A 72089-nucleotide genomic window follows, 5' to 3' on the forward strand; every position below is an offset into this window, starting at 1 on the left:
CTTTCAAGTTTTGGGCTCAGCTAGAGGAAGTCGGAATGCCTGAACACACCTCTTGTGCTGGAGGGACACGGTCGCATTAGGAAGGCCCCAGACCAGCCCACAATTTACAGCTGACATGAAGGCTATGAGAAGGCAGCATGTGAAAGCCATTTCATTAACTCCTCCCAACCTCCAATTCAAAGTTTTCTACTAAGAGTCAAAGCCTTTATACTAAGGTAAGAGCATAAATTAAAAAACAACAACAACAAAAAAAAATATAAATCTCTTTGCCACATAAAAGCTAGGAATAGAGAGAAAGTTAGGCAGAATGCCAACTCCCTGCCATGTTGCAGACAGGACATGTCACACCTTTAGCCTGGGAGTTCATGAATAGATTCAGACTGCTGATACTTCAGAGTATCAGTGAAGGCCGGTGAAGACACTTCAGAGGCCAGCAAAGAGGAACGAGAAAGTTTCTTTTCTAACCCTAAAGTCCACATACAACAAGACGACTGCCATGTTGGCAGAAAGAGAACAACAGACTTTAGAGGACCACTTACGCCTTTCCTCTTGGTASCAGTGTCCGCTATAGCACTAAAACAGTAGTGTATACTGAAAGAACCATCTCTTTTTATATTTACATGCATAAGCACATATTGCTCTTGAGGCCAAYTATTAAAATATATATTTTTTCAAATTATCTAACAAATTGGCTAAGACSTTATTTCATGATCTCCAAGGAAATATACCCTATTACTTTAGCGTGACAGACACTGGCATCCAAATTTGGTCACGTTGAGGGTTGGTAAATGATATTTTAGAGAGCCTTCTCTATAATGATGTCTCAGAACAGGGCACACCCTTTACTGAGGAGAGAGCAAGGAGAATAAAAGATGGGAAGGCAAATAAGTATTGATATTTTTGAATGATCACCAAAAGGCAGCATATGAAAATGAAATGCTTCATTTAATAATTCGTGCAGTTCCTAGTTAGTTCAAATATATGCACTTCATTCCACCTCCACTGTTGGTAAGCTTCTCGTTTTGCTTATATTTGCATATATTTTTGCATAGCCAAGTGGCTTGGCTTATAAGTGATCTGCACCACTACAGTCTTATAAAATGCCATTTTCTGCAGAGACCAGAAGAGCTACTGCTTCAAAGAAAAAGTAGGATCTAATATTTGAGAGGCAGATTCAAGACACTCTCAAATCAAGTTACTTCATTTTTCTGTCCTGCCAATCTTCGCTTGGAAAATAATCCTCTTGGATTACTGGAACACTTCCTCATGGAAGCATGCTAAGTATAAAGAAGGACTCAAGTATTAGAAGAACAGGAGGGACGTAAATCTCCAAGATGTATCTGGAGGGGCAGAAGCAAATGTACAATGACCCTTGCATCCTACAGCTGAGGCACAACTGCAGCAATTGCCCATTGCCCATCTCTCAGAGCTTGCTTTTCTGAGCTGGTTGAAGACTGTAGAGAAGTTGGTTTTAATTCAAGGAACGTGCCTCTTTAAACCTTGCTTCTGGAAGGAGTAATCAGAAGGGCTTCAGTTATTTTATTTCTCCCATAACATAAATTATATGAGGCTAATGTGTTAGTCTTAGAAGTTCCTCCATCTGGAGATGGGACTTCTGCCAATTATGTCATAATTTTTCTTGCCTGAAGTGTCTTGCATTCACTGTATAGGAATCAAAATTCTAAGCAGTTCAGGTGGTGAGTAGATTTCACTGTCACAATGAAGTATATTTTATTTTAGACTTTCAGGCCAGCTTCCTGCCACTTCATAACAAAAATATGATTAATGATACATAAAATCCATACTTTAGAATAGAAATAAATTGGGCCATTGAAGTATTTCTGTCTATCTGGGAAATTTTATTCTGTCATTGCTTGACAACATAATTTTACAGTATAAAATAAGGCTTTGTACTTAGGGAATTTCACTACTGTGTTAAAATATATTTTTTTCTATAAAATCATGTAAGAAAGGTCTTTTAGGAAAGGATTTGTCTAATCTATTTATCTTTTCTAAATGGATGTGCCAACACACTTTTTGCAGGTAGAATTGTAGTAGGCATGATCTTATTTAAAATAAATATATATATAAATGTGGAATAAGCAGAAATACGAAGAGCAGGGKTTTTTTTGGTGAACAACAAAATACAAAGTTTTAGCAAGCACAAGGATTTCACAGAGGTCTAGAGTAAATGAAATCATTAAAACATTAGACCAGCCAAATACATGTTCGCTGAGTGTGCACATATATAACAAAAATATTTTGGTCCTGATGTAGATGTTTTTATCCAGACATATGAAAGATCTTTCTGGAAGTGGGAAACATTTTGCAATTGAGCAAGGAAATGGAAAGCAGTGAAGTGACCATAAAAGGGATCTGCTTAGTCTGAGAGCCAGGGATGSAACAGAAGTGTCCTCATTTCCTGCTTGGTCTTATACATTGCCTTTATCATATAGCTTACATAGCTAACATTGCAGCAGGACTGACATGGCTGGTTTAAGGTGTTGGAATTAAGCTCTGGAAGTGATAGCTCTGTGGACAGACTGCAGTGCAGATTAAAATGCATGAAAACTGGGAGTTGTCGCAAAGCTTTGCAAATTCCCATGTTTTACACCCACCGCTCCTCTGACAGCCTTTTCTTACTGAAGGGAAGGGAAAAAGAGACAATAGGGGGAAAAAGCTTTTGAATGGAAACCTTTGCCTTTTGCTGAATGGCAGCTTTGATGGGATCACAGTAACCTAGACAGTAAAGAATCTGCAGAGACCTAAGGGTTACCTTCATCCACCTAAAATGTGTTTTATCCAAACCATTTATGTGTAGCCAAGTAATCGGCTCTTTCTCTTCTGCTTCTCCCCTACCCTTCTTGGCAATTCCATTCCGTGTTACCTCCCTCCCTTTCTCACCAGGACATGCACATATGGTGTCCCCCACACCATTTGGTCGACAAGCAGCAATGGAAACTCGCAGCTGCTGCTGTTCCCAGCTGCAGGACGGTGCTGTCTTCCCTCAAGCTGCAGTGCAGGAGCTCAGACATCACAGGCTGCGGCACCGCAGCATCCCGAAGAAAGAACCCTTGGGTATTTCACGTTGAGAGTATCCTTACATGTTTTGCTGCATGCAAAATGCATGCAAAATGCATGCAAAATGTAACAAGACCTTGTTAGAGATCCAGCAAGACACGTCCTCAGACCTGCAGTGGTGACATCCCTTGATGTTGCTCAAGCACTGCTACACAGTGGTTCTGACAACCCTGCAGCATTTCCACAGTGCAAAGTGAATTAAACTTCAGTGCTGCATTTTAATTCTCCTATTAAACTCTAGCAGGACAATTACATGAGATCAAGAGTTCTGTAATACATATATCACTTAGGAAGGTATGATAAGCCTGCGATAAACTGAGTTACACAAAATATTAGAAATAAAATTTACTTGTCCTCAAATGTCCTTAGACATTTCCAGTGATGATCCTACATTCCATCCACAACAAATGAAGGCTTCTGATGGGAAACTGAAAGAAAATTTGCTGCCTGAGTCATTTTTTAATGAGAGTTTGGGATGGATTTGGCAATGCCACGCCAACTGAAACCAGGCTGAACGCTAAGATGCACTGCTGCCAATGCAAATTGCTCACATAGCTCCAAACACTCTGGTACCATGTGAGTAAACAACAGTTTTATTAGAAATGGAACACAATTAGGATGCAGTAGCACAGCCTTTCTGAATGAGCACATTTAGGGAACAGCCTTGTAAAATTCAAAGACTTCCATTTAAGGAATGTCTGCTGAGGCACTGKTCCCTGCCATTTCTGGGTTGCCAAAGAAAACCAAGAGAAAGCAGTTGGAAGCAAAAGCAAAAGCTGTATTACTCAATAACGTTTCTACCGGGATTTCTACCTCGCAGTTGAACAGTGCAACCTGAGCTTACACTGAGATTCAAACTGGGAAACAGCTCCAAAACCACAAGGTGATTATTCACTGAGTTTGGCTGGAAAAGCATCTGAAATCTGATGTCTTAGATACATTTATGAAATTCTTTTCAAGATACCAAAACAGTTATGTGAGCAGTTTGTGTTGGAAGACCGGCACCCATCAAAGTAGCAGATCCATCTTCTATCAGCTTCTGACTTCATCCGATTATGTGGCTCTACCCAAYGAATACAAGATCAGTTAAACACTTCACTTGTGCTGTATCTAAACTCCAGTCCTAACTTGGCTTTGAATCTTAGAATAGCCTGATATATATCCTAACCTTGACATTATCACCTGTCATCCTCTGTAGTAGTCAGTTTCTCATTTGGAATAGGGAGGAGAGACAGGAAGTCAGTAGAACAGGTTGTTTATAAAGAAAATATTTTGATAATCTAGGCTGTAGCAGCGTTAATAAATTATACTCTGTATATGCCAAGCTTAATGAACGAATGAAAAGGCAGAAGTGCATTTTGGAATTATCTATCTATTCTCATTTAATTTTGGATCATGAGATAAAGCCCTGTGTCAAGCCAAAGCTATTGTACCCATCACAACATGTCAGCAAATGTGACTCAGTCAGAACACATTACATGCAGGAAGAGAAAGATGCAAAGATAAGATATTAGGACTGAAATCAATACAGGATTTTCTTTTACATATCCCAACAGTCTCATTAACTTCAAAGTAGCTGATATGAATGTAATTAAAGAGCAGAACAAACAGCAAAAGGGGAAAAAAACATAGAGCCTTGCTTCAAGATTCTCACTAAAATGACATAGCAGAGGGCTGTACAATAAATCACAAGACACACTATGGCAAACTTAGCAGAATTTTTTAAAAACAAATAATAGTGACATTTTAAACAATGCAAATTGTATAAACGCAGGCATCTGCAGTTTAAACACAAATGAGTACTGCCACCAGAGAATAACTTTAAACAACAACAAACACAAGTCCTCGGTGCTCTAATGGGCTAACTCTAATATCACAGCTGACTGGTAGAACTAAACCCGAGTGCTACTCGCACAAGATAATCCTTTAAAAAGAAGAGCCAAGTGCACCATGACTAAACCGAATCCTAAAGCCTGACGAGAGCAAATCTGCAAGTCGTCTTTGAAAGGCAGCAGCCAGAAAACATACGACAGCACAGCACGCAAGCGCATCCCGCTGCTGCCGCCTATGAACCGCTGGAGCGCTGTGGGCTCCCGGCGAGCGCCTAGAAGGAACTGGAACTGCCAGGTGCTCCCCCTGACAGGGAGGTCGAGCCGTGTCAGAGCTGGGCAAAAGGCAACAGGAAGGGCAGCGAGTAGCAGGCGAGGGCAGCGCGAGGAGCCTGTGCTGCTCTGAGCCGCGAGGGCCCAAATCCCCAGCTCGGTCCCCAGGCACTTGGACTGACCCTGGCACCAAGGTAATGGGCAAAATGCAGCTACAGGAGCAGCTGCAGAAAGTGCTGGAAAAGAGTCCTCCAGGGCCTTCCATGAGCTCTAAATTCCTAAATCCTCTCCTGCATCCTCAGCCTGCAGATACAAACCAGCAGATCAATGGATCAACAGGACAGAAGTACGGAGTGTCTCTAGTGAAGCACCAGCCCCTATTTTATATATACATTGCTGAATGCTCCTACCAAGTGCTAAATGAGAATTTACAGTAGTGCTAATTGAAGGCACATTTCTGTGTGTGCTGCTTGCTGTTAGGCAGGAAGAAATTTCCTTTGCTGGAGATTACAACTTCAGTAATGACTTCTTGTGCTTATACCAGTTTAATGCAAAAGCAAAACATAATTATAGGAGGCTGTTAATGGATTCGATGGCCAGTGCTGCTGTCTAGCTGCGTTCCAGTTTTTCCCCTGTTGGCTTTGTGCTGTCTGTTGTCGTCTCCTAATTATCTGTTYCTTTTTCAGTTGGCAGCTTTAATAGTTCGGGGGTATTATTCAAATCCAAATTAATTTGTGTTTTTCAGGAATTGCTCAAAGAGTATGAATTTTATTTGGAGCTTGATATGGTGATAAAATTTTTATCAGATGTGAAAGAGAAATATTTTCTTTGGCTGATTTTCATAGCCATGAAATTATTCACATTGATCAGACAGAGAAAGCTCTGATATTGCAAAATAAAAACTTCTGAAAGTGCTTGGCAGATGATTTAAAATTTGCTTCCATGTGGCCTAACATCACTACCAACCACTTACATTAATTTCTGAAAGCAGACATCAAGGGCACTCTTATTGGGAAAGGCAGCTATTCAGGTCTTTCCTGACATCTGAACTGTTGTTAAAGATAAATTCAAGAACATTAGGGAAGAAATTCGGCATTAGAATCTCACAATCTTCATTCTCGCAGTCAATGAACTAATAAATACTACTTAACATTTATACAGTGGCAAACCCAGCTAGATGTTAAAAACCTGCGAATCTCCTAAGAGCACTGGAATATCAAATGCCAGGCAGCCACTCCTCCTACATGCCACGCAGCCACCCTGCCTACATTGTGCACTGTTAGTATCATCCACAATTTAGTGAATAAAATTAATCGGGGAGATCTGTTATGAGCATTCTAGGAATAAAATCAAGGAATATGTTTCCTGATAGATACGAGGGAAATCCAGTGTTTCCTCAACCCAATATTCCAGTTGCGGCCAGCTTCTGGTGTGGCACTAAGGCATGCTGCACTGAAGAATGTTTTGCAGTTCTCTGGTACAACCTTTACAAGGTGAAAACATCCCCTGTTTTCTCTCTTCAAAACCAGTTACTGGGGAAAAGGGAGTAAGAAAAGGAAACAGGGAGAAACGGGTGCAACAAGCACAAAAGAGTTAATTGAAAACTAATCAAACCTCATTTTCTCCCCCTGCATCAGAAATCTCTTTTATTTCAACACTGAATTCATTTTCAAAGACGTGCCGATCCTTTTGAGGGGAATTCCACATCTTACAGCTGTGCAATCTGCCCTGCAGTGTGCGCCTCGCTCGCCCACCTGCTTTCCACACAGCACCAGGAACCTCCCGGGGCTGAGGCCGTGCCAGGAGACCAGCACTCTATCCCTGTCAGGGAGCTCGGGCAAAGACAAAGCCTAGCCCCTTATATTTTAAAGTAAAAGCAGTAAAGTTCAAGATTGTGTTTAAATGAGTTAGCAGAATCATTGTTACTTTGCAGAGTGCTATATTGTATTATGTATGGTTGTCTGTTAATAATGCATGCTTTTATACAGCAGTTAAAAAGCAGTTTCATTAAACAGTTTCATTTTAAGAATAATTTGTTAAGAATGCCGCTTCTGAAAAAGGCTAAATTCTTGTTCCATATTCAAAATATAACCCACATGCTGAGAATAAAGGAAGAGTCATATTTTAAACACAYATTACAATTCATGCTTTGAAACATCATATAAATCTAGCCTTAAGTACTTCCCATTTGATAGTTATTTTATTTCTGCCAGCTTTTGTTTTCTCCTTCATTCATGTTGATTCAAGAGTATATTTTAAATTTTTAATTTCACCTCTTGCTGTGCATTCAGGTGCCAACAGTGAGTTGAACTCTACCAGTTTAAAAGCTTATTTACTGGGGCAAAATTATGTCCCTTTGTTCTCATCAGACCAAATCTAGTKTGGTTATCATGGAAGATTAAAAGACCTGACCTATGACATTGAGAAATATTGTAGTAACTCCGACAACTCTTGACTTAAATACTTTCAACTTTGGGTAGCTGGCAGAGCCCTAAAACTCATACTGCATCTGGCAGGGGTGTTTATTTCCATCTTTCATCTTCCGCGTGTGTTAGCTCCTGCGCTGACTGTATTGGTGAGTCGAACAATGGAGCAAGTCCAGACCTGGGGCATCTTATCCGATGGGCTGAGATATCAAGAGGAAAGCGGCCTGCGCTACAAGGAACATCCCCATACCCAACGTACCCATACCTAAACACACCCCRCTGAAGGACTGTGTGTGCAACAGCACCCTATGCCTGCTCCACTGCTGATGGCATTAAACCATTCCCTTCTCACCTACAGTAAAAGCACTGTCAGCTCCAGGAGCCCGTACACAGTCACTGGGGAGCAAAACACAAGCTAAAACAGCAAAAATTCCTAGAGGGCAAGAAATCATCCTTGTAGAMAGACAAAAGGTGGCAAGTGTAAAAAATACCATTTTTACAGCAGCCTGAGGAAGTTTGACCAGACCAAAGGGACCCAAAGGAGGCTTGGGGGCCTCACAAGCACATCCTCTTCACCACTGCAAAATAATACAGGCCCAACCAAAACAGGAAAGATGAATGCAACCTATGATTAATAGCAATTTACCAGGCAAAAAATACTGCTGCCTGCCAGCTACACCAGCAGTGGTTACTGGCATCTAATACCCACCATTATCACTGCTGAGTTTTGGCAAACGCACACCAGGGATCACAGAATGTACATTCAATCTTTTAAACTGCAAACAYTCAAAAATCATGGCTGGATTTTCACTTGACAATTGATTTTACTCAAGAGCCCACAACAAGGAAAATATTTGTTTCTTTATAAACCGTGGAAGTACAACAGATTAAAGTAAGCATGGTTCTTCCTAATGTTCACAGCCCCTTTCCAACACATTGTTATAGTTGCAGAAAAAAAGAAGCATAGTTTCTGTTTATGTACRCAGATAGCTGAAGTTCATGACCCCATATTAGAAAAATCTGTGATATAAAATGCATATTTCAATTCCTTTATCAGGTGATAACTTTTACAGAAACAGATCTTTGAGATAATTTTTCAAAAATGAGATTTTAACCTTGTGTGTGATGGTTCTAAATTCTTTATTTCTCTGTTCTTGCATATAAASCATTTTAAGAGCAGGTCAAGGGCCTGATTTGTACTAAATTTTGCTTTCCAGATTACTACTTCTTGGTCGCCCCCCAAAAAAATTATCCTGATCATATAAACATTCAAATCTTGAACTTTCCCCTACCTTATCAACACATGCAAAGAGGTCCATATCCCTGGCATYTTCATAATCCTTAATTCTTCTAGTCTTATGTCACCTGTAAAGGTAACTGGGAAGTGTCACTACTCCAGTTACTGTAGGCCTTAAAATGGGAGATTGAAAAAACATTTTAGCAGCTAGAAGGCTGCAACAAAATACTGAGGGGGCAGCTTCAAACTGTATTATCTTTTGTAAAAAAAAAAAATATAGGCAGAACACTATCTTAGCAACCAATCTAAAATCTTTTTCTACAAAAATGAGGCTGGAGAAATATCCTTAGGTTCTTCTCCGGTACCTGGGTATCATGGCTTTTCTCAGCCACCARCTTGAACATTAGTTCAATTTGACATAACGAGTGGCCATAATGCATCAATATTTCCAATAGCATAAAGGATGCCATGCTATGAATGCAGTAGAAGAATTTGAACCATACACAAGAAATTAAAAATATAATGGAATGCATCATCTAAACAAAAGTACAAACATTTGCTGAAATATTGATTAGAATATGCTTGTAGAACACCAGTGCTGATGTAAGAAATGTGAAGACAAAGGTCTGCAAGACTCACAAAGGACGTCAGGTTGTAATYTAGTTGTTTTTGTTATTAATTCATGATTTTCTTTTTTAATCCCACTTATAAAGATGTTACATGCATGCTACATTCATTAGGCATGTAAAGGACATTTCAAATCTGCAACTCAATAACTTTGGGCAGTATTCCACCAGATTTCCAGAAAATTTGCAGCTGGAATGTCTGGAAAATCTAGACAAATGGACACCAACTACACAAAGAACAACTATATATCATACAAGCATCTAATGCATTCTGGAAGTTCAGAGGCAAACACATCACATAAAGCTTTTGAGWCTCTCTTTTGAGTGCATACACAGTCAATCTGGAATGTTTTGGACATGTTGGAGTAGATGCAGGAGCACTGGTCATCCACCTGGGAATAGTCCACCCACACAGGTACAGAGGCTGGTTAGACTCTTCCTACCCCTCTGGGACTCAGCACAGCGGAAGGGGAAGAACTGGACTTCTGCTCTCTGCTATTATTTACACTGTGCTGCCTAAACCAAGCCCAATGGGCTCTAAATCAAACACTGAGTCTGTTTCTTTCCTTTCTGTCACTGGTCTAAAAAACTTCTACATTCTAGGACATCAGATGGCAAGTAAATCCAATTTGTATCCAGTTGCCTTAATCACAGAGAAGGTAAATCTAACCGATGATGCCTAAACCCAGACATTTTCCCAAGTGGTTTCTGCATACCAGCTGAGAAGGTCAAATCCTGATGCCCAGACTTAGGCCCTGTGATCGTCACTGAAGTTCCTGAACACACCACCTTGCTGTCAAACTCCTGCATATCCCAAAGCTTCTCCAAGATGATGTCTTTCCTAGTCACAAGAGCACGCCATGTAAAAAGCTTTGAGAGCTTTCTGCTTTCTGGTTAATGGTCCCTATGCTACAGCTGTGACCCAATGTCGTGCCTTTCTTTCCAGCTTGTTCCTGATACTATATTAGAGCACAAGAACAATGCAGAAGCCCTCAGCAACTTGGTGTCTCAAAAGAAACAGCATTCCTGCAACCGATTAATCTGCCAAGAAAGCTGAAAGGGTCACATCTCTGACTAAAAAGGCTTTTCACTTCGAGGCTTATTCCACAATTCAGTTCAGTTGACAAATGCACAGCCGAGGATTTCTCAACTGCACAGTTTTCAATAAGAGAGGGCCCACCCCTGTTGTTAGAACTGGAAAAAGAGAAGCAATCCCCTGTAACAGATACAATCGCTCACTCAGAGGACACCACCAGGATGGGGTAACACAGAAAAGCTACCACCAGAAGAGTGTCAGCACAACTGTCAATAGGCACCAGTTGTGCATGTTCCCTGGGTCAGTATGCAGGGGTTGAGGGTGACACAAATGCTGGTAACATAAAGAAAAGTTACTGGCATTTTGTACCAGTAGGTCTGGGTGACTGTTGGCTTGTGCTGAATGGCAGCTAATAAGACAGGGAGAAAGGAGAATCTCTGGTCTGAAAAACTGGTACATTTATACCGCGGGATACAATGCAACTTAGAGGTGGCAGGGAGAATATCAAAGCTGCAAAAAAGCTATAAATTTGTCATAAAGAGCAAAATGTACTGGCATGCACTCAGTCCTGTCCATATCCAAAATCAAACAACTTTCCACCACCCTGTTTATCCAATTACCATCCTATTTAAAAGCTGAGAAGTATTTAACTGAAATTCTTCAAGGTTAGGTGCCCCAGGAAGAGTCACTTTCCCGGTCAAATCTTTGATTGCCTTTACCTCCATCTATCCAAATACCCTGGATGCCCCCAAACCATTTGGGATAAGCAAACTTGTGCTGAATTTTCTCCCCATCTAGCTAATTCACTACTTAAGCAAGGAAAGAAAAAAAAACTTTGCTTGTTCAGCTAGTTTAATATCGAGCTAGGCAGTGATGTCCTTCACCCATGAATATGTCAAAATTAATCCAATTTGCATGGGAACATATAAGCAGTAAATATTTATTCATGATTTGGAGGGAACTAATCCTAGTATATAAACTAAAGGTAGACATTAAAAAAACAGCATAAACATTGATCACCATAACTTTCCTACAATTAGCTGCCAGGTATAATTAATTTGTGCTTCTAGACATGTTAAATCACTAACAAGCATAACATGTTTGAAATAAAGAAATAATTTAAATAAAATGCAATTAGAGAGATGCAGTTATTTCAGTCTGGGCAGGGTGACCCTCGCTCTAATAGCCCAGTCGTTAATGAAGCTGACTTTAAAAGAAATCCTTTTTCTCTCTGTGAGCATGATCTTTATTTTTTTTCCTAAACTTTATACCGAAGTTGGAAAATTTAATTAAATATTCTACACAATCTGGAGGAGTAAGGAGCGAGAGATCTGTCAGCAATAGAAATGGCAGACTTTATGTAAGCAATCTGCCAACTAAAGGAGTCATATGTTGGGTTATTGTTAAACTGTAGCAGAAGGAGGTAAAAAACATATAGGCATGTATTTTTACATACTTTTACTTGAGTAATGTGAAAGGATGCGTCCTCTCAGCTTAAACCATTCCTACCCTGACTAAGGATAAGATTTCAAGGGAGAGGCAGAAGTGCCATTCTGCATGGCCAGAACGTATTTTTTGCTAGAACATAGTTCTCCAGTTGGGTACAGAAGATCTTTACTTCTCAGAGAGATTTCTGTTGTTTGAAAAACACTCCTGGCTTTGGGCTTCAGACTGTGTTTAATCAAAAAGACCAGACAGATCAGTCCACGTCAGCATCTTGCTGTCCTGCTGCTTTTGCTCATGGCTCCAAACCAGACTGCCACAAATAGGGAGCACAAGAACTTTGCCATACAAACCAGGGCTAGTTCCACAGCAAATCCTGAGAATCTGTCTGGAACTGAACCACCAGCATTTTAGTAGTGACCTAGGCCATGGGCAGAAATAGACTGAAAAGAGAGATGAATCATTTATTGCCCTTTGTTTAGTATGTTAGTATTCCTCCGCTTGAGATTAACTGCCTCTCCTTCGTAGTCAAAAGGATAGATGGTAGAAATGTTCCTCATCTATTTAATGGTAGGAATGTTCCTCATCTATTTCTCAAGCAAAGCCAGTTCCTTAGTGTTCAATAAAGCTGGTTTGAGCTAAGTTCCCAAAATTTGTACCAGGGTAAAGGAGAATCATTCATCCAGTCTGTTCTACCAGTCCATTCTGCGGAGAGACAGTGCAAGCAGCTCTGGAAGAGTTGCAGCTCAAATAGTGATGGCTACTTCCAGTCTGCATGCATCCCTATCTGATGAATATGGTGCTTAGAATATCTTCACTATGGTGATAAGTCGATCTTTACCTTTGTAATCCACATTTCTTAATTCTAGGGTACGCTTTGGGGAATCCGTGGGTACTTTCAGACAGCTAATTTGATTAGTTCTTCCTTGCATTCATTCTAAAGTTAAGGAAATTCCTACTCCTAAGAAAGAGGGCCTAACCTCTAGTGACCACCACCTCCACTTTAGGAACGATGCCAATATCTTGGCACATGAGTTGGAATAAAGACAAAAATATAAAAATGAGAGTTTAAGAAAAGGTAGAGATGAAGAAAACCATTTCACTAGTTCTTACACTCACCTGTTACCCAAATGTTTAATGTCMCCTGTTACCCAAATGTGCAATGTTACCCAAATATATAAGCACTTAATTATTCAAGCCTTTATCTTCCTGTGAAGGAAATGCACACTGTACCCCCTCTGTCAGTGAGGAAGCAAAAAGGGACAGGATACCCGTATGGCTGCCCTCCTGAAGCAGTCACTGAGATACTGGTAATTTGGTCCTGAGACAGAGAGAGCCTACAAAAAGAACTTCTGAAACTGAAACATGGACAATTAAAGACCTCAGCAACTCTTTTTACTTCTCTGTTGTTTTGAAAGAGAAGAACTATGCACACTGAATCAACAATCTGCAATTTCAGAAATGCTACTTCAGAACCAAGCAAGGCAGGGATGGCTGTACAAATACACGAGGAAGGCCGGCAAAAATGGTCTCTATCTACAAGTTGTCAAAAACCAGCAGCATGTATGAGAAAGCAGAAGGTCCTGACATCCCACCTGCCCTGCTATTTCATTTGTGAGGTGAGTGGTGAGAACTCATTGCATCACTGCAAATTTCAGCTTTCCTTTTCACTACGAGCCTGTGAGAAGTTCGACAGATGCATTATGGAGTTCTTGTGCATTTCTCTGGCTGTGCAGTGGCCTTCAGAGGGATATTGCTGGCTCTGCCACTTCCACAGAAGTGGCCAGGTGGCCATTCAGTCTGAATTGCAGAAGTGGGGCCTGAAGGACAAAGCTACAAAGCCCCTTACAAGACAACCGCCATTCTTTTTCCTGGATTCAATGAGTAATTATCTTGTTAATACTTTCTTCATAATAAATAATCTATACTATTCTTATTTTCTACAATATTGCTCTCTAAAACCCTCCTTGCACTATATGTGTGTGCACACACACAGAAATACATGGGTCTCCTGCAAAATCTTCTGTCAGGATCCCTGCTAGTGAAGAAAGCATTAGAATAGTTATGTATAGAATAGTTTCCATTAAAGGACAGCTGAGCAGGCTGGGACTTGTCAGCCTGGAAAAGAGACAATCTGGACAAGTGAAACACGATAGAGGTCAGCTAATTAAAGAGTGTCTTGGAAAAAGTGGGTAAAAGCTGAGCGTTCCCTGTTTTCTACAGTTTAAGAAATAAGGGGCATCAAAGGAAACTTGCCAGGGCAAGGTTCAGAACAAGTAAAAGGAGAAAGTCCTTTCTGCTAGAAAATTCCCTGCAAAAGGGCACTGAGAATGGAAAAAGTTTATATGACTTGACAGGGAACCTAAACAAGCACACTGAAGAGAAAGATACCAAGAATTATTAAATTAGGAAAAAGTCAGGTTTAGGAGATTCTCTGAGTTAAAGGCTTGGGAACTGGGAAAATGCTTGGAGACAATATCATATTTCCCTCCTTATTTTTTCCTCTTCCCTGGGTATCTGCTTATGGACACTACTGAGTACCACTAAGTGGGATTAAGAGACCCTTAGACTGAATCAGGACAGATGTTCTTACATTCTTGAACTTTGTGTCTAGCACAGGACGACCTATCTCAGCTTTGTGTTTATTTATGAAGTACCCTAATAAATAAACACACAGCAGTCAGTAGAGGAGCATAAATTTGAACTAGGACCTCTCAGGTCTAGAGCTAGTATTTTAACCACATCAGATTTCCCCTCTGGATACAACATATCCTGCTGTATCAAGTACTTTTCTGGAGGATGAAGTATCCTGAGATGCCGCTCAGACATCCAAACAGTTCACAGATTTACAGTACATTAACTATGGTCATGGGAAAAGTTGTTTTTTTTCTTCTATAAAGAGGGGCTTGTGTAATATGTAAATGCCATGAGGGATTAGCGCAAGAAATTATTTTTGCAGCGTGTGAAAGTGTGTTGTGCCAATTCTCAGAATGTCCAGCAGCAGCCAAACCCCATGACAGACCCAGAGGCAAACACACAGCCCTTGGTGCAATTGCCCATTAGAGACGGGCCACACCAGCTGAAGAGTCAGAGAGAAACATATGCAAAATTGTGTTTGATGATAGATAGTTTCATAGCTTGGTATAGCTGAACCAGCTCTGAGAGAAAATAGCTCAAGCAGAAAATCCTCTTTTTTGGTGACATACTAATTCACAGATATTCTGTCCTTATAGAAAAATTCTATAAAATTCAACTGACATGAAAGTTTATGTACTTGAATAAAAATTGCTTTTATCATCTATAAAACAGAATGTTTGTTGTACTTTTGTGACCCTGATGCAGAAGTCTCTGGAAAGAAAACAATGTTTAAACTCAAGTGATTCAAAAAAATGAACAGTAAATATTTGCCTGATTATGTTACACATCATTCCATATGAAAACTGAAATATTTTCTAGACTGTGAATTAAGGTGCTTCCCTATATCTTTTAAAAGCATACGCGATAATGTCACAGAGTACATAAAATAATGTAGGCCACCTGAGACTGGGTGTAACGGGATGATAAACATTTTGCTTGGTTTGCCAAAGGACATGAGCTAACGCATTCTTCTAGGTATACAGGCTTATCTGATGTTCCAGTGTGTCTCATATCCTTTATGCAAATAACTTTTTCTTCATATCTTTCAAAGAGTTAATTGTTATTGTTAGTTGTGGGAAGAGTCATCTAATAAATGGTCACACAAAGGCCATGAAGTCTTTACAAATTATTTCTGAGCCTCATGTGCGTTGTGCACATCATACTCAAGTAATGMAAAGGAACTAAAAGGCAAGCTAGATCTGGAATTAGTCTTTCTATTAGCTATGCATAAAGATGCCAGGGGAAGGTAAGCATACCTGTGAAGTTTGGGCTTTTGCTAGTCAAAATACAGAGCAGCATACTGAGAGTAGTCTGAGAAATACTTTAAAGTAGAATAACCCTACTTTAAAAGCTAGCATAATAATTTAAAGACTGTCTTAAATGAGCTGTTGACTGCCTATTTATTCCCTTCCCCCCCCCCCCAAAAAAAAAAGATGATAAAGCAGTTCTTCACAATAACCTCATGTCTGTTCATATTCACAAACTTGTTTTTTGGGCTATAAAACGGCTTGCTACTAATCAGTCATTTCCCAAATTAAAATCCCTAACCAGAACAGTGAATCTTTTTGCATATTTGAGGTTGCATATATGCTGAAGGCTCTAAATAACTGTGAAGCAGAAGAGAAAGTCCAACAGACTACATACACCAGACAAGAAACCTTCAAGATTAGACACAGTTTAAATGATATTACTGAGAACATAGAGCAAAGTTTGAATATAAAACAAAATGTAGCCTTGCATAAGAACTTGAAGAGGAAGTTGACTTAGAAACAACTACAAGCAAGAACGGAAAGGAACACATCTATTTGATCTTTCCAGCTGAGTTAAATAGAACTCTAAAAAAAATGAAATGGTGATGAAATGACTAATTTCTCATGCAAAATTATTCCTGTTTTAATTAAATTAAAATAAATTAATATAATTAATTATCTAGGTTGAGAGAGATGTTTACCCAGACAAAATCCTCCTCTCAGACCATTGATGGCAAGGAGATAGATCGACTGACCTAAATCTGATTCACTCCTGGAAAATTAGGATGATTTTTGGACAATTTTCAAAGCTGTCCAAGGAATTTCAGGCTTCTCAGCTAGATGCTCTGGAGCACTGCAATGACTTTTTGCTCTCTCTACCAGTTTACCTGCTGTGGTACAGCATGTAGAGCACATATGATAAGATTTAATTTGGGCTCTCTACTGCCCTGGTAAACATTAATGATGTTTTCTTGAGTAATGTTGGAATAGAAGTCATCCTGGTGCTACTTCCCACTGTATTTTTTTGTTTCTGTCCTCCATTTATTCTATGAAAATGGAACGAGGATAGCTTTCGTTTTGCTTGGATGTAGGTCCTGCCCTGTATTAGCAAGTCTAATACAGGGCTGCTTCTCTGGTTATGGAAGGAAAGAATTTCTGATATATTAAACAAAGACATCAGACTTTCCAAGATTTTTTACGTAATCTCCTGGCCTGCCAAGTGGCCCGGCACATGGTGTATGCAGATGCACTAAACGACAGACAACTTTCATACCATAAATTCCTTTGTTGCTCTGCTGCTGTGAATGACAAGAACATTTTTCCACTCATTTCAGTGGCAACAATTCCATCCTCATCACAGTCTAGTTACCCAGGCATAACAGCAGTTTTTGTTTTAAAACAAGTTTTTCTGACCACCCCCTCTTTTTTTTCCCCCTCTTCCTTTTTTTCTTTTTTTTTTCTTCTTCCAAGAAACAATTTGCTTTCTGCCATTTGGTTTCTCAGCAGGCTGTTATCAGCACTAGTCACTAAGAGAGGACAGCTGGTAAGGGAGAGAAGTCACATCCTTCAGAACATAACCAAGGATTTCAACATGTGAGCCTTCACTGCAAATACTCTAGTTATGTAATTTGTATCAAACTCCCTCTGCATGTCTGGGGCATACCCTGCAGCATGTAAAGTTCATAATTACAAATACCCCCAAGAAGCACACACTTGTACAGACAAAGCAAAGGAAGGGGCCATTTGTTGCAGAGCAGCATTAGTAATTCTGAGAACTCTCCCCTCATTCTGAGGCAGATAAAGCGGTTTGCAGAAAAAAGATGAGACTCGCAGCTGGAGGAAACACAGGTGTCAAAGTCTGTTGCTAGTGCTTTTGCTGTGGCTCAAAGCAGGCAAGCATGTTTGATATGCAAGGAAAAAAAAAAGATACTTGGGCACATTCAATTCAGCTCAGGACTAAATGGGTGCAGCAGTCAGGTGGGCCCTACTTCCCTCTTGCTAATTCTTTGAATGATGTTCTTCCCGGTGAAGGCAACCGAAATATTGCAATGCAAAACAATAACGCAAACAACTGACTTCAGGGTGACTTCAGCAGCAGTTTCAGATGTGACTTCAATAGAAATTGCAATTACATGGGAGCTGAATTTGGCTTACTAAGGGGAAATGTTTTAAAATCCTGCTGCTGGTTTAGCTGCCTGGGCACTACCTTGGTGAGTTCCCCCAGTATACTTAGCAGCAAAATCTTAGACTGAAGACAGTAGTGCAAAGGAAGTTGCAGCTTACTGAAAGTGTAGTCTAAAAATCACCTTGTCTTATTTACAAACCTGTTGATATGGTCACTGATCCCACCTCGCTTTGGTTCAAACCCTGTACTAACCAGCAGACTTCGGCAGCTGCCTCTGTTCTTTTCTATTAAAAAGCTTGGACATGACACTGAGGAGAAGGTTGCGGGTAGTCGGACTCTGCAGTGGCATCCCAATGGTTTAATTGAAGATGAACACTTTGTTCATCTCTCATCCCTTTCCCCGGGGTAGCCAGCATTGCTTCAGATGCCTGCTGACTTAAATGGCGACAGCTGCAGGATGGGGACTCATGTATCACAAGCGCTGTGCAATAGGAGATAGCTGAAGGGCAGGACTTCAAAGTCGCTGGTTATAACCACCCTGACGACTCCGGGCTGTTGCCACGGCCAGCTGGTACCTCCAAGCTCAAATGTGGGGACATGGCCTTGCAAGCAACTGGTCTTCTGCCATATCTTGAAGGTGCTGTATATTTATCTGGGGGTGAGGCCGGAAGACTGAGGTGAGGAGAGTGCCAGATGCTTTAGCATTTCTGTTGGCCTTGTTTGGTTCCTCCAAAAACTGGCATCACCACATCAAAATGGGAATTTTTCTCTCCATTCAAGGAACAGGAAGAACTGAGCTGATATTAGCTTACTTTCCTCAGCACATCAGTTTCAAAAAAATGTTTAAAATCTTTTGTGGAATAAGAATAACCACAGCTCAAATATTATTGCCTGGTGTTGGAAGCACATTTCACAGCTCTTCTACCTTCACAGGAGAATTATCCATGTCCCAATCAATTACAGAAGCCTCAGGCACTATCAGCTGATCAGCCATCACTATCAGCAGGAAAGATGTAAAGGCCTTTAACACCAATTTGGATGTATTTTGTTTTCAGATTCATTCAGGAGGATCTAGTAAACAAGACAATTTGGTGAGGTCAAGTGAGACTTGTCTTTTAATGAAGAGATGGGCACGCATAAAGAGATGTAGATACTATACTTATTTCTGCTGTCAATATGTGCCATGGCATTGCCGAGGCCACTCGGTGTGCAACTGCACATCGGGCCCACGGGGCTGCTGACACAATAAAGCTTTGGCCGACCTATTATCTCTTTCAGAAAGCAGTAGACAGTGGCAGCGATTCATCATTTCAGCCAAGCTCCACGCAACTCAGGAATGGAGAAGAAAAAAAGCTGCTGTGACAAAAGCTTGCAGCCATTTGCCCGTCACCTTTCACATTAGAACTTGCTAAGCTTAATGTAGGCTCGATCCACAGGAGAGACTCTGGTAAGCAGAAGGAAATACAGCGCAGGGCACTGGGGGTTGCTGTGGGGGGGGTGCAGGGCTGAGAGGGCACGTTGGACTGGCTGGCCATGCTCAGAAAATGCCTTTGTGGGGCTGGTCCCATCAGACTTTCTGTTTTCAGTTATGGCATATGAGATTGAGACCTTCTCACCCACACACATTTCTGTGTTTCTCCAGCTTTGGCACGAGGCCTCTCTCCTGCTCTGTGACCTCCTGCACTAGCTTTGCTTGGCAAGGGGGTCTTAGGCGAGGAGGGAATGCGGCTCTGCAGCTACAAATACGCTGCTGAGCTGGGCCCTACCTCAAAGGAGTTGGGATGGAAGGTGCACATTCCCCAGCTGTGGCCTCATGCACCACTTCTTCCATCCCATAACCAAATCTGTGAAAACAAATGTTGAGCGGGCTTCCTTTTCAGTGCTGGAGCACACAGGGACTGCAGCAGGACAGAGAACTGCTAGCACAAAGCCATCTGAACTGCAAAGAACCGTGTTCTCATTTCTTCCCTGACTTCCATTTTACAGCTTATGTCATTATCGATTTTCCCTTGTTCCAAGTTGAAAGCAAATAAAAGGTATAACCACCAGAACTGATGGCCTGATGATGGACTGTTGGATTCTTGCACAGTTTGCTACTAAACACTTTTTTTTCCCCTGATCAAAACAATGGGTTAATTCACTCTACCATGTAGGGCCTCCAGCATTGCGGTTGAGATGAAAGGGGTTTTCAGAGTCTTCTACACATCCTTCGCCCCGTGGGTAATTTAGGCCCAATTTCTTTAGGAAACAACATAGTTTTATACCAGATGATAATATACAACAACGGACCTAAGCTCATGCATTTTTTATCTCTATAAGATAAATATATATACTGGGGATATACACTTAGTAATTTAGACACACAAATGTCTTCTGATAGAGATATCTAAGGAAAATCAATCAAAAATCCTGACTTCACTGCAAAATCATGGCACAACCACCTCAGTGTTACAGATAGGAAAAAAAGCTAGATAAGCTGGTAACCCAAAACAATTGGTTTCTACATCTTGAATCCAGACTTCTCTCTTTTCCTCCCTGCAACTCTTCATACATGATAAGCTGGTCTTTTGGAGCATCCTTTTTGCATTTCTTCTTTGAGCTTCATCCCTTTTAGGGCAAGATAACCACAATCCTCCTTCCAGCAGACCCTCCTGACTTAACAGCACCTCTGTTCTGCTCTCAAGGCTTCCTTACTCTCTCTCTCATGCTTTTTAGCACGCAACTACAGAGCAGCATAAGTACCGTGACTGGCATCTGGGCCCTGTTTCCAACTAATCCCTTCTGGACAGCTGTGTTTGCAGGGTCCTTGCCTCAGAACAGGCTGGCTCCARGCCGTGCTGTCTTTGAGAGATCACAACGAGGAGTTAAAAACCTCCTCAACTACAAACGCATGTTTGGTTAGAGCTATAAAAATAAAAACCCCTGATGTGCATAAAGACTGGAGTTACAGCTCATGTATGCAGATCCACTACTATATTTTCTATACTACTATATGGCACTGTACTTCTTGGCCATTCTTCATCAGTATTAATGAGTGTGCCTGATCATTGATGTTCATTCTGTTTCCCACCCCCCAGGATTCTTTCAGTTTCTAAACTTTAGAAGTTTTATCTTTTTTTTTCTTAGTTACTACTTCAAAAATATACACCTTCCTGCTTATAATTGTATCATTCAAGTCAATGTCATTCTCTTGGTGCTTAAACTCAATGGAATATTCTTCAGTAAGTGTAAGCTGTCAAAACTCATCAATGGATTATTCATAGCAGATCTATCGATAGAAAATGAAATCCTGTTACTATTTCTATCCAGTTAGGATGTCTCTCCTTTTATTCAGATAGTAAATTACTGTGATTGGAAGAATAAGCACCAAGATTTTTTTCATTCTGAAATCAGAGTGATTTGAATAAATGACAGATTGCTAGTGGAATTTGAAGGACACAGATTGGCTGTACAATGTAAGGCACATCGGACTAAATTTGTTTAGGTCTTACAGAGTGAAATTTTGCCTCTAGTTATATCCACACATTGTTATTAATTTAGATACAGACAGAAGTTGCTCCACTAGCTTTATGTTGACTATTCAGGAGTGCCTAGGAGAGAAAAACTCAGAGCACCAGAAGGGCCACATACATAGAGCCGCAGAAGGGTGGTTAAGCAGCAGCAGTTTGCAGGAGAGAAAGCCATGCAGAGATTTCTCATGGCAAACCTTGATACTGGGGAGAAGACATCCCTGCACTTATTCTTTTGTCTTTCTAAGAAAAGGAGCTATCACCTGTTGATGGTCTGCCACATTCCAGAGGGCAGGAAGCAAGCTTGTAACAATGCTACTACTACCACAGCACTTGAGGGAAGATCTTACTTAAAACATTCCTAGGACAAAGGGAATCTTTCTGCCAGTATCGATCACCAGCATACTAACAAGTTCTAGCATTAGCTCTAGGAGCAGAAATTTTATCGTGTTTCAGGAAATTTAAGGAGTACTTACTGGCTTCTAGAAGATTGGCAATGCAATGGAGAATACTAAAAGAATGACTCTCTTTCATCCAACTGATGAGGTACAAAATCCTTTTGGCCACATGAATGCAGTGTTAGACACCAAAGATAGTTTTTAATTCAGCATTAGAATCTCATATTTTAGAGAGCAAATTACAGAAGCAGAAAATCTACTTTTTAACCATAATGGTCTTAGAGCAATTTCATGATTGGGAACAATCAGAGTTGGTCATTCTGCAAGTACCATTTTGCATTACAGCTTCAGGCAGCCCTGCCAGTAGGGAGGCATGTTACAACTTTTTATTTATTCTAATCTGCTTTGTTGTTTTCTGTAGGTCAGAGATCATTATGAAAGAAGTTTTTCAGGTACTGTAAAGCATAATCCGATTTTTAATGACTTCCCTATCTTAGTTCCTAAGCTGCACGGGCAACTAATATTTTTCACTTTCACATCTCCTGGGCATTTATTTCTTCACTCTGGTCAGCTATGGAAACCTAAAAGTTACTCATAAAACATGACCACTCCTTCCTTGGTACCTTGGGAGAAGATGCCTTCTTCTGCACTCATTCTATACACACAAATGAAGAGGATAGAATATGAGACAGACGGAGACTTCTTTAGAGCACAGGGGAATTTTGCAGATATTTGGGGGAATAAAAATAAGTCAAAAACATTATAACTCTATCAATAATGCATTATACTTGAAAGGGTTGGGTGTATCTATCACTTAGCAAGTTACAGTCTTCCTTTTAAAGAGGGTTACTGTATATAAAACCCTTACCTGATTCGATGGACCAACACTTTCAAACTAGTCAGCACCTGCTGTCAAATTTGATATACTCTTAATCTGTTGTAAGTAAAGCCAAACAATCAGGATTTAATTAGCAGTGAAATACCTCTTACACTCATTGGTTTGCTCCAGATTTCCTGAGGGAAATAGATTTGTCCCTATCTGGAATCCCCACCCTACCCTCAGCTGCTTGTTAGGAGGTTTGTGTCATTTGGCAGACACTTACCTGCCGCGTGTGCTGCAATGGAAGAGTGCTCTTGGCATCGGAGTCTGCACGGCTCTGGGAAACCGGGAGGCAAGTTGCAGCAGCTTCTCTTCACGTGAATGTTCCAGCTCTGCCAAACCAAGCAAGACAAGGGGACATGCTTTTCTAGCTGCTCCACAGCAGACACAGTCATTAGTTATTTGCTGGTCTCATGAGGGCTTTTTTTTTCTTTCTTTTTTTTTTTTTTCCTGCAGGGATAACAGTCATTCAGGTTTATCACTTCAATTAAAAGGCAGCCTTCTCTAGCAGCCACAGCAATGAGAATCACACCTGTTTTAGAGGAAAGCTTTGCTCCCAGCAGAAGCACAAAGCTGAAGGTGCAGCTATCAGCAGTTGGATTGTCACAGGCATGGCATGAGGTACCCAAATCAGCCTCTCACAAGACCTAAGCAAACACTTTTACATCCCAGGCAAAGATACAAAGTATTGCCATGAGGGAATGACACTGCAAGAGTCCAGGGCATAGAAATCTTATTACTGCCTCTGAATGAGGTCTGTAATTAGCAGAAAGAACAAAACAAACTTCATCATGGTCTAGAACAGCTAGACCCTGAGGTCTTGGTTGTTTGCTGCGGCAATGACATTTTTTTGGTCACTTCGATAATACAAAATGAGCTAACTTTGTCATTGCCTTAATTTTTGAAAGTCTCTGAACACATCTGTCTAAATAACCATGACCCAGAGGGGAAAAGAATATATTTAAAATACGCAAGAGTGCCAAGTCTAACTCATCAGTCTCTGCTGGGATTCCTGAAAGTCTTGGGAGGTGGGACCTCAAGCAGTTTATTTTGGCATCATTCTTGGATAGAGAATCTTTTGATGGCAATGTCTCTGGAAGGGGCTTCTGCTGTAGGAGCAGAAGAAAGCCTTATAGTGAAAACGTAGAGAAAAAGAATTAAAATTCACCTGAGCTGCAGTGCTTTTTACACAAGAAGAGTAAGAAGGTATGAAAAGGAATAAAGCAAAGTTTAAAGTTATAGTGAAATAAATGAAAACTGAGAAAGTCACTCAAGACCATTGAGCTAATCCTTCTATCTATACAGAAGTGCAATTTTTACAATTTATGTGCTTTATTCCACCTTCCTTTCAGTTCTGACACAGAAGCAGCTCATTTACCTTTGGACTTCCGTGTTGATGTTAGAGCCTCAGTGGTTTTTAAGGTACTGTGTAATCTGTCATGAAGGCCTAAGCTCCTACAAAATTTCAGTACTGCTTTCTCAAGCATACAACCAATTGAGTAATTAAGGTAACTCTCAGTTATTTCATGTTGCAGTTGTGACCAGGATGTCAAGAAAATARCTGGGCAAAAGGTTTTTTCTGCTAACTGTGGTTTCTTATCTTCCCACAACTATTTTGAATATCGGGTCAATGCTTTTAGCTTAGACTAGAAGAGACAAAGAAGGCAGGAAAGAAAGTCATTATTAGATTTATAAGTCTTCTGGAGAGACAGGAGTTCTCACCCATGCACTGGGCCAGGCTGTGGCTGAGACCCCAAGCGGATCCTCTCTGCTCCCATGCCAGGGCAGCATGTGAGCCGGGTCTCAGCCAGGGTGCCACTGTCTGCCAGGGTATTAACCTCTGTGCCAGCCGCCCAGCCTGGCCTCTGGGGTCAGGCTGCTCCTCCTGACTTTATTTTGCATCAAATAAATGATTCATTGTTGCACAGAGAGTATGCAAAATGATTTTGTCACTGAATGGTTAAACGAGTCATGGGAGAAACAGGAAAGGGTTGCAGTTCCCACTCCAGAAGTTTACACTCTTAATTTAAGTAGTTAGTGTAACACAGCCTGGATTACAGATCTAAGTGAAAATACTAAGCCAAAAAATTATTGTCTCCCTGGCCTCCAAAATATTCAAAGTATTATCCCAATAAAAGCAGAACAATAAGAGGAATTAGGAACTTCTCTTTCCTCCACATAAATAAATCCCTTATACCTGAGACACAGCAGTACAAATGTCCATATTCAGCAGAAGGAATTCAACTCTGGCCTCCCACATACAAAATAAGTGCCTTAATCACTGGGTTCTTGGATGAAAGAGACCACAGCTACTTCATCATTTCCTCCCCTTGGAAGTGCCATAAAACAAAGTGTTACATCTGACACTGAGTATTTTGTCCTGCATGAGGACAAAATGGGAAAAATTATGAGAAAAATCTGTTCCTATTAATGAAAAAAAAAACTTTTTTATTGTATTTACACTCTGCTGAATTTCTTCTCCAAAAATTCCCATTTAGTCACCAATTGCCAAAACCATTATTAATCAAAGACATGACTTTCCTGAAACGTTTTGTAAACTAGATTAATCTGTTTTACAAGCCAACACTTCCCCGTGTTGGACTATCAAGTCCTTCTTTCTTAGAGACTTATGTTAGAAGAGGGGAATTTTAAAAAGTAACTCTTAAATGAAACTTGTCTTGAGAAGTCTCAGCTTGTAAGGAATTTTGTTTAATTAAATTAGGTATGTATGTATATTAAAAATATGTATACACACACATATATATATACTTAAATATATATGTACCTAGCTTGCTTGGAAAGAGAATTCACCTAGGAGATCACCTGCCTTCCCAGCTTCCCACCACTGGAATCAGGTTCTCAATACTGTGCAGTCCCCATGCGGATCACTTGCAAGTTCTTCAMCAGGGCACTGGGTTAAACTGGAACATCTGCCCTGTGAGCAAAGGCTGAGAGAGCTGGGTCTGTTCAGCCTGGAGAAGAGGAGGCTGAGGGGGGACCTGATCAGCGTGTATAAATACCTCAAGGGAGGCAGTGAGGAGGAGGGGGGCGGCCTCTTTTCAGTGGTGGGCAGGGATAGGACTAGAGGAAATGGCTTCAAACTGAAGCATYGGAAGTTCCACAGGAACTTAAGGAAGCATTTCTTCACTGTGAGGGTGACAGAGCACTGGAACAGGCTGCCCAGAGAGGTTGTGGAGTCTCGTTCTTTGGAGATCTTTAAAASCCGCTTGGATGCAGCCCTGTGCCACGTGCTCTAGGTGACCCTGTGTGAGCAGGGGGGTTGGACTCGATGACCTCTGAGGTCCCTTCCAACCTTGGGCATTCTGTGATTCTATGATTCATTCTATGATCAGCCAGCTGGACTTGTAGCAGAGTGCACCAGGGCCAGGATTCTATTCGTCACACTGGAAAAAAAAAAGTTTTTATTTTTTTAAGCATATGGACTACTCTTTTCGCATTTTGCCTCTTATTTTTTACATTTTTATCATCTCCTCTCATCTGTTCCTGCTGTTGAGAGACCCTAAGCGGTCTCAGTGATTCTCTAATACTGATGCATCTGTCAAGACGCAGAAATACTGTGCCCCTACTTCTAGATAACCATTCAAGTGAATGGTATGTTCAAAAAAATCTATTCTTTATTTACAACAGCGCTCAAGACTCTTGTCATAGGCTTTGACAATGTCCATGTCATGTCATCAAAGGTTTTGCACTCATATCCTAAAATGTGCTGAGAATATTCTCAGATATTAAGTCAAGCAGGAATGGGACTGGTACAATTCAGTACCAGGACAAACAAGCAGGAAAATTTACTTTACACCCTCTTTTAAAGTCTTCCATCTCTTCTAGAAGGCAACAGTATCTGGAGAGTCTTGAAATACTTGTGTCCCTTCCCAGACACAAAAAAGAGAAAGAAGTCTGGTATTTTTCTCACTGTCCTTAGGGAGCTAAATCTAAAAGGAATTTCTTAGCATTTGAATAAAATAATTGGCCATAGTTTACAAGGACTAAAAAGACTGAATTTGCTGAAACTTTTGTTCTAGTTGAAAAAGAAAACACAGTGGGTCCCTGCAAGATGGTTTGATTCCACCCAGGCAGGCTTTTGCCATAGCAGAGTTAAGTCCTAATATCTGAGTGTACTTCTTGAAGCACCCTTGCTTCTCAAATACCTTGTTCTTCATTCTTTCTCTACCCTGCACTCTCATGTGCTATGCAGGACTTAAAATAAGCTGGGCTGCTAGATGCAATTCTTTTTACTAGTAGTATCTTTTAATACTACAAAACAATACAGATGCTGTTGAAAGGGATGTAGTTTATCTACAGAATATTTATGTACAGAAGACAAAGTTAGAAATGTTACTGCATAGTAGTCAATGAAATACATCTTTGCTGAAAAGGAAAACTGTATTTGTTTGTTTAGAGACCTCAGTGCATATCTGATTCAGACTGTGSTTCATACAAAGGGTACATATGTGAGTGTAAATACCTGCCTGCAGATACAAGTGTGCGTGCGTGCAAAGAGCTGCAGACCTTGCCCTGAAGAGCCTCTATTCTTCCAATGCTTTTAACATTTTCCATCACACCTATCACATGGCTGTGGAGCTTCTTCTCTTGGCATGCTGCTTGCATCTGCCAACACATAGGCACAATCAGCCCTGCCTCTTTACCCTGCTTGCTGATCATCCCCTTAGAGCTGCTATGGCAGCGCAAGAGCCCGTGTGCCATGGACTAGGCCCTGGCAAACGCAGAGACACTCACGAGCTTGTGGTGTCACCAGAGATGCCTTTGCAACCTGCTGTCAAGTCTGCAGAGCCTCTCTGCTCCAACCCTCACCATTTATGTTTATTTGCCATTTAGACCTATTCAGCAGCAGAGCTAAAACACAGAGGCGGTAAATCCCACCACGATCTCCTCTATTATATGACACACTTTATTATAACAGAATAAGGGGTTCAGCTCTGCTGGACCAAATCAAGTTGGCCTGTGTGAAGTATCACATTTTAGATTCAAATCCCTGCTAAACCCTCTGCTTATGCTTGTGGTTAACATTATTTTTTATATCTGTCTTCAGAAATGACAGACAGAAGCAGCTCACACATAGCAGCAACAGCGTCAGCAGCTTTTAAAGGCCGGCTCCATAGATTAAAGGGTGATACACCAAGCACTGAAATCCCACCACCCCAGTGTCTACTGATTAGGTTGGGAGAAAGGCTGAGTGACAAACCTGTTTCCAATCTGCCCAGCCCATGCAGCGAAATGGAGCAATCTGGCCTGAAAAGGGATTTAGACTTTTGTTGTGCACAAGGGGGGAAAAAGCCGATTTAAATCCGTCAACAATACTCTCCCTCTTGGTGATCTCGGAGATAAGGAGCGGAGTCTGGACACAGTTCATCTCCTGCCTCTCACCAGGCCCCGCACTTCCACTCCAAGACAAAAGCTGGCACATGAGGGCAAATGATGCTCTCCTGCTATCGAACAGCCTGCTCACATAAAGACATGTACAATATATGGAGCCCACCTGGGGCATGTGATCTAGCAATTTTTAAAGTGGCAGTGACTGTACAACTCATGTCTATATAGAGAGAAAAATATGGCCTTCTAGCCCATCAAAACTATTGCTATTAATTTTGTGGAACTGTGTATGTATTGCACATATGTATGGCAATATGTATGTGTATGAAGCACAAAGAGACAGAAAGGTCTTGCTCCAACTTAGTTACAGTCTAAACTAGACAGACATTTGCACACCACAGAATAACAACAGCCCACACAGGTAGAAGTGAGGCAAGCAAAGAAGAGACAGCAAAAAAACAAAGGAAAAGGAAATAAGGTTTTGAACAGAGAGCTATTAGATTCCCTTACAAGGGAAGCAAATCACATGGTTTYCCTTACTCTGGTTATTTAATATATGCCATCCTGTGCATTTCACTGTGACTGCCGTAAGGAGGGAGCCATTACATTCTCTCTTTATCTCTTGTCATAAGCACCGAGAATGAGGTGATAGCCCATTTTTCTGAAACCTCTCTCAGCCCCTTGGAAAAAAATAAACTTAGCTTGTTTCATCCCAAAGACAGGAAAATGTTAAAAATATAGAACACCAGTTGCCTGTAAACAAATCTGCTCTTTGCTTATCTTTAATTGTGTGTGTTCTTTAAAAATAAAAACATAATAAAACACCCATGTACACATGCATGTGTAAAAAGTTAATCTGTGCAAAATACACAGGCTTGTTTTCTTGTGGCAGAAATGTAGATGATGCCCTATGACAGYTGTGAAGAGTACCAACAAAATGGTTGCTGGAAAACAGCAGCAAGAGCAGCAGAGATCACCTGCGTGGTTCTGCGGACACTCCTTCTGATAGGCATGAGTGCAAGGCTTTCCTGCTCACAATCACTAAAATAGACTCCAGCAAGCCCTTATTGCTGCCATATTTGGAGAGCAGCATTCAGATGCAGATTGCCTTAAATCCCATCAACTCATTCAAGCATTTGTATGCAAGTGTGTTTGCTTCTGCATGTCTATATGTGTGTGTGTGTGTTTAGATGCATTTTTATATATATACAATTCTCACTGTGCGCACACCCTCTTCCCACCCTCTCCTTYGGAAAGAGCTAAGACTGTCGAAGATGAAAATGTGCATTTTCCAGGCGACTTTGTCAGATGTTCATGTGTGCGTCTTATAAATATTTCATACCAAATATTTAACATTATTCCTTCCCCAATCGGATCAGCTTTGAAATGCTCCTCAAAGTGAATTCTCCCCTAACAATGGCTTGACGCAAAAGCCTTTTTTCTCTCTTAAGAAGAGGAGGCTGCACATGGTCCGCTGCCATAGCAGCATGAATAGTTCTTATTTAATGGAAAATAAAAGATACTTTACATTAATTCAGTGGGGGATGGAAACCTGGGCACATGCGTACCTCGTGCTTCAGACATGGAGGAGTATCATACCTTGACCTCCCCTCCTCAGGTCCCATGATTATTACCCAGCCTGCATTAGAACTGTAATGGGAAGTGACAAGTTTATGTAAATGATCCGTGCAAGGATTTTGCTCTTGTAAAACAGAGCAGTTACTCTGGGCTTTCTAATTATTTCATGCCTTGTGGTTCTGTGATGGGGCAGAGATGACTATTACTTGAAAAGTATATTGTGATTGACAAGCCACTGTCCCCCTGGAACTCATTAAGGCCTGTGCTTTGCAAGAGGGGTAGAAAGCCCTACGAGGCACCACACACGTACACACACATGCACAGACACACACACACACACACACACACACACACACACACACCCCAGTGCCGGTGCTGCCTTGACATCATTTGCTGGCATTCTTGTGCTGGAAGGAATAAGGGTAATCTGCATGTATCTCAAACACATACAGCCCCCTGGCTACAAATCGCCCAATTATCCTCCACTTTGCCGTTTTCATTTTGAAAACTATATGATTAACAGAAACGTACCTGTCAAACATGCAGCAGTCTTTGGATTTCWGTGTATCAGATGGAGAAAGTCAGTTGTTTCATAGTACAATATTCAGTAGAACGGAGAGCAGAGAGGGATCGGGATAGGAGGAAAAGGAAGCTACAACAGCTGTCACTGGTGAATTTTTGCTGCTATGTGGTTCATGCAAGTGCCTTCAAGTATGTATGAAGGGCCAGGCTGCTGCCACTATGTGACCTGTTTGCAGTTCTTCCTTAATTGATTTTTCTGGCCTTCAAACTTGCAAACAAAATGACGATTTGTTTGGTGAAAGTAGAGCCCCTGTTTTTTGAAATGCACACTGGAGAGAGGAAAAATCCTATTCAGGCAGCTGCATTAATGCTTCCCATTGTAGAAGTGTTTTTCAATTCTGCTGCTGGTTGTGGATGTAACACAGTTTAGCATAAAATCAATTCACTGTTAACTCCATAGTGGTTATATCTTACAGGCGCTGAACTCATGCAATGTTTCTTACTCTTACTTGCCTTTGATTTATGATGGATGGATGGATGGATGGATGGATGGATGGATGGATGGATGGAAGGAAGGAAGGAAGGAAGGAAGGAAGGAAGGACAGGCAACTCTTTCCATTTGGCCAAGAGTGAGATACTTAATCCATGATCTTTTCAGCAACTCACTTGACTGTTTGCATTTGACTATGCTTTGACTATTTCAGCGGGGGAGCTTTATAATTTTATTATTGTGTTCTACAATAGAATTATATTGAAATAACAGCAACCCAGCATCTCTCTCTAACAATTTTCCTGCATCTAATTTATCAGCATTTTTTCCACCAAAATATCTCAGTCATAGATATTCAGCAAACAAGTTCATTACTCRAGATCTGACCCATCGAGCTTGGGCCAAAAGCTGCTCATCATTGATAAGTGGTCAGCAGAAAGGAGAAGTAGGAGAGAAGAGAAGAACAGTGAAAGAAGAAGTGATAGAAGCATCTCTGAAGTCAGTTACATATGAGAGCCCTGAAAAAGGAATACACCAGGAACCAAGGTGGATTTCTGGGCACACTGATCATTAGCTTCATTCGTCTCCTTAGAGGGGGCTCTTACATTTTGAGCATCGTGAGCACAGCCATAGGCTATTACAAGCACTGTCAAGCTCTGCCGTGCTGAGGCCCACACAGTTTGCAAGTTGTTCACATGTTCTCAGGCTGCGGTTGAATCAYGTGTCCGGGAACAACGCTCAGCAGCCGTGTAACCCTTTGCCAGTCCAGAGCTGTGCTGCAGGAGGGAGTGAATTTGCAGGCACTGCAGAGGCCAGCATTGCTAAGTTTCTCTGCTGTGCAATTTTATGCCCTCCATCCCTGCTTTTGCAGGAAGAGGCCACAATCATGTCCTGCTGGTGAACTGCGCCTATAACCTCTCCTTCCTTGTTCCCTGAGACCCAAGTCTGATGTGTGCAGGTAACTGAGGAATTTGGCTTGTGGCTCACTCCGAGAGGAAACCACCAAGTCTTGCTTACCTTTGGTTTGGTGTGTTCACCTGGTGCATATCTCAGTTGAGTCAGACTTCTTGGGAGTGAGAGGAAGATCCTCATTTGATCTCATCTGATACTGTAGGTGCAGCCACTAGAAAACACATATTTTTACATATCAGCTGAGTAAGTCAAACCAAAAGACCCACCTTCTGCAAAGCAGAACTGCCCAATCATTTAGCACCAGCACAGTGCTTTTCTACTAAGCAAATTTCATGCGACAGAACTTATCTCTGCTCAACCCATTCAAATGAACACCCCAGCAATAGCTCATACTCTTCTTGAGTGTCCTTGAGAGGCAGCAGTGGAGAGCTACTTTTTTCACTGGAACATTTTTTAGCAGATGAGAATCTATTGCTCCTACACCTTCAACAGTGGTAAATAAAAGCGCTACGGGTAGTTCCTCTGCTACAATTCCCATTTCCAATTGGATCAACAGAGTGGTCTTTTAAAGACCTATTCAATGACTAAAACTGAAAAAAAGGGAGCTCTGAAAAAGCAGAGTGCTCCTTAGAACTCAATCTTTTTCGGTGTTCAGACCCTTCACACTGCACAGATTCAGCAGAAACATTTTTCAGACCTAATAACTCCCTTCTATCGTTGCTATAACCAATAGTTATAGCTATTACCTATAGTTATAGTACCAACAGTGGCAGCGACAGCGACTAGCAGTTAAGGGGCGTGGAATATTTTATAGGCAGGAGAGTTCGAGTCACTTCTAAAGCGACTGCCAAGAAGAAAAAGAACTTAACAAATACCAAAAAAGCAAGTTCAACCAAATTCACTAAGTGACTTAGAAGAAAAGATCATTTTACTCTGAATGAACACTCAGAAATGAAAGGGATTGACSGAAGTCTATCGTACATTCAGTCATGACCATAGTCACAGTGCCTTTATTTCAGCAGTCCAATTGCTCTAATGAGGCTTCACCATCTTTTTGAAGCGTAGCAGCTGCCATCAGATATATAAAACTCAGATCCTAGGAACCCTTGATCATGAACAGCTACACCCAGCATCCACCTCTGCCTCTAACTCTGTAGAAAATAGAGCAGAAGAGCACAAAAGGAACTAACAATTTATTCAGAAAACTTGATAGAGAGGCTGGTAATAAAGAGAGAATCAAAGACACAGAACCATTTGTTTCAGTGCTGGTGGTAATTGGATCTATTACGTTATACAGTAGAACTGTTGTAAGTGAAAGTCATGGGATAAACACCTACACTCTATACTTTCTTGGCTCCATACCATTACCTATGGAAAAAGTTAAGATGATTCAGTTTGTATAAGTACCCTAGTTCAAATACTTATGTAAACTGTGCTATTAAAATCATCTCGGTTAAAATTCAAGCTAACATACTTCTGGCATGTTTATCTAGTCTCAGTGGAAGTGTCTGACCTTTATGTTGCTTTATGTGGGTAATGCAAACTGTTGTTAATAACATATTTTAAGTTCAATTCTGCTTATGTTGGAAGGGAGTAAATCAGATGGTGGAAGTCACATACTATTTCTCCTGTCTCAGACTGGGCAAGCCCGAAAAGAACCATTTTCCTCAGTATATGTATGTTTATATGTATGCATATATATATATATTCCTCTGTGTTTTTGCATATATATATATATACACACACACATAGATAACATTTATTTATATAAAATATACATATATAAAACTAGCATACACAGTATTCACATGTTCAAGGACTTTAGACTTGGCTACTTCCAGTTATGTAAATTTAATGATTAGTAAAGCTTGGAGGTTTGGCTTTCTTTTTTGATAGGCAGCCAAGCTGAAGGAACTTCTAATATAGAGAAAAGCCCATTCTCTCTGGTCTATAAAACTGGCTGAAAGGCCCCCAAACCACGTCCACTTGCAGCCTTCCTGCTGTACCTGTTCCAGCTTCTGCATCAGAGAAGCAAGAAACATGGCAGGTGAAAACGAAGGCTAACTAAACTGCCTGTGTGCACACAGGAAGTTCTGTTTTCAGCCCCAGAGTGCTGCTCTCTCCAAACGCTACAAAGAACATGGCAGGGCTGCGAGTCTGAGGTGGTCATCACAGACTGTACTTTGTAGATTTCTTTGGCTGTGGACATACAAAGTCTCCAGAGAAAAGCTACACTACTTCAAAGAGCACCCACCTTTCCATACAGCACCACCAGGAGATATGGCTAGGTAGTTTTAAACTTGAATTATCCATTTAGTTTAAATATATTAAAACCGCAGATGTCATAGCTACATACGTAAAAAATCAAAATCCTACCTTCATGCAACAAGACAGATCCTGTCAAATTCATATGCTAAACGTATAGATGTTCAGTGTGAAACATGATCATATCCTGACAGTCTTAGTAGAAAATACTTTCAAAATACCAATCTTAAGCATTTCGGAGTGCTGCTTTGGTCAGCCCATTTCACCACTGAACTAAACCCACAAAAGTTTCAAATCTTGTGGAATTAAATCATTTGGGTCTAAAATCTGTGGCTGGCCTTTCTATTTGAATTTCTACTTCTTACCTTTCCCCTTTCCTGCTGTGAAATGTGCAATAATTGCACAGCAGATTACTTTTTTTTTTTTTAAGAACATGACATGGCCATTATTAATGTGGCCTGGTATTAATCAGTTTTTCTTTTCATCTTTATCAGACATCTATATCTCTCTCAGAGGTTTTGTTTACATAAAACAGTGCACTTGGATGCATGGTCCTTAATGAGTTTCTGTATAGCCAGAATGCAGCAAGTAAAATACACTACTCTTTCTAATTATGAATCATTTGACTGTGCTAAGAGAAAGAAAACTTCAGCAAATTGTTCCAGAAAGCTTTTTTTTCTTTTTTTTTTTTTTTTATTGCTATAAAGATCAGCCATAAATTATGAGTTAGGACAATGCTGCTTTGGCTCCAAGCAGAAGCACTAGGAGGGGAAACCCCCCCAACTGTGCTCATATTTCATGCTCCAGGATCAGGGAGCAGTTTCTTCCTATAAGGYTCTGCCAAGGACGGTAAAAGAAAGTTGGCCGAATTCTGGTCTCAAGCCGGGGGGATCTACCTAAACGGGGGTCCTGAGAACACTTCCCAGCTCCTGATTCACACTTTCCCTAGCATGTGGATGAGCACTGGATGCACACAGATACGTCCTGCTTTTTTCCAAGAGAAACTCAGGTGAGGAGGCGGTGAGAGAGTTGCAGTGAGTCTGTACTCCAACTTTCAGCCCTCTGCAGGGCCTACCTGCCTCCAAGACAGAGGCACCATCCCACGACATTGTGATGGCTCTGAGCATTTTATTGCAAGCTCTAAAATCGGAGCATTTGTTGTAAGAGCAAAACAAGCTAATTTCATTATCCACACACTGACCAATAGAAGGAGAGTTGTCCCACACAGCCAACTGGCCCTACACCCTTGGCTTGATGTGCATAGTTTCTACGAAAGCGTAGAGCTGAGGACAGGATTTAGCCCTTTTCTCTGAAATCTGTCAATTTAGTTATAAATGATTAAGAGTCCTGCCCATAAGTAAGGCAAACAATTGTAAGTTTTATTCTTGCCAAGTCCCAGGGGTCAGCGCTCCATAACACAACCAGAGGCTGCCTTGTGCAAGCTCCCATGAACGCCCAGCACAAACACATACCAAAGGTTAGTGGGGAGAGCTGAGGGCCCACAGCACATGCTCTTCAGGACTCTGCTGACCCATTTCGCTGGAAAACGAGTAGGTCATTTCCCAAAAGAGCTACAAGAGCTGGAGCAGTGTCAGGGAAAGAGAGGGCACAAAGTCGCTTGGTGGCTGCCTCTGCCTCCTCTCCCTTGGCCTATGTCCTCCAAAAGCCTGGCCCATGACACAGCTAATGGAGTAACAAATTCTGGAGCAAGAAATACGTAAGACATCAGAACAAGTATGGGTCATAAAACACAAAGAGTTAACAGAGTCATCTGCCAGACAGAAAAGTGCTCAATAGTTTGGGAAATCCCTTTGGCTTTACATATTGATGTTATTTGGCTAGGTCACTGTTGAGCCTGGACAGGGGGCAATCTCTTAATCTCTTAATTATTTTGGTTTATTTCTATACACACTAGCTATTATCTTTTTTAGATTAAAAGGATACTTTATTATTATTATTAGACAATATCCAGGTTATTTCCCTGGCTGAAGATGGATACTTTTCAAGTAAGCAGGATWACAAGACATGATAGGTGTCTGACAAAACAGAAGCATATACATAAAAAGACTTCCAGATAGTCACAAACCAACATTGTAACAGAACGCCATGTGTGTGCCTAAAACACCCATCTTGCCTTGTAACTGACACTGCCAGCAAAGTGTGGCTAATTCTTGGTAGTCTTATTGTGTTAGGAATAGAAAATTGGCAGTTTGCTCAAGATATAACACTTGGAGGGCTTGAAGTTTTCCAGAACAAAAATTTGAATGAATGGGAGAATGAAAGCCTATAATTACTTCAGAAAGTCTGAGTTGGTGAAGGGAATACAGCAAAAAGAAGCTAACACCAAGCAAAAGGTTTAGGRAAAAAACTCAAACACTTTTGGAAGTGAGAAGATTTTCAGAAAAYCGAAGTAGAAAAGGACACAGAAGAAATAATAGTAAACAATAAAAATGAACTTTTTTTAACATGTAGTAAGATTTATTTTGAGTATTAGCTGATGATTATGCAGTGGGAAGATGCAAAGTCCTTCTTTTATTTAGCTTATGGTTGAKTTCAAAAGCAACTGGAAAAAAAAAACCAAAACGTGTTGGATATTTCGTGTACTCATTTTTCATTCAAATGCTCCTGAGCAGTGTGCTAGGTCTTTTCAGAGTAGCAAAAAAAATCCCAGGCTTTCCAGTCAACTAGGATTTTTATTTCTGCAACAGGCAATCATCTTGTTAGCAATCTGCTTCCACAGGCTTCATATAACTCCTTCTTTAAGACTAGCTATTTCCTATAGCCCCATAATCTTTGACCCTACTCCACATACTAACAGACTACTCACTTCTCTAAAAACAAACAAAAAAATGCTGACATCCTGCATAATGGTACTTCCCAAATAGTCCATAAASCTGTCCAGTGGATTCCTCCTCCATTTCTTTCCTTATTGTTATCTCCCTCAGCATCTTGTCTTGCAGAGTTCAACTGAGATTGCAATGTCTAGAGGCCATGTAAACCACCTATGGCTCCACACATATATTAAGTAACGGCAGTATCTGGCGGTGGAACCACAACATGCTTTCCAGGTTTGAAGTCCTTGGAGAAGTCTCAAACTTTTAGGACTCCACTGTCAATCAAGGTACTTGAGAACAAATAGTAAAGGAAAAGGGAAGATTTTCTGAGCCCTTCTGAATGTTTTTGCCTCTTTACATAACTAAGTCTTCCAATTTTAAAGATACATTCCTGATCACATAGGTATATATCAGTAATCAGTTCCTAGATTCTTTTTTGAAACTAAAACTTTAGATCTTGGCTCTGTTGAAGTCAAAGATAATTTTGTGCTATCAGACTGAATAAGTTTTGAATCTCAGTGGCGTAGGACAACAAACTTTGCCTTCAAAACTGGTAATGTTCATGGACCAAACTTGGCACCCTTTGCCCAGTTTTCTTCCTTTACATCACTAGACTCAATAGGATGCTCACATTTATCCTCCAAAATTATACATTACATTAGGAGAAGTGCTAAAAGTCCAAATCTTACCAGTGTCTTCAAAAGGCTGTGGCATTAGAAAGCAGCCTGAGGCAAGAAATGTTTAATTCAAACATACAATAAAACTGTTGAGATCTTAAGAAGAAGGAGGAAATTACTTAAACCCCAGACTACCGTGTGATATCCCAGGGCCCAATCACATGAAATAAGGTACAGGTAAACAGGAAGAGAAAAAGGAGGTCATTCCATCTTGGGTGAGAAAAAAAAAATAATTCTGGGGCATCTTTTAACCAAAAGGCAAAAAAAGTTTTTTTCTACAAGCTCCAGAAGGCACGTCAACCATAAAAGAAACTACAGAAATTGCTTTTCAGACAGATTCGTGCTGGACTGTGTGGAATAACTCTTCCTTTGATCTCATTATCCACAAAATTGAAACAAAGATGGTATTCAGGGATCTGTCTCATTGATCTAGGCCAGTATACAATCCTTACCTGYAGTTTAGGCATGGACAAAAGCCCACCATCCTGTTGTATCAGCTTCAGCAAGTTTCCAGTCAGTTTTTTTCTGTCTGTGGACAAAACATACGGATAAAGTTAAGAGGCTTGCCTCTAGTCTTTTTTGCTCTTCAGCCGTGGTAAAAGAGGGAGCAACACACACCCGAAGATGACTCACTCACAGTACATGGATTAGCAGCTCACAACCATTGTTTCCAAACTGTCCTAGGGACTTGAATTGCAAAGTCCAGATTTGCTCTGAATTTTTTCCACCAAAATCAGAGCTATTCAGATGTGGAGTTTAGTTTTGTTTGAAGTCTACGTAAGAGAGGTCAGTTCTGGTGTACCACAAAGGCCTTGTGCCCCCTCCCAGGGGACAATCCCACCCTTTAAATTGTAATATGCAGGAAATGAAGGGAAGAGAATGGAGACATGCAAGGCCAAATCTCCCTCATTTTGCCTTGGGGGGTTGTACATGTGCAAGCTGTTCTCTGTCCTCGCTGTACACTGCACCATTTCAGCAAGAAGCCCAGTTTCCCATGATTTTTTACAGGCATGTTGAATACAAGCACTGAAGGCTGATTCAATTAAATGAGAATATGGTTTGGGTGATTTATGTCCTTCTGTTAGGACACAAGTGACTTCATTAATAACGTCTTCTAAGCTCAGCACTTTGTCTAGCACAGTTCTGCTTTACGCAGCCTAATTCCATGCAAAACACTTTTCATTAAAATACCGTTAGGTTTATCACCACATGCTGTAGAGATTATGAATCAAATAGCTGGTCATTGTATAATAGGGAGCCCAACTTCTACAAAGAAAAAAAACCCCAGCTCCTAAATTCCTTGCTGTGAGATGGAAGTTACCTATTCACTCAAACACATTTTATTATTCCAGTATAGAAAGTATTTTTATTACTAAATGAAATGTGCAGCAGTATCTCAAGAACATGTCACGTGCCTGGGCTCTTCCAGTATGAGATACAGATGCATATGTTATTTTTCTTCTTGGTATTTTGAAGTTCTCATAGATACCTGGTTTCTATAACAATGTCCCTTAAAGACAAACAGTGGCCACAGAATGTATCTCTGGGACCAGCCATCTGGGTGGGATGGGGGAGTGTGGACATAGGGGAGCGCTTATATTTAGCCTGCAACTCCAGCAAGTAACGGTGATTTTGATCTGCTGTGAGGAGTTGATATGGTGCCTGGCTGTCTCTTTGTTGTAAGAGTCTGGGAATTTCCTGCAAAGCATGTAATATGCTTGAGGCATCTAGTTTTAAACATTTATTTGCCAAAAAAAGGGTGTATTATTTGGCATTTTTCCATGGTGACTTAATTCAAATGCTATGAACAAAATGGAAATGGAAATGGAAAACACCTTTCAGTTACAAAATGCCACTCTCATGCACTCTGAATCTTGATAGCTTAAGCCACAATAAGCACCATAAGAACCAAGATAAAACCCCAAAGAAATTTACAGCAGTTAACTGTAAGCATCATTAAGCTAAACACAGCAGAGACTGTTAGTTCAGTGGCCAGTGTGAGGAATACTGGGGACAGTCCCCATGCTGGCATCCTGGAAGAATAAACATAACTTGTCCTCTCAACTTCTCCATCACAGGGAGATGAAGCCTACCTACCCTGTGCTCAGAGGTAAGCTGAGGTGCAATACATAATCCTGTGCACTTATTTGACCTCGAGTCTTGTACTTCTTATGGTCCTTTCTGGAGTTACAGGACTCTGTAAAAGCCTGCATTCGCTTAAAAAAGGTTTCAGTCTTCCTTCATTACAGAGTGCGGCATCACAAGTCTTTAGTTTTCGGGAAGGCAACAGAGAGGTGGCTGCATTATCTATGAGCTAATCTGATTTAAAGGCCTGCCTTACTTTGAACATAAAGATTGCAATGCCACATATAGGCAAAGAAGGTTGAGCTCCCTAAATGAAACACTATAGAATCAGGTCAAGATTTCTTCTAGTTATTTTTTATTTTGTCTGTTTGTGATTTCTTTGCGCTGACCTTAACTCAAAGCCCCAAATCTGTATGAAGGTGCAGCAACTGAGTGCCCTTTTTTAAAAACTCACTCCTTTAAATGAGGTTCCATATAAATGGAGGAATCCTTATCACTACTGGATAAAAAACAAAAACAAACAAAAAACCCCCCACTTGGTCCCTATCCCAGTTCACCTTTTAACAGGCCTAAACACAGCTAATCCAAGCCTTATGCTACTGGGATAACTGCAACATGGTCTCCAGTCCTGGACAGAGTCACCTGTCCTCCGTCAGGCCAACTACAAGAGACTGTGTCCTCAAAGCCTTTCTTTTAAAGACCCATTTTATTATCCTTATCTGATTTACATAATGTGAATTTAACCAATCGCTCTTATTCAGGAAAGATTTTCAAAGCTGTGTATTGTAGGGAACAGGGTCATTCCATAACACCCCTTCCCTGGGGAGTCCCTACACCTCCTGCACATCCCTATTTCTCAGACTGGGATATCCCACATGGAGCCACAAAGCCAGAGAGCTGCTTAAATTAGCTACTCAGCCTGGTGAAACTTTTGCAAATAAATTTCAGGTTTACAAGATCAAGCTACGATCAGCTGTTAGAAGTGTTATTAAGTAGATACGAGGCGGTCAGGAACAGGCAGTGATCAACTTCTCTCAGAGCCAGAGCTTCTCTCAGATTTACCACATAGTTTTGCCAGCATTTGTTGATCATTTTACATGAGTGCTGACTGCAAATTTACACGAAGTAATGTAAGATTAAGAACTTCTATGTGGAGGTAGCTAGACTGGTTATTAGACAGCAAGCAAAGGAGGCAAGCTTGCAAGAGCAAGCAGTGCTCTTCTGATTATGATTTATGTTTAGTTCCAAGCCTTGATGTAAGACAAACTATTGTACCCCATCATACACACAAGCATTTCAAAGCCTAACTCCCTACACAGTTTTGTAGCAAAATGCTACAGATTTTTAAGTAAACTATTAAATTKCTGTTGTCATTGTCTTGACTTTCATTGTCTTGAATTTCATAGAGCCAGCTGATGTTCAAATGTGTTTTGTGATTTCAATCTTCTCCCTTAGGCTTACCCACAAAACTCTACCACATACTTATTCAGCAAATTAACTAAATTATTTCCTTCCCAAAGAAAAGCTCAGATCTTCATGGGGAAGGTTGACGGGTCTTGGCAGAAAAGTCTGGAATTATGAGGCCACTGACTAACGGTAAATCAGTTACAAGCATGGATCAATGAAGTATAGATTCAAAGAAGGCCACAGTGAGACAAATCCTGGATTTGTTTACAGTCTCTTCAAACAGAGCCACTTTACTAACATCAGCTGAACTACTCTGAGTTTGTGCTAGTGTAACTGAGATCAGACTCCTTCAAATTCCCAGGCACTCAGYACATTGAGTTCCATATATCCCACACAGACGGTTTCCACCACAGCTGACACACTAGGCCAGGTTCTTCCCTTTTATGCCACAGCAAATCTATAGATTATAAAATATATATATATTTTAAAGAAGATATATAATTTGTAACATATCATTATAGGGTCTTGGGAAGTCAATTACTTACAAACACTAAAAACAGGCAAACTTTTAATTCTCTCCCAGCATGACAATTTTGGGGAACTATATTTAAGCAAGCAATTAGTATTCTTTAGTACACCAGTGAGGTGCAGCACAGGTACCACAGACCCTTTGGAAATAGCAAACTTCCATGCACAGGCACAGATGTGCCAGGCAGCTTTCAGAACACAACAACTTCACATTCCTCACTGCCTACGCACAATCCCACCATCAGCCCCACTTAACCTCAGCAGGATAACCTAGTCCTAGTCCTCTAAAAATAACCAWTAAGCCATCCTGCCTTTGGCTTAAAAATGCAGAGCCTTCCAAGCTACAAAATCTTTTCTTCTTTAATTCTACTTTAATTCCCCTTCTTTTCCTCAGCTCCATAAAGACTCCGCAGGATTCAGGGGTGCCCAGCTGTCCCTTCCCTTAGCTGTGGCAGAGAAACCACCTACTCCTTCACCATCAATCCATCACGCACAGGAGCAGGAAGAGGGAAAATTGATGGTGGTGCCAGGAAACAGTAAGTCCCTGGGATGCCACAGCGCACACATCCCGGTGCTCCCTCTCAGGGATGTGGCTGCAGGCTGGTGCTGTGGCCATGCCTTTCAGCTCTCCCAACCTGCACAGCTCCTGGGTGGCCTTTCCGGCCCGTGCTGGAGGCCAAGCACTGTGGTGGGGAGACCGCCCCACACRGCAGGCGGCCTGCGCCACTGCTTGGGATGATGATGGAGGCTCTTGGTTTCCTTCATTTATAACAGACGGATTTGAGCAGGAGCCGATCCTGTCAAGCGCTTCCTGTCCTGCACACACCCTTGTCAAAGAGCTCTTTAGAGAATTCAGAAAGAGGATTAATGCTAATAGGTATCTGCCTGTCATTTAAAAATCTCAAGCAGCACTTGCTGGATTTTCCTCATGAATCTCTAATGCCCAGCAGTGCAAGGGCACGTTACAGGAAACTTTGCAGGGAGTACATGCAGCAAGGCACTGTGCCACGTGCAAGTGGCCCTGCAATGTATGGGCAGAGCTCATGGCCTATATATCAAATTGCAGTAAAGCCTTTTGGAGTAGGAAGAAAAACATGCATTTTGCCTTCAAGTGGCTTTACCCATTTCATCCTTTCAGTCATGTGCTATAATTCATTTTGCTATGCACTTTAGAAACAGTCAGTCTGCAATTGCATTTGCTTAGCATAGTTAGTAACGTAACATTAACCACTCAGTCCTTCTTATCCAGAGCAAGTGCTCAGACTTGTAACTGTGTAACAGATATTAAATTTGTTGGACCAGGCTAATAGCTTCTTTGGTTAAGTGCTAACGAAGGATCCACTCATAATCCCAAAGGAATCTTCAATAGGTGCAATTTCTGATCCTCAGGAGCTTGGACTGTATTTTACTGCAATAAATGAAATCACCAGAGCAATGGCATAACGTTTGGAGAGGCTGCATGTAATTCTTGGAACAAGGCAGCACAGGAAACACAAGGTGTAGAGAATTGATAAGGTGACCACAAGCTCACCGCTTGATCAGGCAGCTCTCAAAGAAGGTGACTGCCATCCAAAAGCCCTGCGGGTTGCTGACATTACAGGAGGAACATCCATTTGCCATGTCTGGCAAGTGTTCTCTTTACTTTGGCAAGGGGAGGAACGCAATGAAACACATTGACCTCTTTGAAGAATGCCCTAACAACTCAGAAACACAAGCTGCCTCTGCAATTTGTACTTGGCAGTCCCTCACCCCAACTTTCTTCCTTTTCTTGTGTCCTGCTTTTACCTTCTTTGAAAATCTCTAGCTATCCTAGAGATGCAACGTGGCAAAAAAGGAAAGGAATAGTAAATTTGACTTCAAAGTCTCAGACCACATGCCGTCTGCCGATGAACTTTCCACTAGTCAGGCTGCTGGCCCAAGTACCCAACATCTCCTCTTCCCTCCGCATGCTCCAGTGCTTCACCGCCACACACACAACAGGAGGATCTGCATTACACCAACAGCAGCTGCGCCATTCCCCTTATTTCATTAGTGCTTTCTAACAGGATTTTTGAATCTACCAAAATGCAGAATTGTAACTTTTCATTTATTTTCCCTTCTTCTTTTATTTTTCCATTTCTTTTCCTTCTTTTCCAAAAAGATGTGTTCTTTGAAAGCCACAAAAAAGGATGCAAGAGATTCACCCATGACTAGAAAGCAAAATGTCTTTTACAGCAGGGAAATCACCAGTCATTGAGGTTTTGTGCTTTTCCTATGCAATTAAAAAGTTCTGTGTCATTTGCTCATTATGCTTTATTTGTTTGCATGTATTTCAACAAAGAAAACACTGAATTTTTACAAAATGAGCATTTCTGTAAGATTCGGCATCAACCAGACTAGGCATCAGAAAGAAGCACACGGATGTATTTTTAAGACAATGCTGAAAATAGACATGATATTAAAGTATACYAGGTGAGAAACACGAGTATCTGTGCCTGAATTGTGAAAAAAAAGACTATTCCAAGTGTCTCTCTGTAAAAACATATAAAAGGGCAGGGAGCAGAGAAACTGGCTGTGCTCAATGGTTGGGAAAGCCAGCATTCCTCATCAGCCCCAGGCCGGCAGCTTTTACTCTTTAATGGCTTTGTGTTCTCTAATTAACATTTCCAACTCCAGTCTTCTTGAAAAAACTGTTTACATTTGTCTTGTTAATTCCCATTACTTAATAATCAGAGGCCCCTGCAATTACCTACACATCAGGAAGATGAACCAAAGACATGATCATATCAGAGATTTTGACATTTAAATACTTGATTTGCACAAACATAAAAGTGAACACCTGCAGATACAAAAAAAAAATAAAAAAAACTTAGAATGCACATTTAAACTCCAACTCTGAAAATATATACATTATAGGACTACATGCTAAGGCATGTTGCGGTACTCTCATCTAATATCTAATTTTTTGAGAATATCCCTCACAAATTTCCTTTTAAAAACAGAAGAAAGAAAGTAAAATGTCCCTTCCTCATGACAAACTGGACTCTGCCATTTGCACTCCATGCTGCTCTCCTTTGGCCAAGTCATTAAATCTCACTTTGGCTATATTCAAATAAATGGGGACAACAGCACTTCAGGGTGCTGTATCTGATGAGGTCCCTTAACATTTGTGAGCGAGCCCAAGCTGTAACAACAGGTCTGCTGAAAACAGGTCTGCTGGATAACTGTGTGAGGGCAGGAAGTCAACTGGCGCAGAGGAAGAATTTCTTCCTCCCAGTCACTCAAATTTCCCACTTTCATTGCTCTTTTCTTCTCATCAAGGTGTGTCACAGCACAGACGCACTCTGCAGAACAGCAGATGCAACACTCTGCAGAACAGCAATTCAATGGTACATGGACAGGCAAGGAAAGCCTGTGAGAGCCCATCTTAGGCTCTACATCTGGTGCAGTGTCAGGTAATGAKGTTGTTGGACATAGCTCAGAGGAATCAGTTATTTAAAAGCAGATTAGAAAAGCCAACCAGGAAAAGATCCTCTTGTTCTGAATATTTATCTTGAGAGACAGCACTGAAAGCTGTRCCTCCGAGACAGAAAGCATAGAACTGGGAAAAAATGTATAGTGTGGGACTCATTAATATTGATTTGTCAAATTTCTGGTTTGTAKATCCCTGTCATACTTGGAGACTGAGGAAAAAATCATTGCTGCTCCTTCTTGAGAAAAATAAATACATAAATAAATACAAGAGAAAAGCAGAGGGGAAAAACAAAAGAAGCTAATGGAGACGGAAAATGTGTCATGGCATTTCATGTAAGAGCAGAGGATAGGGAAGCTTTGTGGAGACATGATTTGACTTGGTCGGAGGGCTGTATCACAGCAGACACGGTAACTGCCAGATCAGCTGAGGACTGTCAGACAAAAAGACAGAGCAGCATGGCCGGCTGCCCTGCTGCCCGGGAACCGGGATGCCAACATGAGCATCAGTCACCTAGAGTGGCAGGGAGCAAGGTGCTGGGCTCCCAGGAGGATGAGGGTCCCACTTCTGCTCCACACGACACACACATTTACCACAAGTCTATTACATAGGGCAAAGCTGCAACTATTTTCTTCAAATCCTGATGCCCACTTATAACTCAATTTTAATGGACTTCTACGTTTTTCATCCCGCCTATCTTATATGCCATGTATCTGCCTACAGCAACATTTTATGGACAGATATAAAACTCAGATAATGAAGGTTTATTGTAAAAATGCTGGCACAACTGTTACTAAGGTGGGACAAACTGGCGCCACTATAATTAAAGAGATAATTAAATGGGCAGTTGCGAGTTTGGTAGGATGACCATTTGGGTGCAACACATCAAAGCAATGCTCTTCATTTCTCAACACCTCCCGCTACCACGTTACCCAGCCAGCTTTCACCAAGTACTAACAAAGGCAGCACATGCTTTTAGCCAACACAGTAACAGAAGGGACATACTGGGATTCTGATGCTCCTCTCACATGCTTCAAGCCAGAAGCCCACAGAAATTTAGTGGCCTGAAACAATGTTTTACATGACCTGAAACTTTTAATGACTTTTGATAAATAAATTGAAGGGCAATATTTTTAAATGCTCCTAGAAGGGAGTAAAAATCCTTTTAGAATCAGTGTTTTATATTTGTGGGAACAAACAACTAAACAAGACAAAAATAAAGTCCCCAGATACTAATTACCATCACTGTTCTCCCATTTTAATACACACACACACTTTACCCAGCTCTGCAGGCAACAGCATATATGCTTGCTTCCTCCAGATGATAGTATAAGCAAGCCCCATATCTGTGCAACCTTTCACCACACATGTTCTAGGGGTTCAAAGGAGCATCCATGTCCCCCTCATAAAACATTTTGTTCACTCATATGTTCACTTGTGTTTTTGTTCTCGGTGAGCTCTCCCTTTTCTTTTTTCAGCATTACCCCTTATTACTCAAACTTTTGGAGAAGTAGCTTATCTTGCATTTTTCCTTTCCTGCTTATTTCCCTCCATCTGCCCTGTATTAAATTAAGCAATATCATTATACAGTAAACAGCGCAATAACCCAAGTCAGCATATGGTATTCATAAGTTATTACTGTGCAGTTCTGAAATTGTCACAGTCTCCATTAAAATATCCCAAGCTTTGCAAAGGTCTGAACTATGCAGCAAAGGTGTAAGTTCAATAGCAACAGAAAAACTGTCCTATCAGAGCTGAAACTTCAACGTGCTCTGACATAGCCTTTGGTRCAATGATACCCTGAAGCTTTCAAAGAGAAGTCCTCAGGGACAGGACAGCCAGGACAACTCACGGCCCCAAGCCTTCTCCCTAGGGCCCGCAGGAGGAGGCTGTTAAGGGCCAGAACTTTCAGATACCAGCAAAGGTGATGGCCACGTTTCTTTCAGTCAGCATCACAGCGTGCTTGGCTTGCTGGGTGTGTGCCACCTGGTATGTGCAAATGGCTTCTTCCCTGCAAGCGTCCCCAGAAAAACAGGAGGTGGTTGTCACTACCAGAGCGTTTATATAGAGTGTTCTTCATATGGATTCACTCTTGGGACCAGGCAAAGCTTCTGAGAGGAGGCAGGGGCAGGCGCAGACTGTATTAACTGCCCAGGCAGTGGTGGCTTATTCTTAAGGGAATAGTCAGAGACTTCAAATAGGGACAGTCTCTTAAGACCATGTTCTCAAAACCTGGCTTTACTGGAAAGCACTGGGCCTACCTACGTAAATCAAATTATACTGGGCATGTGCATGAAGTCTGCTCACAGAATGCAGAACAAGGCTACAATGTCCCTGCCACTAGACTCGAGCTCTCCAGCCAGGAGAGCTCAGTACAACTGCTCTGAAGGACAAGGTACATAGAGCAGCAAAAATCCCCCAAAATAAAGCCTGTGCATTGTGTAACATGATCATGACAGAAAAACCTCCTTTTCTGTCCTTTGCTCATCAGCAGTGAAGAAGGGGAATTGACGGTTCCCAGCATAAGAGTATGCAAAGCATTTTTACCGATCATTAGATGAAGAAATCCTCTCTTTAATGTGGCCATTGTGTCTGGCAGCTAATTTGGTTACATACACACAGAAAGTGGCTCAAACAGCAAGAAAACAAGAAGGCGCAATCCACTCCTACACTGTGCTTGGTGGTGCTACACGGGTTACACTGGGAACTATATTAGCATATGACCTACATTTTAAAATTAATTTTGTTCTCAAGTTAGGTGTTCATGGTTTTTTACTCCTGCAGGCAATTGGTGCTATTGTATGTGTATTAATGTATCTGCTCCACCATGTGTTTCCCCTCCCCTCCAGTATTTGCAAGAGGGGAGGGTCTTCTCATAATCAAGGTCCAAGCACTGCTGACTCTCCAGTTCTGCACGCTGCAACACTCATGTCAGCAAAGCAGCGGGAGCAACTGATGAGTGCTCACACGGGACCATTCTAAGCTCCAAGGAAAAAGAATAATCTGTACTAGAAATGGAGAAGGAGGAAGAAACTAAATGAGAAGGCAGAGCCAGTTAAGGTTTGCAAGGAGAACTAAAAGGCTGTAAAAAAAATAAGGAAAAGAATAAGAAAAGGAAAAGGAGGTTGATTGAGCTGTAAGAGCGCTGGAAGAAAGGTTTCTGCAAATATTATGGAGAGATGAAGCACCAATTGGGGGAGGAAGAAGGTTGACACGAATAGCTAAAATAATTAACATAATACATGCCTTTCTAAATTGTCCATCAAGAAGCAAAAGATTTGAATAAGTAGGAAGTAGTATTTGATTTCTATTAACTTATGAGTGAGGTTATACATGGAAAGGCTACAGCTTGGATAACACTTATTTTAATAGGTTGGGGAATTATGGCATTTAGACAATTATAGAACCTCTGAAAAAAATACTTTAAAGGAGCACTTGGGAACTGGGAAAGTACCAGAAGGAAAAAACAGATATATTGCATTTCAAACAAAGAAGAATGAGTGATCCTAGCAAGTGTCCAGCAGATCACTTWAAAATAACTTAGTAATTTCAGACACTGAGAAAATTACAGGAATCAATACCCATTCCCTTATGCTAAAGGTGAAAGACAAATCCATGTATCAGTGGAGTGCACAGTGCAGTCTGGGACCAGCTGCCAGAGATGGCATCATTCCCACTGCATCAGTACTTCAGAGGAGGACACAACAGAGACTAAAACAAACTGAAACAGGACCCTTCGGCAAGAAGTAAATCTCTCTTAGCTGAAGCAGAAACTCTCTTCTCTCCTACATGGGGAATTTTGTTCTATCTCCACTGTTTCACGGCATCTTGTAGCCTTTGTACTACCTGTAACCAGTTTCTGAGAACTTAAATTCTTCCTATCACTGCAGCTGCTAAACTGATGTAAAAACCTTGTTTTCCTTTGTCAGTAGTTTAGAGCAGAGGTTGTCTGGTTACTGCRCTTAACCCAAGGAACCCTAATTAAGACCCTAATCTCTAGTCTCTGCCTGAACCAGCCCTTCAGTTCCTGGTGTGGCCTTTGCAAGGCCATGGGGATGGATTCTGAGATGGCATTTGCAGGTAAGGTTTACCTGGAGGCCACTCCTCTCTCCTGGGACTTGTGCAGCACCAGCTTGTGCTCCTGACCTTCCTGCTGAAATAACTTTAATTTCTTCCACCCCTCATGTCCTGTGCTCGTTGAGATATCCTCTCTACCTGCACAGGTTGTTTATCGTGTTCATTCTTTGCTTGTCTTTTTTTTTCTACCAGTAAAGTTTGAATAATCTCCATGTCTTCCATGCATCTCATGCAAACTGTGAGTATTCTTGTATTCTTTAAATTTCCTTTTTTTTTTTTTTTTTTTTTTTACCCAGGGCACGCATTTTCTTTTCTTGATTTGGATGACTCCAAGACAAATTTAAGAAGAAACTCCTTTCATAATGCCCTTAGAGTAAAAAGAAGAAAAGTGAGGTTTAAAAGTAAATGGAAGATGACAGCTAAATCTTTAAAATCATAGAAACACTAATCTCTCTGTTAACTACAGTATCTGCAAATCACATGAGTTCCCTAATCAGAGCACACTATTTGTCCTTCTAGATACAGAGAGATGCATTTTGTAAAGCTCCAGTGTGAGACTGTGGTATTGTACTGAGCAAAAGAATTAAAATGGTAACTCTAATCACTACTAAGTAATACAATTTAATTAAAGACAGGAATTCATTGTCAGTGTCTAACCAGAGCTCTCAATGGATCAGATTTTCAGAAGCAATGAAATTTCAGAGGTAATAAGGTAATTTGGTGCTTTTCTTTGCTAAGCCACTGATTCATGGAAAGGATTGACAGTATACAAACATATCTARTTCTCAGAAGGATTTTAGAGTCATCAAACTCAGTGTTCCAGAAATCACAGATCATACAACCTTTTTTATAAATGTACACCCAAATCACCAGTGGTTACAGAGGTGTCACCTTCAGCACTACTGGAAAAGATGTAGGTCCTCCTGATGGGTCACAGGAGGTTGTCCTTTACCCAAACACCTGGTCTCACAGAATTGCAAAACTGAAGCTYAGGAGTCTGCATATGAAAACACCCCTCAAAAGGTTTGACAAAAACATCATTCTTTGCTATTAAATGCTATGCTCAGCAAGGCAAACCAAACCAAGTTACGCTCCCAGTCTCACCCATTATCATCAGCAGTGTTTGTCAAAAGATGATCAATATCATTCATATATGGAAAGCCAAATGAGCATTAAACAAATTCAAGCTCTAGGGCTCTTCTTTTGCAAGATAATATCAGATATTAGCCACTATTTCTTGCCTCATCAAATGCTGATCCCCTCAGTAATCAGGATTTTAATTGCACAAATCTGTCTCTGGGTGTTTTTGGAATAGCTACTAAAATGCCTAAGTGTACTGAACTTGTAACTTTAGTAGAGATGTGCTTTAGAGACAAAATTCGAATCTGGATAAGRATTTCACACTGCCCAAAGTTTGAAAGGGAGTGCTGAGATCTATGGTTTTATATGAGAGTGTTTAAAGTTTTGGGTTTGTGGCTTTCTTTTCACTCTGAGCCTGGAAGGAGTTTTGATAATTACAGACATATGCATATCTCTGCACATGCAGACATATGCCTGCATTATACGAAAGTAGATGTTTATGCAGGGAGTTTGCAAACTGTTGGCTCTTGCCTTTGAAATCGTCTTGCAGGGAAATGTGAAAGAGCATCTGAACTGTGACCTTCAACACATGACATGGAACTTCAGGCAGGTCAGAGATCTGGTTACTTCTAATAAACACTCCCCAATAGGATTGCTTAATAATCCAGGACTGCTTAAATCTTCAGCCTGAACCAGGAAATCCATTGGGCTCAGGCCCTCATGTGTGTTTCATCATTTTCACGTTCATTTCCCCAGATCCCAAAAGAACCAGAATAAGCACGACAGCCCAAAGGTAAAACATACAGATAAATTCTGCTCAATTTCAAGGGGAGCAGAGGAAGAGCTYGGCCCAAGCATAACAGTTTTGCAAGTCTCTGTCCAGGGCCCATGCCGCTATCTCTTCAGAGTAGAGCATTCTCTCAGTGACACTTCTCAGTACAGCTGCTACTGAGATTTAGCAGGGTAGCCAAGATCAGAACTTGCCCTTGGGTATTTAGAGATGAAAATCTTTCACTGATACTTTTTCACTCTATACGAGGAACACAAAACCACCTCCCATTTCACACACCACTTTTGTGACAGTACTACCATTCCCATGCTTTAACACCAATTAAAATGTTGCTACCAAAAAGAAACACCTGCTCCACTCTTTTATTTGTGTGCCATGAATGGATGCTTTACTGATTCTCATCTCCTTTCACATTAAATATCCCGATAATTTGCCTTGATCTTTGTGCAGATGTTAGTTACTGTCCRAAGGAGTGATGCAATGTTTGCTAGGGTTGGAGACAAAACTGTTTCAGTCCCTGAGACACAGCAGCCTTCCTAGCATATCCACACGAGCAGCTGACAGCATCTTGTGCGAGGAAAACCCTGGAATGTATCATCCCCAGGACAAGAGCTGGGCTCAGAATGACAGGATACAGGAAAGCATATGAGCAGGTACAAGCCGCAAGCCCTTCTTGCTGCAGAAAAAAACAGTTCACAGTTTAATGTCTTTTTTAATAGGTGCCTTTCTCTACATACTCAGAGACAATATAGGTGACTTCTCTGGATTAAATTAAGGCCTTTAACAAGGTAGTTAAACATTGCAAGTCTTTGATTGGAATTAAGATTACAAGATAGATTCCAAGGCTGTGGGGAGGAAAAGGCAGACACTGATGCTCAGTAGATATAAACACCTCCACAGAGGCAACTGAGGTATAGAGTTGGCCAACTCTATCTTTACTGTATAACTTAATGACTTGCAAAGACACATCATGATATTGTGAAGATTACATTGTGTGTTGTAGCACAGGGAAAAGAAAAGCTCCCAATATTTATTGCTCTTCCTGTTTTTTTGGCAGCTCATCAGCTACCATTATTTCTCTCTTCTTTTTAAACTGAAAACACTAGCTCTTTTGGTTATTTCTCAAGCAAGAGTTTTTCAAACCTTAATATCTTTCGGACGTTAAAGACACTGCAAAAAAATAAAAAATAAAAATGGAGAGAGGTAGGTTTCCCCTTTAGGTACTCTGAATCTCCCCTCTGAGGAGCCTGCCTCTGCATTCACTATAGGGAGATTAAGCTCCAAATCAAAGTACTTTAGATGACTGAAGCCAGAGGATGCAAGTGCTGCCTGCTCCGGCACTGCTCCTGCCCGAGAGCATCCCATGTGCAGCGCTGCACACGCTGCCTTGCAAGGTCGCAAGCGAGACCTTCAGCTCTGCTCCAAAGACACAATTTAAAGCCCCACTGAGCACTTGCCAACTTGCATCCCTGAAGGCAACAAGGAGGGACTGCTGGAGATCATTCACAATTATAGAAATTACAGAAAAAGTCTTTCATGTAACATGGTGCTGATGCTACTGCATTTTGCAGACAGAGTGAATGACACCTGCACGTTCAGATCGTTACAACTGCCTGGTGGGCAGTGCAGAAAACACATCTCCCATCAAAGCCTAGAGCGACAGCTCTTCTGCAAGACAACAGAGCTCACACAGGAGACAGCCTTGGGTTGCTTTTAATTTGTATARTATACAGCTTGCCCTAGTTTACACACACTGCAGCATTAGACAATTAGACATGCTCAAGTATCATTATTCGCSTGACTCGCAGCTGAGCATCCTGTGTGCTGCCTTCCCTTCTCTCCCCTGCGTGTGGACCACTATCCTGCTTTTGTGGAACTCACCTAGAATAGCTGCCCCACAACTATTAGGCCACTATTTCTTTTTCTTTTAATGGATATCACTTTGCAACTAAAATTGGTATTCTTTTTTTTTCCCCCAATCTTCAACATTTGCAAATCTTTGCCCAAGATATTTCTTTCAATCAGGTTTCCTTTATTTTAACATCTCTGTAGAGGAAGAGAACAACCTTAACTCAAGTTAAAATTGCCAAACTTAACTTCTGGGTTTAGGTGCATTATAGGATTATGATGTTCTTATTTTCAAAAATGACCGATCTTTAGTGAGAAGTATCAAAAAAAAAAAAAGGAACAAGGAAGAAAAGGAACAAGAAGAAGAAAAAAAGGAACAAAAGGAAGAAAAAGTATTTGCAGTTGTCTTATAAAGCAAATCTGTCATTATTAAGGCTTACAGCCGTTTCTGAAGGTGTACAAGCAGTGCTTCCCCAGCGACCTTGAGAAATATTAGCACAACGGATGGAAAACCAACACWAATGTATATGCAGCCAGATACCTGTGAAACCTATTGGTAAGCTTTGCCAGAGAGATTGCACGACTAAAATGCACAATATAGAACAAAATATTACAAAATGCAGTAAAACCACAGATGGAATACCTGAGGATGTGCATTGGAAAACATTTTTAATGATATTATTTTGAATAATATGGTACTTAAAGGCAAAGGCAGTATCCCAAACTAATGCCAACAAATCAGTACATGTGATTATTCCTGTTTATTTACAATGCCAGATAATGTTTGAGAGACTTTTAAAATTGCTTACTGGGACTACGTTTTTGTCTAAACCTACACTGCATTAGTTACCATTAATCCTGCTGTGTAGCTCCCAAATGGCAAGAAAAATAGCCACTTATTTCAAAAAAAAGACAAACAGCGCCTAGAAATGACACTACTTTAACATCCATCATCTTACTTCTTTCCAGCCCTAAGGAGTTCTTGAGCAGTCCTTTGGTAAGCTTGGAATACCTATCACTAACAATATAAAAATCCTATTTTTAGACCTACACACTTRTGAAATATAATTCCTTAAATCCAGCTTCAGTTTATCCCTAAATATTTTCCTTTCTGCACATCAGGCCTTTGTAATATTTAAAGATACAGGGAAAGGAGAAAATACTCAGGCTACAGTTTTTTAGCTAGTTGCCTGAATTTTTTTTCTGAAGATTTTCAAGTAAGTTCTGGAGACTTTATTAATAGAGAGGGACAAAATGAAGCAAGTAAAAATAAAATATAAATGGAATTTATCAAATGGAATTTACCATGACAAGCATTGGAGTCTTTGCTGCATTAAAATAGAGAAATAATTTAGCCTACAAATTTACCTTTGCCTGCTCACAGAATACTAACTTGCAAATACACTCTCCTCATGTAGGGGCAAGYCTAACTTTGGACACCTTTTCTGGGATGATCTACACATTAAGGCACTATCACCTCTGAGGATCAGTCTTCCTAAACTGGTCCTCCTCTATCTTTCCAAGTCACTGAAAGTGGAAAGAATAAAAAGCAGTTCAAGATTTCTGGTCCAGAGAGCTTCTCCAAGAGCTGTTCAGGATGTAGCCAGGAAGGTAGGACTGAATTAACTTGAGGATCTGTTTRAATAGATAAGAGTTTTCCTGTCCAGAGCGAGACTGTATATTCCACGCTCTATATAGCCTGAGAGAGGACACCTTKCCAGGTAAAAACAGCTCTGCTTGCTACAGCTCAGCTGAACAGTTCAGAGCCTTCTTCCCTCTCAGAGCCTCCCCAGGCCGGACACATTTGTACATGGTGTTCAAATCTGCACCGGTTGCTTCTTTGAGGTGAACCACCRAGTTGCTCTGATGATCTATGCCATTTTTACGAGCATATGCTCTGCAGAGAGTCATATTTGAACACTGAAATGGTCAACAGAGGGATATTTTTTCCTGCATTCAAGGCAGAGGATTTTCAAGCTAGTATTAAAATGAGCAACCTCGGAGAACTGCAGCCCTTGGATAAAAAGCTGCCCGGTTGCAGCGGTGTTGCAGGCGCGCAGAGGGCAGCAGGAACTGCAGGCAGTGGTTCCCAATTTCRGCGGGCTCGGCACCACGCCACCGCTAGCCGGGCTGCGGCGCGGCCGCGCGCTCATTAATCCTACACGGGCTTCCTGCGGCAGAAGGGAACAGGCTGTTCCGCACCGCAGTCGGTTGCCATCTGTAGCTGAAGCATCAGATGGCAACAAAATGAGAGAGGGGAATTTTCAGATTCCAAGACCTCGCAATCTTTGTGCATGCTCATTCTCAACTGGGGTGGAGAGAACCAGTGATGGCCTGTTTGACTGACACAGAGCCCTAATTWGCAAAATGGCCCGGTCCTAATCAGTACAAAGATAACAGCAAAAGTAACCTTTGAGGAACTATGTTAGCTCCACACTTACACCAAACTGGATAACTGGGAAGCACACATTACCAATGAAACTTGAGAAAAGAAGGACCTTTTTGAAACAAGAAGGACCTTTCTCAGTATTCAATTCATTCCTTTGCTTTTTTTTTCTTTTTTTTTTTTTAAACTTTTTTCTTTTTCCTTAAATCAGTTTTATGTATCTCAGGGCATGTGTACAGTGCTTCTGGTATTTAATCCAGTTCATTTAGAGTTATCTCTATCATATCTATAATGTGCCACTGTGTAAAGCTGTGTAAACTAACCTGGAGATAATGGGTCTTTGTCACATTCTTACAAATGCAAAACCAAGTTGAAATGTTTTTAGGAACCCCTTTAGGAAAGCTATTCCACAAACAAACTGATGAGACTATGGGAGATCATGAGTATTGTTCTCAGTTACACTCTTTGGTTCATCTTTCTTTCATACCCTTCAATGAACTAGTAGATGTTTATCAAGTGTAAAAGGAAGATGCACTACAATTCTGGTATAATCATTAGGATTATACATATATGCAAAACTATGGATGAATGAAATAGAAAAATTAACACTAAGCAGATACAGTATGTAGCATCTAAAAATATCTCACTGCCAAACTGCAATGAAGATGAATAAAGATAGAGCTTTATACAGTATTTAGCTATGGATAAATAATGCAATTAATCATGTGCATGTGAATTTGAGGGAGAGAGAAAGAGAATATTATCCCTTCATGTTCTGTAACGCTGGCAGCCTTAGGTTAAATATCATTTCAAAGTGTTTCTTGGCTGAGCCTAGTATTCCACTCTTTTGAGGAAAGTTTTGGATCCCACTTAAAAGACTGATAATCCTGCAAAGAGGAAGACCACATTACCACAAGTGACTAAGAAGCCCTCTGACTATCAATTATTAGACACCATTCACCAACAGGCCTGCTATGCTCTAAAATAAGTTAACATTATCTTCCAGTAATTGCAGAACATGCTATTGTTTAAACACACACTCAACATGAGAGAGCAGACCTCTCTTAGCTGCAAACTGCAAACCCATYGCTCCCCACAGTGAGAAGTTTCCTGACCAGTCTCTTATAAGCCAACACTGTCTGATGCTGCACTACGCAAAACTTGCTGATCTGCCAGGTCAGCAACAAAATGGGCAAGGAGCAGGGACGGTTCTGACTACACCGTTCTGAAATTTTCATTTCTTTCCTCACAGCAACCAAGAAAAAAAGAAATTTGTTGGCCACAAAGGATTTTTTTTTAATATGATGTATTCAGTTTGTGAGTGCGTAGAGGAGAAGCACATGAAAAAAAGGACCAAACCCACAAAACTGCAGAAGACCAGCAGCGGCTGCAGCTGTTGCTGTATCCCACTTCTAAACAAAAGTGGTTAGAGCACTCATTTGGGATGCAGGAGCCCCAGCCTCAAATCCCTTCTCTGTCTAAGGGGACAGGAATACTCATCACTTACATCTGATTATAGCTGGTGGATAGAGGTCTTCAAGGACACACTATCAATACAGGAGGCAGGAGCCTAAAAGACGATCCTGGTGGCTACTGCTCTGGAGCCTAAAAGACGATCCTGGTGGCTACTGCTCTATCTGGTGAAAGGACAGTGCCCTTCAGGAGGCCAAGGCCTCCTGCATGTCCTACTTATCAGCTTGCAGTATTCGCAAACAGGAGGAGTGCTGACCCTGAACTGCTTGGGTTGGAGCTTTCCCTGAATTACAAATCACAGTAAAAATTATAAATCACACAGAAAACTGTATAATGAACTCTACCTGAGATATCTAAATACTATAATTTGGGGAAAATGCTACCTTTTCTCTGACTTTCTCCCAGCCTCCTTCGAAGGAAAGGTGAAGTGTCTTAGGTCTTCGTTCCCTTCTGTGAGGATGCAGCTGGGCTGACAAAGTGTGACTAATTGGGAGGCTCACTCAGCTTCGGTGACCTGCGCTGCCCTCAGGGAAGGTGCTGCCAGTGCCTTCACAAGCCAACTGATTGGGGGCTCCTCTGCTCACGTGGTCCTTCCAGGCTTCCAGGGTCTTTGGCTTCTGTTCTGCCAGGAGAGCAGGGATCAGCCCATTCGCAAGGCTGGGAGATTAAGCCTTAAGGGCTGGCTTACTACACTGTTGAGAATGCTTTCCTTCCTACTGTGCCACCATCACACTAAAATACCCCCTTGCTGGAGTTCTGGTGAGTTCTCTGTGATCCTCGTTGGCAGCTCTGCTCGCTGGTGCTCTGCTGCCACCAGCCAGCATGGATGTCCCTTAATGAAAACCAGCCTTTCTTTTTCCTGGCTGAGAGGCAGACTCTGTGACTCAGCAGAAGCTACTGTGTGAATAAACACGGCGGGACCGACTCTCCTTAACACTCATGGACCTTTCACACCCATCTGACAAGCCCAAAAAGCCCTTGATGTGATTGTGGATGTGCTTTATGTCCACTGTAAGGTCTTGTTGCAGCACCAGGGATGTGTGAAGAAGCCTCAGAATAAATGAAATCAGGCCCTGCAAGGACAGAAATGCTACAATGGCATTTCTGTGGGAACTTTCYCAAAAGTCATCTCCCACTGAAACTCTACTCTAGACCGATGCTCATTCTGTTGGTCACATGTGGCTCCCAGATCTTTTTAGCTCCTCAGCCTCTGAACATATGTGATGGCGTCTCTGTGTGGTGGAAAAAAAAAAAAAGGTGGCTCCGCTTCCAGCTCCACAAAGGATATGAGCAAGCTGTGTGTGCTTCTGCACTCCATGTCAGTCAGTAAAATTAGATCCTTACAGCCCTCTCTTGAAGATTTGTAACTAGTTACACATCAGGCTGCACAGGGCTTTAGCTGAGGCATGAGAGGAGCAGGAGAATGGGCAGAAGATTGCTGAACTGGTTTCTGGCACTGCCAGGAGCCTTCTGACAGCTGACAATCCCAAAGAGAAAGCAGCAGTAAACAGACTGTGAGGACTATTTGGAGGTGGAATACACACTTCCCTAATTATTACTTTTTACACGTAATGCTTTTATTTTATTATGACTCTCTGCTGACCTCATTTTAAGTAGAACAATGCAATAAGATATCTGAACATTCATAATTATTTTAAGTTGTAGATTCATGGCTTTGTTTTTCTTGCTCACTTTCGCTTGAGATGAAAGTAAATAGCCCAAAATTATCCTGAAGAGAACCTAGGTATGGGAAACTCTTGTAATTTTGCCAATAGGGAAAAATATGTTGTTTCCCTTCAAACCTTCAAAATAATGTTTCATATTTCTATCAATGCAAAATAACAAACTGATTGATGATTTCGGATGGAGGGTTTACCCCAGAGGTGGCCAGTACTGTTCACGGTGCAATACAGTGCCTTTGAAATGCTTAACATTATACTCAGAAACCATTTGCAGTACTGCTGCTATTCCATGCAAATTCTCTCGCTAACTTGATATTAGAAATATTCACAGTGATTTTTGTAATCTCTGTCTATATGTCCCCAGCAAGAGAGAGGAAATTCAAAAAGACCAAAGAGAAATCTATGAAATTTAAGCTCCTAGGATGCCCAAAGATGTATTTGTCACTTTGGACATTTGCTGACTTTTTTCCTTTAAAATACAGAAGTCAGGAGCTTTAAAGAAAAGATAAGAAATTAGGGAAAGGATTCCCGAAAGGGTTAAACTTCTCCCCTACAGCTTCTCTGAGCGGAACTGATATTCTTAGTCTGACTTAAGGATATGGAATAGAAAGGCTGCCAACATCTGTTGTGGTCAGAGACAGATAAAAGAGACTAATTCATAGCTGGAAGAACCCATGTACAGCATTCTGTGTTGCATTACCCTTTTCACAAAAGCACGCAAAATAGCATTTGATAGTATGGGAGATAAATGCTCACCTAAACTTCACTGCAGGGACCTGAGAGTTTCACATGTAACTATGTATCCTCCTCATCACACTGAGACACAGAGAGAGGACTCAACATGAAATATTTAGCTCCGAAATGGCCAATTCCAGGATTGAGAATATTTCAGAAGCAGAGTATATAACCACACTGCAGGATAAGAGGAATAAATGAAAGAGAAAGAGAAGAGACAGGTGACTTGGGAGCTTACAGCTAATGGGAACAATACTGAGTTAGCTTGATAACTGTGAGAAAGTTAGCACAGAATAAATTAATATGTTAATTAATTTTGGAAGTGGATTAAATCCAAACTCCATGAAGGCACCCAGAATAGGAGTGTCCACACAGAGACTTGGGGAAGAGCTAATGTGATTTACTTTCACACCCTAATTCAGTCGGTACAAAATGCTTCATGTAGACAAGCCTTTAAATTACTGTAATCGGCAATTACTTCCAAGGAAGTCAATTGCATTACCTCAGTGAAGAATAAGTGGAGAGTCCAAATCAGATTTGTGGAGTGCAAATGGCAAAACAATTGGGTTATTCAGTACTTACCTTTGCCAGGACTGAATTCGCTGCGTGAAGGGAACTTGGTTATCTGAAGCAGATATTGAAGGACAGTCRTTTTACTGCAGGAAGGGAACACTTTACAGGCAGGCAGCTTAATTGCATTACAAGCAAGACTACAAGTGACACCAAATGTGGAGTGTTTGAACGTTTCTCTAGTGTGAGCTCTGCTGTCCTTATTCCAATCCAGCATCCAGGGAAGTCAATGGGAATTCTGCCTAAGAAAGGGCAGCTGACTTCCCTCTTCCACAGTAAGGCAAGAATTACCTCTTCTGTAAGCAGACAGGGCATAGGCACAAAAACTAGAATTCCCAGGCAATGGGAGCMTAGTGTGCTCTGCACTCGAGGGTAGAGGAGAGGCCATAGAGCCAGAGTTCAGCTGCACAGCTTCTGAGAGAGCAAAAGGTAGAGAAATCTCTCTTCTCTTCACTTCTTACCTGCTGACATGTCCCTAAAAACATTAGCTTTAATTTTCAGCAAAGGCACAGAGTGTTACCGGCATACACAGTAATGCCAAGAGAAATTCCACCAGTTTAGAGAAATTCTCCTTTAGTTACCTCCATCCATTTTAAAAGTCACCTTGCACTTCTCAGTCTTAACAGCCTGGAGAGTCTGGCCAAACATTCCTCACTTGATATAATGAAAGAAAATCAGATTAGAAAGTGCTAGTTTGCTTCTGCACTGGATCAATCATGAGGGATTCTTTAATATAAGCATTACTTTCTTCCCACGTGCATATAATTGTGCCTGCCTTTCACAAAACAGGTGTAAACTTAGCTGGTTTTATGCTGAACTCCTCCGATTGCCTAACTTACAATTAAATMTGTTTTCTCCAACTCAATAGGATGGTTATGTGTTAAGTATACAAAGAATTATTAAACCATATTTATTGAGGTTTTACTGCTGTTACACACATATATTTTGCAACATTAAAAGCCTCTAAATATGTTTTAAATTATTTATAAGTATTTATTTTGTCATACTGTTATTTCTTACAAATATAAATATGTTTTGAATAACTGATCTTTACTTTACATGCATGGAAATCAATTATTTAAAACATATTTTGAGGTTTAAAGAACTACACCATGACTACCTCTTCCATTATCTCAGACTACATACATCAAAATCAAGATGCGCGCTGCCACTTATTTGAAAGAGATCTTGCTACAGCTAAATGCAGTATCTGATATAGCTCTCAGATCCCCACTGCATGTCTCCTAGTTATTAAATAATATGCCTAGGAGGCTAATAGCAGTTTTTGTGTAAATCTGATCCTGTGGGATTGTGCCATCCAAAATCTGCTGGCCTCTAGATCCGTATTTTTATAACTGTGATAGCAGCTCCCTGTAAAGCGATAGGGTTTGGGCAAGAAGTTGGGAGGATTTAGTACACCACACAAGTTCTTCATGTTCCACAGTCCAAAATAGACTTATCTGGAGCCAATTTACCGAGTGTAATTTATACCAGATCCTTGCTGGAATGACTTGCACTCTTGCGGCTCTTCAGATGTATATCCAATAGGGAGCTGTCACTCTGCATGAGTTTTAATTCAGAGGACCAAGTACAAAATCCAGTTCCCGGGGACACCATGTGGTTTTGTAGCTCTCCATGACAGAAGCTGAGCCAATAGCTCAGCAGCTGGCTTGCACAAGTCCATGGTTTTCCTACTTGTGACAGGTATAATAGGAGTTATTTTCTTCTTTTTTAACACTTGCCAGTCTCTTMAATAAATGGAGCCCAATAATTTTAATCAGTGTTTCAGTGTGAGAAGTTTCTGTTCTTTAACTTATCTGTTTTTTCAGAAGAATGGGAGTGGTCCTAAGAAAAACTAAGCATTGACTGCATTCATTGGAACAGATGTGTAACCTATTTGGATGTTATGGATATTGATGGACATCGAAAATAAATACAATTAATTGTACTCACTGGCAAGAGCTGTGCCATCTTAGTATTTGTTCCTTCACACCATACAAGCCACTTTAACACTGATGCATCTTGCAGCTGAAAAATAAGAAAGTGAGATATAAGTTTTAAGTGGCCAACATGAAAGTAAGATTACTAAGGAATATCTGCTATATTTGAATATGCACTGACCCGCGACAAGTGGAATTTAATGCAGGTTTTGTTGCAATTATACTGTCCAGAAATCCTCAATTAAAAAATAAAATGATACTCTTGTCAGGGAAAAAAAAAATCCTAAAGCAACACTTGGGGCCCATGAGGCACTGCTCTAGTTTGAGTTTCACTTCACTGAAATTGAAAGAAGTTTTAAGTTTTACATTGGTTAAATATCCAACGGGTAACATAAATAACAATGCGTTGTCTCAGGCATTCGTTTTAACAGGTCACTCCCCACTGGGAAAGTACTAGAAATATATTCTGGATATTTGTGCTAAAATAGCTGAAATGGTTACAATATCTGTATTTTAGGCCCTCACATGGCAAACACCCACTCATCTACAACAGTCTCACCTGCCTTGATACTTATCAATGATAAGGAAGTCATTTCAAATTCTCTAAATTTTTAGAGAAAACTTTAGAAAACTTTAGGGGTAATAACCCTAAAGTCAGGGAAATGCAGTAACTGAAGAGCAGCAGACCAAAGTATAATGAGAGGGAAAAAAAATGTTTAGGGCCCTTTAGGATTAATCTCAAAGATACTAAGACACCAAAAAAGCCCCCCCCCCCCCTTTTTTTTTTTGGCTAACCTTGCAACAGTTTCGTTAAACACGCATCAATATCTCACTTTTAGCGCACCGTCTGGCAAAAATCCTCCAGAAGTTGCTGAGAGGAGGCGCGCGCAGAAAAATTAGCGTCGAGTCACAAGATGGCTGTGGAACAAAATGGCTGCAGCACGAAATGGCCTCTGCATGAAATGGCTGTGGCCCAAAATGGCCGCATCACAAAATGGCAGCTGTGCGAAATGCCCCGAGTTGCTCCGCGCCATTCTCAGATGGTCCTGGCTCCTAGTAAGGGGCCCCAAACCTCAGGCAGTGTTGGCCAGCGGGGCTCTGCATTAAATAAATAAAGTAAAATCCAAGAGGCAGGCTAGGTGAGGAGCACAGCATTTTAAAAGCCGCGGGTGAGGGTGTCTGCAGGGCAAAAAYCCTTCCTCGTGGGTTCTAAGTGAGGCAGGAGGAGCACACATAGAAATGCTCCTCTGAACAGCGAYAGGAAAACAGAGCGGGCCTGGAGGATGTGGGTGGATGAGGCTGGAATCGTTATTATTTTAATGGTCCACGTTTTCAAAGTAGTTGATACTTCTGAAAGCTGTTCACGTGGTGGAGCTGTTTCCAGGCTATTAAGTTGGTGTAAACTATTTACTTTGAATAACATTCGGTGATTTGGCTGCCAAACCTCTTTTATCTGTTGCAGTTCCCAGTTAGTAGGTGTCATTTGCACGTTGCTCTACATACACTTAAGATTTTATGGATTAGTCACGTGCTTCCCAGCTTTCTAGCAGCCTCCCCGTTGACAACTTCCCAGCCTCTTGCCGGCACAGATACAGYGATAGGACACACCGGGCAAGGATATCGCCCCATACACAGATACACACTTTGCCTTTATTCCTTATACTGGAATTTAAATTACCAGCAAGTATTAGAACAAGTCAGAAAATATGGAGTGTTTGCATTGGTTTTTCATCTAAATATTCATTAAAAAAAATAAACTATTCATTTCTATTCGTAACAGACTTAGCTATCTCCTATTCCCTCCTCCTCTACAGCCTCATCTTTCTCTGAGGGGCCACGCATTCAGGCCTGACCACCATCAGAAAGGGACCGAGAKCCAGTCAATCCTGCCACACAGAAGCAATTTTGCCTGCGAAACAGAGTAGTGGTGAGTCTTGTAGGAGGCCCAAACGAAGGGCTTAGCAAAAGCTCCTTGCAAACTTCCTGCAGGAATCTCCTTTATCTTCTTCCCTTTCCTCCACTACAAACATCTCCATTACATCTTCTCAATTATGTGCTACTGGCAGCCAAAGTGATACTGCTGCACTGTTAACTCCGATCTTCTGCGAACAAACACAGATCATAAAAATATTTGAGCGTTGTCAGATGATAGGGAATCACGAACATTTCCCCATGGCAAGAGAAAAACATTCAGTGGTAGCCTAAAAAGAAGAGGGTAATTTCTGTTTACAGTATTTGAGCATAAGAGCAAACTGGGCCACCCATTTAGAGCTGGATTCTGCTCCCTGATTGCACAGCTATTTTTAACTTCTGTGTCTTTATAATGAGTCTGGCTACAAACTTTGCTACAGTTCCTCACACAAAGAGAATTCAGAGACTTGCAGCAAGCCTGCCTCATTTTAGATTAGATGGCATTTTTATTTGAAAAGTGACAAGGAAAAGAAAATAAAAAAGTGGCTTCTCTTACTTGGCAGATCTGCTCCCTATGTGTATTTGGTTATAATTTATTCAYGCTGGTGATGAAATACATTCCCTTAGTTTTCAGTTGCTCAGCCCTGCAGAGCTGGTAGAGCTCAGGCAGACATGAGGAGCAACCACTTTCCAGGGCTTCCCAGAACACATCCCCTGTCCCATCCTGATATTTTATGTGTGTGAAGCTTGAAATTACTGTGTCTGTTGTTTTTCATTTGTTTTAGTGTTTTAGTTTTGCCAGAATTTCTGTAGGTAGCTCAAGTGCAGGTGGGGCTCCCCCCCAGATCAGCCCAAYAGAGCTTCCCAGTGTCCCGATGTTCCTGCCAGCCAGGTCCCAGCAAGGGCACAGCATGTCCTAGGAGCCCAGGATGGATGGCAAGAGCCCTGCACAATCCCCGAACAACCTCTGAGCTCCCTGGGAGTCTCCGGGCAGACAGAGCTGGGCATGTGGAGACCAACCAGGCTGAGGGGGTACAGCACTGTCAACGTGCTGCAAAGGGGATTCATCAGCCTCGTGTCCCACAGAAGACCCGTGCTCTGTAATCATTTGCCCGCTTACTGCTCCCTGRGAAAGCCTACACCAAAACACGGCAACTTTAACATTGTCCAGTCTGCTTCTTACGCAAAAGTGCAGAGTGAGTGCACTGCTCACAGAGCCCAGCACAGAAAAACTCATGAGTCACAATCTCCAYACCCAAAGCTGTGGGACCTGGCTTCTACCAGGTGATTTAAAAGACAATAATAATAATGCACGGGATGTTTTGTCTTCTTATTTCTGCCCGTTGGGATGTATGCCAGTTACCTTTCTAAGGCTTTTCTTTTTTTTCCTGCAAACCTGAAGGCTAGAAATTTACCCTTTATTAAGGAAGATCTATTCAACTAGCAGTAGGTAAAACTGAGATTCACCATTAAGTAAAAACTATGAGATTCTCACATAAATCACGTGTTCCCAACAACTAAGGCTTCAAACAAAAGTTGCAAAATTTATGATAAAAATCACCAGGGTTGTCAACAAGGCATATAAACATGCCACTGAGCTTAAGCAAAACTTCTGCAAGCGGTGAGCCTGCAAATGTAGCTGAGGATGTATTTAGGCCGTATTGCCACCTCTGTCATTCAGGCCACAGCAGTCTGCTTCGCCTCCGCCTCCTTCTTGCCTGTAAAGCTCAAAAGCTCAGTGCAAGCAATGTGCCACAAAGTCAATGTTTTGCATAACCCCTAGAGCTGCCCCACTGCCCACAGTGCATGTTTCTCCATCTGTTACATCAGAGGAAAATGTCCACTACTCAAGCAAGCAAAGTCTAAACACGTTTGCAAGAAAAGCTGTAAGAGGTGGTCAGAGTGGTCCCAACTTTTAAGTGCATATGGACACCTATGGAGGAAAGAGTTCCTGATCAAGGATGTGTAGGACAAGTTGTTTTGAAGAGAAACAAAGACTTGTACAGCATTTGTTAAGTGTATTTGTCTGGTGCTACTGAAAGGTGGTCTTCTGCAAAAGGAGCCATCATCAGCTAAATGGTGCAGATGACAAAGCTGCAGCAGAAAAATTACTCCTTCCRGGGGGCTCCCTCCAGAGCACAGAGTTCAGCTTCCTGAATGTTAGTGGGCAGCTTTATTCAGAAGAGGGGGTTCATTGTTTTGGTTTGGTTTTCTTTTTTTTTTTATTTCTACATAATTTTAGCAAAAATTCCCCAAGACAGAAAACTTTGGAAATCAATCAGCCAAATACATAAATAGAGAGAAAAAAAGAAAAAAAAATGATGTCACCCTCAAGCAGTTCCATCAAGGGATGACATTCTAAATCACATCATGTCTCACACCCATTTCTTAGTGCAAAATAAATCACTTGAACAGAGTGCAAGCCAATTTTTACTTTAAAAAATGTTGTGTCCTAAGGCTCTCTTCTTGAACTTCAAAAGCATACTTCATAATTACTCTACCTATCAAAGGAAACTCAATATTTCACCTCCAACCTCCCTCTGCTTGTGTTATAATTTTTAATTGTTAATAAATTATATTATTTTTAAACTGGTTATTCTCTCTTGAAATTACATCTTTCAAATGACTATGGAAACTTGTTTTAAATTAACATATTTACCTTAAAATTGCATTTTAGTAATTTGTTTATGACATTTCTTCTCTATTAATTCTTCTATTAGTAGTTTAATCTTGGGACACCCCATTTAATTTGATTTGAGTACTACTGTCTTGATGTAAGAGTCAAAATCTATTTTATAGAGCTCGAGATTTATAGAAAAAAAATTTTTTTAGCACATTTTAGCTATTTAGTTTGGAGGCATCATTATGCACTGCACTAGCTTTTATCAKTTGCAAGATTAAAACACAGGAGAAATATTTGGAGCCTGTATTTACAATTGAAAAGCTGCCCTTGCTGGTGCRTACATGTACACTGTGGAAGAATACAGCACATCAGGGTTTCTGGCAGGACTACAKTATTTTCTTTAGACGGTATGTGTATTAATTAACACTCAGTCCTTGTAAATACATTCAGGAAGGCTAGACACAGGAGGCTTCCCGTATTATGCTTTCTGTAAGGCCAGAGGCCTTTGGAGCAGGGCAGCCAGGTGTTGTGCATATTCCAGGTTGGTACCTAGGGCACCGTTCCTCCGAGTGTCCAGTGTTCTGCATTTGGATACTCTCACTGACTTTGCAAGGCCAGTCCCATGCTTAAGTGAGTGACTATTGCAAAGCAGTAGAAACGGCCAGGATGCTGATGCCACTGTAATATGAACCAATGCTCTTGACACTCTTGCTTGCTGGAATCACCCTCATGGAAGGCGAAACTGAAACAGGCTGCAAATCTTGTGCTATAGAGGGACCAGGATGGGGACCCGAGTTCAGCCCCAAGCAGTGCCCTGGATACTTCTGGGCTCCAAGGATCAGTTAAGGAGTGATGGGGAAATAGRGAAAAGAAAAAAAGAAAAAAGAAAAATAAAGAAATGCATCCAGTTGCGAGGTTGAGCAAACAACTCCCYTACTGAAAGAAAATCTTCCCAGAGAAGCCCCTGGGGCTCCTGTGCTGCACACAGGAAAGAAAAACGAAGTGGAGACTGTCCCAGAGAGAGTGCTGCAAACCTTACCTCAAACACTGTGCCTACCAGACACTGCTCAGCGCCAGGTGGGTGCTCCTGTACTCTGCAGGTTCTTAAAAAGAGAGACAAAGAGGGGAAAAAAAAAAAAAAGAGGAGGTCAGGACTATCTCAAAATCCCAGAAATAATATATACACATATACATACATATAAAATCCTTTTTTTTTCATAGTATTGGTAGACAAAGTGCCCATTTTAGAAGAAGCATTTATCAAAGGTGTGAGATAAACAGCCTGCACCTCACAGCGCTGCGCGCTAAACCCGCCGCGTTTTGTCATCTTGCCTTCATTATTGCACAGGCACAACAGTCCTCTCGAATGAAACAAATCTGGGTTTTGTTCCTCTTTCAGCCAGCCCTCTGCACAAAACCAAATCCACGGAGCCAGCAGCTTTCTGTGAGTCCCGACAAGCCACCCATTGCTGGTGGAGCACAGGAAGGCTAAGTCACAGGAAGATGGAAGAAGTACAAGCACAATACAGAAGAATAGTTTGAGAGCAAATTCAGAGCCTTGCRTAAATCTCAGTGCACGCTCCCAGCTCCCAGCTCATCAAGATGAGAATGCAGCTCCTAATTATTTCCATATGATTCAGACAAAATGTTATGAATGAAACACGGATCTTCTTCCCAGTCATCCCCTCGCAGCGCAACCCGCCCAACTCCAGATTAACCCGCTTCATTCTGGTTTAATCCCTCCCTCCCGCTTTGCAGAACCACACCAGGGAGYGCACGGCACTTTTCCTTGCAAATCCACCCGAGGGTGCACGAGGTGGGAAGCAGAGCATGTGGGAGAAATGGATGTGAAAACACATGATTCTCTCCCACAAAATGGGAGAGGATGTGTGAAATGGGGCGAGTGGGCAAGTGCATCTCTCATGTCGTGAGGGCCTCCAGAAGAGAAGTTTCTTCCAAACACAAGTGAGGCGCCTTGGCTCGCTGAGTGTCCTAATTTATTTCTAATAGTTGTCTTGGTTTAAGGAGCAACGTGTTTTCTCTCGTGTCTGGCACAGCCACTGGCTGCAGCAACAGATGTACCACGCTGATGATCCTGAAGAAGGGAGAAACAGCTGTCTGCAGTAGCRCTTTGTGCACTCAGAGGACTGAATGTATGAGCCTATGGGAGCATCTCAGACACTTGAAATCCTAATTTATTCGTTGTTGATTTATTTATATACCTTTATGCAAGAGCCTTGGTGATGCACAGTAATGCATATAGAGAAGTTTTAGCATATAGATTACATTTGTTCCCCATTTTAAGACACCGAGCCAAAGGAAAGGAGACTTTGAGTGTCCGTGCGGCGGCACGGGCACATGTGTCACTGGACGCTTGGGCGCTGGAGCGGGCGCCTCTCGCTTCCTGGGCAGCCGGTCCAGCCGGGAGGAGGCGGCGCCGCCGGCCGCGCTCCCGCCGCTCTCCCTCGGCACGTCGGCGCTTCAGGCCCCAGCGCAGGGGCAGCTGCAGCCGGGTCAGCGCGCGGCACCAGCACCGCCCTTCGACGGGGGGCCGGGACTGGTCGCAGCCCTGCGCTCATTACGCAGGTTAAGCAGCTTGGCAAGGTAAACACGACTGAGCCAAAACCTGCTCAGAGAGTGGCCCGCTTGCTGGTCGCTGCACGAGCAGCGTTTCTGCTAAATAAATCACAACTGGGATCACGGGTCGGAGCTGTTATTGTAATCAGCTTTGCACCCGCGGCCACTTCTGCCCGGAGCGTCCCGCTGACCGCATCCGCTCGGCGCCGATGTGCAGAGCCCCCAAGCTGGGCTCGCTGCAGTAATTCGGCAGGAAACAGCGCGCGGGATATTCTTCATCCCGGAAAAAGGAAGTTTTCCATGTGACATTGACACCCAAGCGGATTCGTGGCGACCTGCAGGCAGCTGCCCCGGCCACCTTCACCCCCTCGTGCAGCCCTGGACAAAACCCGACTTCTCGTCTTCACAAAGTCAAGGGCAACTTCGGAACAGCAACTAGGAGTAAAGGCAGATTGCTGCACTGGGGTCTAATACTGCATTTCTTGCCGAACTGTAGATATCCCTTCATCCCTGAATAAAGTAACCTCCAGCCCTGGACAGGTAAGGTTCAGTCCAGCCAGGGGGAAGGCCCAAATGCTCAAACCTCTGCAGGAGGAGGTGGGGATTGCTGCTGGCTTTGGGGCAAGATCCACGGTGCTGGCTTCTTGGCCCAAAAAGCCCGGAGTTATCAGGCTGCTCAGCCTGGGATTTTCGCAGTCGGCACCCAATTCCCCCCGGAGCGAGAGTGACAGCTTGAAGCGCTGAGCTGGGATTTTTGCAACAGTCACCAAACTCCCTGGGAAATTCAGCAGTCAGTTCTGGGTGCCACGCTCCCATAAAGCTCTGTTGAAAATCACAGTCTCAAATGGTGATATTCTGGTATTTCGAATTTGTGAGGTTAGGTTTTTTTTTTTTCTAATTCTTAAAAATGTATTAGTTACAATTTTCTTCTGGCTTTCAGTCCTTACAAGATAAAAGGAGCCCAGCTTTATAAGCAGCAAGATTTACCAAAATAGCCTCAGAGAAATTCTAACCCATTTTCTGAAATATTCCCAAATTATTTCCTGGATTTTCCTCCTGTGAAACAGGCACTGTGGGGTGCGCGTCACCCGGTGCTCGCGGTGACCCCCATGGCCGCCCTCGTGGCCCCCTTGCCAGCCGCCGCACAGGAGGGACGAGGAACAAGCCCAGGAGGCCGAAGGAAACCGCCGAAGGGAAGCTCAGAGCCACAAGCCACACGCCAGCACCGCACTGCACTGCACTGCACAGTGCTGCACAGCCCCACACTGCACAGCACCGCACTGCACTGCACTGCACAGCGCTGCACAGCCCCACACTGCACAGCACCGCACAGCACTGCACTGCACAGTGCTGCACAGCCCCACACTGCACAGCACCGCACAGCACTGCATTGCACAGCACTGCACAGCCCCACACTGCACAGCACTGCACAGCCCAGCACTGCACTGCACAGTGCTGCACAGCCCTGCATTGCACTGCACTGCACTGCACGGCCCTTTGGTGTCACGCTGTGTTTTCCCTAGGGCACGTCAAAACCTTGAAGCGGGACAGCAGCAAGGACAATGTTATTGCAGCCGTGCACGGGGGCAGCCTGTCCTTAGAAGTAGAGGTTTAATTGCCACAGAGGCGAGCTCTGGGTTTTATTATGTTTTTATCTGGTGTCTATCTCAATGGCCTCTCCATGCACTGTTGGAATAGCAATAAATAACAGGAGCCTCTCAGTGTTGCCACCGTGTTAATATTTACAGCGGGGAAGAGGGATCTGATGACCAGGTCTGCGCTGCGCCGGAGCCCCGCTCCACGGGACGCGCYGCTCGCTCGTTCTCCCCACCCACCCAAATTAAGCCAACAAACCAGGCTTCCTTTCTGTCAGAGCCATCCGTCCCCGCGGCTTTGATCTCCAAAGGGAACGTGCCAGCGCCGGCTCAAACGGCGCTGCTTTCCCGGGAAGCGCTGAGAGATCAGACTTATTTTTGTTGTGTAGCTGGGTGACAGCAAACAAGCTCGGCTGTTTCGGCTCTCCAACGAAACAAAAACACCCAGCCGGGAAAGGTTATTTAAATTAAATTTAACACAGTGTTTTGCCTTTTTGTTCTGTTTTTAAGAATGACTTTTTAACTGTTTTCTAAAAATTAGAAAACAAACCTAGAACTAAAAAATTGCTTGGAAACAAAACATCAAAGCTGCTTGGGATGGCTGCAATAAACACAACTTATTGGCATTTTAGAGTTTGAAAKGAAATGCCCTGGAATGAGCACACAGGCTCACTTAATGTTCGCGTTCTTAATAAAAATGGCACTTTTTGGTGAAAACGAACCAGTGAACAGACGCGCRCTGGCTGCCAGAAGCCGGCGGGCAGCAGCACAGTGTCCTCGTGCCCTCCGTCCCTCGCTCCCTCTGCCCAGCCGTTCCGCGGAGCCGACGCAGGGGCCGCGCCAGCCCCGGTGGGAGCCTGCGGAAGGCGGGAGCGGGGACCCGCCGGCCGCTCTCGGTCGGCGCGCGGAGCCCCGGTTCTGCTGTGCGGCTGGTGTGCAGGTACCTGCGGCGGCCACAGAGCCGGGGCCGCTCGCAGCATTTCCCTCGGTGGTCCCGGGAAGCCCCTGGGCTTCGTTGCAGTTCCCAAGCCTGGAAAGCGTGCGGTCCATGGGCAGTGCGGGGCAGCGCCAGCAGGAGGTGCTCCTATAGCAAGAAAATCTGGCCCACAAAATTGGTATGAGATACCAAATTCATCTTCCACAGTAATAATATAAACGGGTGGCATATACAGATACACAGAGASAGGGTTTCAGTGTAGCAGGGTAAGTGGCTTAACCTTTTGCACTGAAGAAACCTACAGAGATGCAAGATTTCTAAGCTTTTGTCACCAAGCATACTGCAAGAGAGGAAAAAAATGAAAATATGTTACTTGGTCCTAGTAGACTTGCAATTTCTTTTACAAATGCCCATAGAATATTCCATCTGTGTCCTCCCAAGTCACTGAGAATAACACATCAAAGAGCATGTTTGCATTTCTATAATAGATAACAGCATTGACATAAGCTTCAGGGTTCATACAAACTATAAACTGAATTACCAATCTCCTATCTCACATATTTATAAACTATAAATTGAGCCTGGAGAAAAAAAAAAAAAAAAAAAAAGGAAAAAAAAAATCCAACTCCAGGTGAAATAATTATTCTGGAGCTTTTAAAGAGTCACTTTTCCCTGAGCTAAAGCCGGGGTGCCAGTGGGTGACGAATGTCGAGCAATGGGTGACGAATGTCGAGCAATGGGTTCCCGGCCACGGCTTCCCAAAACGCTCCCTCTGCTACCGCCTCCTGTGCCAGAAAGGGAAGGGAGAGGCGGCGCTGGGGAAACAGCCCTGGGCGTGTGAGACAGGACGGTCTCCTGCAGGGCCTCGCACAAACTGCAGCAGGGCCTGAGGGGCACACGTGTTGCTGTCACTGTGTGCAGCAGCAGGGCGCCCACCTTCCAACGGGAACCTCTCCGTAGGACCAAGGGTGCTGAGCGGGCAGTAAGGAGCAGCACTCGGGCCCTCATGGCATACAA

At 41.9% G+C, this 72089-nt stretch overlaps 1 long non-coding RNA gene across 1 annotated transcript; it reads right to left on the reverse strand.

Moving 5' to 3' along the window:
• Nucleotides 1–23040: 23040 nt before the first annotated feature.
• LOC112957296 lies at nucleotides 23041–59500 on the reverse strand. Its single transcript, XR_003251194.1, has 4 exons — nucleotides 58941–59500; nucleotides 37830–37906; nucleotides 31707–31812; nucleotides 23041–23082 (listed from the first exon to the last, which is right to left on the reverse strand). It is a non-coding gene; the product is annotated as an uncharacterized LOC112957296 (long non-coding RNA).
• Between the last annotated feature and the right edge of the window lie 12589 nt (nucleotides 59501–72089).

This window comes from Nothoprocta perdicaria, unplaced genomic scaffold (assembly GCF_003342845.1).
Source record: "Nothoprocta perdicaria isolate Ctin4 unplaced genomic scaffold, notPer1 scaffold_71, whole genome shotgun sequence".
Taxonomy (NCBI): domain Eukaryota; kingdom Metazoa; phylum Chordata; class Aves; order Tinamiformes; family Tinamidae; genus Nothoprocta; species Nothoprocta perdicaria.